The 72,089-nt window shown below is 42.5% G+C and overlaps 4 protein-coding genes across 6 annotated transcripts; 3 read left to right on the top strand and 1 right to left on the bottom strand.

Annotated features, from left to right (window-relative positions):
- Window positions 1-35,434: 35,434 nt before the first annotated feature.
- Window positions 35,435-35,857, top strand: LOC147985889 (uncharacterized). Its single transcript, XM_087541776.1, has one exon. The coding sequence runs from the start codon at window positions 35,435-35,437 to the stop codon at window positions 35,855-35,857; it is 423 nt and encodes a 140-aa protein (XP_087397902.1).
- Window positions 35,858-36,958: 1,101 nt separating this feature from the next.
- Window positions 36,959-40,512, top strand: LOC125538725 (uncharacterized). Of its 2 annotated transcripts, none has more exons than XM_048702000.2 (3): window positions 36,959-37,800; window positions 39,531-39,598; window positions 40,182-40,512. In XM_048702000.2, the coding sequence occupies exons 1-3, from the start codon at window positions 37,027-37,029 to the stop codon at window positions 40,186-40,188; spliced, it is 849 nt and encodes a 282-aa protein (XP_048557957.1). In that variant the 5' UTR covers window positions 36,959-37,026; the 3' UTR covers window positions 40,189-40,512. The 2 variants fall into 2 exon arrangements, with proteins under 2 accessions (XP_048557957.1, XP_048557958.1); XM_048702001.2 differs by having other exon boundaries at window positions 36,961-37,800; window positions 39,526-39,598.
- Window positions 40,513-41,054: 542 nt separating this feature from the next.
- Window positions 41,055-44,085, top strand: LOC125538723 (isocitrate dehydrogenase [NAD] regulatory subunit 1, mitochondrial). Of its 2 annotated transcripts, none has more exons than XM_048701999.2 (4): window positions 41,055-41,714; window positions 42,868-43,095; window positions 43,201-43,279; window positions 43,570-44,085. In XM_048701999.2, exons 1-4 carry the CDS (start codon window positions 41,193-41,195, stop codon window positions 43,842-43,844), a joined length of 1,104 nt encoding a protein of 367 aa, XP_048557956.1. In that variant the 5' UTR covers window positions 41,055-41,192; the 3' UTR covers window positions 43,845-44,085. The 2 variants fall into 2 exon arrangements, with proteins under 2 accessions (XP_048557956.1, XP_048557955.1); XM_048701998.2 differs by having other exon boundaries at window positions 41,057-41,714; window positions 42,856-43,095.
- A 1,247-nt stretch (window positions 44,086-45,332) lies between these two features.
- On the bottom strand, window positions 45,333-50,988 carry LOC125533642 (pachytene checkpoint-like protein). Its single transcript, XM_048697018.2, has 14 exons — window positions 50,670-50,988; window positions 50,483-50,546; window positions 49,573-49,679; window positions 49,418-49,485; window positions 48,937-49,040; window positions 48,751-48,855; window positions 48,086-48,175; window positions 47,935-48,010; window positions 47,625-47,694; window positions 47,104-47,174; window positions 46,931-47,021; window positions 46,287-46,414; window positions 45,958-46,083; window positions 45,333-45,841 (listed from the first exon to the last, which is right to left on the bottom strand). Exons 1-14 carry the CDS (start codon window positions 50,854-50,856, stop codon window positions 45,701-45,703), a joined length of 1,428 nt encoding a protein of 475 aa, XP_048552975.1. The 5' UTR covers window positions 50,857-50,988; the 3' UTR covers window positions 45,333-45,700.
- Between the last annotated feature and the right edge of the window lie 21,101 nt (window positions 50,989-72,089).

Raw genomic sequence — 72,089 nt, 5'->3', positions numbered from 1 at the left:
CTTTTCTGTAAAACTCAAAAACAAGGAAAAAATAGAAACTGGCACTTGGCTCTAGGTTAATAGGTTAGTCCCAAAAATAATATAAAATAGCATATAAATGCATATAAAACATCCTAGATGGATAATATAATAGCATGGAACAATCAAAAATTATTGATACGTTGGAGACGTATCAAGCATCCCCAAGCTTAATTCCTGCTCGTCCTCGAGTAGGTAAATAATAAAAACAGAATTTTTGATGTGGAATGCTACCTAACATAATTTTCAATGTACTTTTCTTTATTGTGGCATGAATATTCAGATCCGAAAGATTCAAGACAAAAGTTTAATATTTGCATAAAAATAGTAATACTTCAAGCATGCTAACCAAGCAATTATGTCTTATCAAAATAACATAGCCAAAGAAAGCTTATCCCTACAAAATCATATAGTTTGGCCATGCTTCATTTTCGTCACACAAAATGATCCCATCATGCACAACCCTGATGACAAGCCGAGCAATTGGTTCATACTTTTTAACGCGCTTTGGCCTTTTCAACCCTCACGAAATACATGTGCGCAAGCCATGGACATAGCACTATGGGTGGAATAGAGTATGATGATAGGGGTTATGTGAGAAGACAAAAAAGGAGAAAGTCTCACATTGACATGGCTAATCAATGTTCTATGGATGCCCATCAATTGATGTCAATGCGAGGAGTAGGGATTGCCATGCAACGGATGCACTAGAGCTATAAATGTATGAAAGCTCAAAAAGAAACTAAGTGGGTGTGCATCCAACTTGCTTGCTCACGAAGACCTAGGGCATTTTGAGGAAGCCCATCATTGGAATATACAAGCCAAGTTCTATAATGAAAATTCCCACTAGTATAAGAAAGTGACAAAATAAGAAACTCTCTATCATGAAGATCATGGTGCTATTTTGAAGCACAAGTGTTGAAAAGGATAGTAACATTGTCCCTTCTCTCTTTTTCTCTCATTTTTTTTGTTTGGGCTTTTTTGGCCTCTTTTTTTATTTGGGCTTCTTTGGCCTCTTCCTTTTTATATTTGGGATTCATCCTTATTTCCTCACATGGGACAATGCTCTAATAATGATGATCATCACACTTTTATTTACTCATAACTCAATGTTACAACTCGATACTAGAACAAAAATATGACTCTATGTGAATGCCTCCGGTGGTGTACCAGGATATGCGATGAATCAAGAGCGACATGTATGAAAGAATTATGAAAGTGGCTTTGCCACAAATACGATGTCAACTACATGATCACACAAAGCAATATGACAATGATGGAGCGTGTCATAATAAACGGAACGGTGGAAAGTTGCATGGCAATATATCTCAGAATGGCTATGGAAATGCCATAATAGGTAGGTATGGTGGCTGTTTTGAAGAAGATATAAGGAGGCTTACGTGTGATAGAGCGTATCGTATCACGGGGTTTGGATGCACCAGCGAAGTTTGCACCAACTCTCAAGGTGAGAAAGGGCAATGCACGGTACTGTAGAGGCTAGCAAATTGCGGAAAGCTAAGAGTGCGTATGATCCATGGACTCACATTAGTCATAAAGAACTCATATAATTATTGCAAAAGTTTATTAGCCCTCGAAGCAAAGTACTAGTACGCATGCCCCTAGAGGGATAGATTGGTAGGAAAATACCATCGCTCGTCCCCGACCGCCACTCATAAGGAAAGCACTCAAAGAACACCCCATGCTTCAAATTTGTAACAGAACGTTCACCATACGTGCATGATGCGGGACTTGCCAACTTTAACACAAGTATTTCTCAATTTCACAATTACTCAACTAGCACGACTCTAATATTACCATCTTTATATCTCAAAACAATTATCAAGTATCAAACTTCTCATAGTATTCAATGCACTCTTTATGAAAGTTTTTATTATACCCATCTTGGATGCCTATCATATTAGGACTAATTTCATAACCAAAGCAAATTACCATGCTGTTCTAAAAGACTCTCAAAATAATATAAGTGAAGCATGAGAGTTCAACAATTTCTTCAAAATAAAACTACCTCCATGCTCTAAAAAGATATAAGTGAAGCACTAGAGCAAATGACAAACTACTCCGAAAGATATAAGTGAAGATCAATGAGTAGCCGAATAATTATTTAACTATGTGAAGACTCTCTAACATTTAATAATTTAAGATCTTGGTATTTTATTAAAACAGCAAGCAAAACAAAATAAAATAAAATGACGCTCCAAGCAAAACACATGTCATGTGGTGAATAAAATTATAGCCTCAAGTAAAGTTACCGATGAACGAAGACGAAAGAGGGGATGCCTTTTGGGGCATCCCCATGCTTAGGCTCTTGGTTTTCCTTGAATATTGCCTTGGGGTTCCTTGGGCATCCCCAAGCTTAGGCTCTTGTCACTCCTTATTCCATAGTCCATCGAATCTTTACCCAAAACTTGAAAACTTCACAACACAAAACTTCACTAAAAACTCGTAAGCTCTGTTAGTATAAGAAAATAAATCACCACTTAGGTACTGTCAAGACAAGATTCATAATTTTTCTCACATGATGCTTACTGTACCATATCATTTCTACAATTTATATTAAGCAATATAAGCCATAGAAACTAGAAAACAAGCAAACTATGCACCAAAAATAGAATCTGTCAAAAACAGAACAGTTTGTAGTAATCTATAACTCTCGAATACTTCTGTAACTCCAAAAATCCTGAGAAATTAGGAGTACTAGGAAATTTGTATATTGATCTACTGAGGTTGGAATTGGTATTTTATTGCTCTCTGGTAAAAAATGAAAATTATTTTCGTGAGCTCATACTTTCTGTTTTTATCAGCAAGATCAAACAATAATCACCCAAGAAGATCCTAAAGGCTTTACTTGGCACAAACACTAATTAAAACATAAAAAAACACAATCATAACAGAAGCTAGATGAATTATTTATTACTAAACAGGAGCAAGAAGCAAATAACAAAAATAAAATTGGGTTGCCTCCCAACAAGCGCTATCGTTTAACACCCCTAGCTAGGCATGATGATTTCAATGATGCTCACATAAAAGATAAGAGTTTTAGCATAAAGAGAGCATCATGAAGAATATGACTAGCACATTTAAGTCTAACCCACTTCCTATGCATAGGGATTTTGTGAGCAAACAACTTATGGGAACAATAATCAACTAGCATAGGAAGGCAAAACAAGCATAACTTTAAAACTTTAAGCACATAGAGAGGAAACTTGATATTATTGCAATTCCTACAAGCATATATTCCTACCTAATAATAAATTTCAGTAGCATCATGAATGAATTCAACAATATAACCATCACATAAAACATTCTTTTCATGATCTACAAGCATAGGAAATTTACTATTCTCCACATAAGCAAAATTCTTCTCATTCGGAATAGTGGGAGTATCATAAGAAACTCGAATACTATAAATTGTTTCCACATTAAAAGAGTAATGTTCAGAAAAAGGGTAATCATAATCATGACAAGTTTTATAAATATAATCATCACTACTTTTTATATCACAAGTGTCATCACAATAATCATCATAAGTAACAACTTTGTTCTCATCATAATCAATTGAAACCTCTACCAAGATAGTGGAATCATTACTAAATAAAGTCATGACCTCTCCAAATCCACTTTCATAATTGTCACAATAATATTAAACACCCTCCAAAATAGTGGGATCATTACTTCCTAAAGTTGACACTCTTCCAACCCCACTCTCATCAATATAACCATCATAAATAGGAGGCATGCTATCATCATAATAAATTTGCATATCAAACTTGGGAGGTTAAATACATCATCTTCATGAAACATAGCATCCTCAAGCTTGGGACAAGCATTAATTGCAGCAAATAAATTCTCAAACATGTCATTCTCATCATACATAGCATCCCCGAGCTTGGACCTTTTCATATCATAAGCATAATCACTCTCATCATTAATAGTATGGATAGCACCAATAGTATAGCAATTATCATCATCACAATGAGTAATAGGAGCAACATCATTTGGGAGGGATACCTTTTTACCTTTGCTTCTCCGTCTTTTATTTTTCTTCTTCACATTATGTGTGGGTTTAATCCTCTTTTTGGAGCTCCTTATTAATGAGATTGGTTGAATAGAAGGCTCCTCCTCGTTACCTGATTCATCATAAGAAATAATAGGAGGGTATTGGGAAGTCTCTTCCCTTTCATTAGTTTTGTCTTGAACTTCCATTTGTTTTCTTGTCTTTATGTAATTGGCAATATAAGGATTTTCAATGTAACTCACCACACAATACATATAAATTTCCTCTAGATCAAAATCAAGAACTTTATCAAGGACAAATTCTGGAAGATCCTTAGTTATACGTTTCATTTCTTCACAACCCACAAGCAAACTAAGTTCATTATGATGCACAAGGGAAATCAAGTAATCACAATTTTTGGACACGATTCGATCATGAAACAATTTGCATTGGATATTTAAATGACCACGTTCATTGCAAAGTTCACAAGGATGGCTAAGAAAATTTAAATTTTTAGCACAAACATCTAGCCTTTCTTGCAACCATTTAGTTTCTAAATACTTATGCCTCTTGCAAAATCTATCTTCCCTATTTGGTGTGTACTTGCAAACTCTATGCACTCCACAAAAATTGACATGCTTATATGAGATATTTTCATCATGACTAGTGCAATCATCATTAGTACAATGGATATTCAAAGAGTTCGTACTAACAACATTGCAATCATGCTCATCATCCAAAGATTTAGTGCCAAATATTTCAATACATTCTTCTTCTAACACTTTGGCACAATTATCGGAATCCTTATTTTCACGAAAGACATTTAAAAGATGAAGCATATGAGGCAACCTTAATTCCATTTTTTTGTACTTTTATTTTATAGACTAAACTAGTCATAAAACAAGAAACTAAATATTTGATTGCAAGATCTAAAGATATACCTTCAAGCGCTAACCTCCTCGTCAACGGCGCCAGAAAAGAGCTTGATGTCTAATACACAACCTTCTTCTTGTAGACGTTGTTGGGCCTCCAAGTGTAGAGGTTTGTAGGACAGTAGCAAATTTCCCTCAAGTGGGTGACCTAAGGTTTATCAATCCATGGGAGGCGTAGGATGAAGATGGTCCCTCTCAAACAACCCTGCAACCAAATAACAAAGAGTCTCTTGTGTCCCCAACACACCCAATACAATGGTAAATTGTATAGGTGCACTAGTTCGGCGAAGAGATGGTGATACAAGTGCAGTATGGATGGTAGATATAGGTTTTTGTAATCTGAAATATAAAAACAGCAAGGTAACTAATGATAAAAGTGAGCGAAAACGGTATTGCAATGTGTTGAAACAAGGCCTATGGTTCATACTTTCACTAGTGCAAGTTCTCTCAACAATAATAACATAATTGGATCATATAACTATCCCTCAACATGCAACAAAGAGTCACTCCAAAGTCACTCATAGCGGAGAACAAACGAAGAGATTATTGTAGGGTACAAAACCACCTCAAACTTATCCTTTTTGATCGATCTATTCAAGAGTCCGTGGTAAAATAACATGAAGCTATTCTTTCCATTCAATCTATCATAGAGTTCATACTAGAATAACACATTACGACACAAATCAACCAAAACCCTAATGTCACCTAGATACTCCAATGTCACCTCAAGTATCCGTGGGTATGATTATACGATATGCATCACACAATCTCAGATTCATCTATTCAACCAACACAAAGAACTTCAAAGAGTGCCCCAAAGTTTCTACCAGAGAGTCAAGACGAAAACGTGTGCCAACCCCTATGCATAAGTTCACAAGGTCACGGAACTCGCAAGTTGATCACCAAAACATACATCAAGTGGATCACGTGAATATCCCATTGTCACCACAGATAAGCACATGCAAGACATACATCAAGTGTTCTCAAATCCTTAAAGACTCAATCTGATGAGATAACTTCAAAGGGAAAACTCAATCCATTACAAGAGAGTAGAGGGGGAGAAACATCATAAGATCCAACTATAATAGCAAAGCTCGCGATACATCAAGATCGTGCCGAATCAAGAACACGAGAGAGAGAGAGAGATCAAACACATAGCTACCGGTACATACCCTCGGTCTCCCTCCTCGTCATGGAGAGCGTCGGGATGATGAAGATGGCCATCGGTGAGGGATCCCCCCTCCAGCGGGGTGCCGGAACGGGTCTAGATTGGTTTTCGGTGGCTACGGAGGCTTGCGGTGGCGGAACTCCCAATCTAGGTTATTTTCTGGAGGTTTCAATATTTATAGGAATTTTTGGCGTCGGGAACAAGTCAGGGAGGTGCCTGAGTCGTCGACGAGATAGGGAAGCGCACCCGGGGGGTGGGAGCACCCCCCGCCCTCATGGACGGCCCGGGACTCTTCTGGCCCAACTCTTTTACTCCGGGGTCTTCTTTTGATCCATATAAAATCGTCAAAAATTCGCACGTCCATTGGACTCCGTTTGGTATCATATAAAATAGAAACAAGGAAAAAACAAAAACTGGCACTGGGCTCTAGGTTAATAGGTTAGTCCCAAAAGTCATATAAAATAGCATATAAAACATCCTAGATGGATAATATAATAGCATGAAACAATCAAAAATTATAGATACGTTGGAGAGGTATCAGCCCCCCAACCGAGCTTCACCTAGCAAAGTGTGAAGTAGAGCTAGCAGCCCCCCTCCCTCATGTCGGCACGAAGGGATTCCTAAGCTATGAATGCATGCCCCCCAACCGAGGTTCACCTAGCAAAGTGCAAAGTAGCTAGCAGCCCCCCCCCTCGTGTCGCACGAAAGGAATCCTAAGCTATGAGCACGCCCCCCTCCCCCCAACCGAGGTTCACCTAGAAAAGTGCGAAGTAGCTAGCAGCCCCCCACCCCCTCGTGTCGCCACGAATGGAATCCTAATTAAGCTATGAATGCTTTCCCCCCCCCAACTGAGGTTCACCTAGCAAAGTGCGATGTAGCAACCCCTCCCCCACACACACACACTTCCAGTCGGCGGGCCAGAGAGGCATATATCTCACCAAGATGGATCGTAAAACGGACCAAGAATGACCCACCTTGGTCGTACAACCTCTCTCTTATTGTTGGTCAAAGTGATGGCCGTCCATGCGACCCCGGAGATGGGCTAGCTCGCCAATAATCATGCAAGTAGCTAGTCCCTAAAGACAACCACTACGTGTGTGTGGCCCAAACATATGTATGGAGAGGTGTGTTTTTGAGTAACAATGGAACAACTTTGATGTGGCACCGTGATTTCAAACTAGAAATCCCCACACTGAGTGAGGGTTAGGTTGACGATGCATATGTATGTTACACCACACTTCAAGCCAACGACGGGGATTCATATATGCATGCATGTGTGCATAGTATATGCGCTCAAACTTAATTAGGTCTGAATCTCACCATGACCTATACTACGATAACACGAACCAAATGAAGAATCTGCCATGGTAACCTATCTTGTTGTTGGTCAAGGTGATCATGGATGTCCACGCGGGCCCACGAATATATAGGCTTGTCGCCGATAACCACGCGAGGGAGTCTATCGTTCGAAGGCAACCACTACATGCATATGTATGGAGGTGATGCGTGCATGCATGCTTGAATACATAACATTGATCTGGCATGTGTGTCAAAAATCGTACACTAGCTCCCCACACAAAGCCAGATCAGTTCATGATGGTGTCGTTGTACTAGCCACTTCGACTTGATGGGAGGGATTCATGCATACACATGCATGTGTGTGTTCTCAGAGTGTATCATGCATGTCATCCAAGAGCAAAAATAATAATCCCCTCCTAAGTCAAATTAACCTCTCTTGTTGTCAGGCAAAAAGAAGTGATGGACCAAGCGGGCCCACAGATGGAAAGCATCGATATCGCTGATAATCGCTTAAGTGGGTGCGAGAGGACAACCACCACCACTTTTCATGTGGGCCAAACATATATATGTTGAATACCAAAAATGCACAACTTTGATGTGCCACATGCCTCAAAAATCGTAAACCATGCACCCACACAGAGCGAGGTTCATATCAAGCGTACTACATATGATGGTCCCCTTCCCCCCTCTTCATCGCATACTATATGCTCCTGCCATAATATATGTACAACCCAAAAGAATCCTCATCAATGGTGAAATTAATTAAATTTTCCCGATGTAGGTCAAAGTGATGCATGCATGCATGCATCGACGATGGCCTCATGGGCCCACAGATGAAAGTGTCACACATGAGTGTCCTAGCTAGGATATATATGCATGTGGCCCAAAAAGGTGTTGTGTGATGTTTGAATAACCAATTTCACAATTTTGATGTGGCACGTGCCTCAGTAACCAAAAAGTCCCGACACTGAGTGAGGTGTACTTGTTCACGGACGCATACGTATAGTACATATGCTAGTCCCCTCCCACCTCTTCGACGCATACTATATACCACCATAACACAAACAAAAAGATTCTACCTTGCTGGTCAAATTAACCTTACTGTCGGCTGTTCGTCAAAGTGATGGACGACGAGCTCGCGGGCCCACAGAAAGTGTCACACGCGAGTATTGAGTGTCGTGTAGGACAGCCATCCACTGCACGTGGCAAAACATTTATTTATGAAAGGGTTGTGTAATGTTTTAAATAATGATTTCACGACTCTGATATGGCACCAGCCTGCCTAACAAAACGGCCAGCCCACACGGTGGCTCACAACTCGTAGTGTACTGCGAGCCACCCGCCACCCCAGATGCACACCCCCACACACACACCGCGAATCCACCGCGACTGTGATGCATGTTAAATTAATTATCCCGCGATGAACATACATGTTACCAAAGGAGGGACGTTTTAATTTCAAAAAAATCACAGAGATCATTAAGACGTTTTAATACATTGATTGATTGATTTTCTATGGGTATAATGTGCGGAAATCAAATTTGAGCTACATGCACACGTGACAATGCACCTAAATGGATTACAAAAACACATGTGTCTCACTGGATGCATGTTTTACTCTCCGTGCAACAAATTTCAAACATTGAGAATCTTGATTTTTAAATTCTAGTACATCCCAAACTTATTTGAAGTTCATGAAACTTATCTTGTTGTCATATGGACACCAATACAAAGTGGCATTGTACTTTTTTGTCAAATTTGAGACTAGTTTTGATGTAATCTTTATCTAATTACAGACGGGAGATTATTAATAATTGGGAACCAATATCCCAAACGGATTATTTATTCGAACCGTGAGCGTTAGACCGACACTGGATATGTGCCATGCTTCGGTTAAGCAATAAAGCGGCAGCATTAATCATCCAAATAGAAAAACAATATGCGTGCCGACGCGCGACCCATGTGGCATGTGAGTAGGCGTGAGTTGACGGGACGCATGTGAGCAGTCCACCACGCAGGCAGACGGGGAGGCGTGCGTGCAAGTGTGTGAATTGACGAAGGCGTGCTCGCTGTGCAGTGTCATCGGGAGGCGTGCGAGTAGCTGTGTGAAACCTTGGTAGGCATGCCAGCAGTCCGGTGCGCAGGCTCACTGGGAGGCGAGCCATCGGTTTGACCGCTGCACGCCTCTCTCCCACAACTCCCACTACTCCATATTAATGGTGTGCCCTGCCCCCATCCTCGCTACGCACACACAATCCTCTCTCTCCGCTTGCATCCTCGACGCCGCTCTCAGTCCTCAAAGCCGTCAGTGTATGAGGATGCCGTCGAAGCGCCCCATCGGAGAGAGTGGCGACGCTGGGGCTGATAAAGCACCGGAGCACGCCATGGAGATGGAGACAGAGGTTGCTGTCACCGCCGGCGAGTTATCGGTGCACCCTGACGTCGTCGACGGCGTCAAGCTTCCACAGCCGGAGGCGGAGTTCCATACCGACTACGACGACCACTCCGGCGATGACTCCGACGACGAGGACAGCTGGTTAGTCATCTATACCCATTTATGTGTTAAATAGATCATAGGGTTTCTCTGTTTACTCCTGCCTCCCCCTTTTTGGAATAGAAATCATGTGGTTATGTTCTCCCAATCCATGAAATCTGAGTAAGTTTCGTTAGATTCGTGTAGTGTATTGATTGTTTGAATGGTATAGGTGATAAGTGATTAGTTGTTTCATCTGTGCAAATGATTTATGCTAGTAATCCGACTAGGGTTAGTGTTCGTGCTAATAATTCCTAGATAGGACTTGACAATTGATTTTGAATGACCTACCTATGTTTGTGCCATTATTTTCTTCAAGATTGGTCTATACATAGATGACTGTGCTTAAAAATCGAACCATAATCTCTGGATATGTATAAATAAATAGCCATAAATTCCTAATCCTACTTCATGGCATGTAATCAGTGATTTGATGCCAAATTTGTTTTACTATTTGTATAGGTGCTGTCTGACAATGTGGACAACGAGGATGAAGATGCCCAGAGGAGGTATAAGAGGTGAATCATGAGGGAGCTTTATGCGGGAATGCATAACAGGCGTATTAGGACCTGGAACGACGGCTATGGATGCCCATTTTGCCACCACAAGATTCATGACGCATATCTAAGTGTTCTGGCGCATGCAAGAGGATGGGTCGTTGGATCCTTCAAGCAGAAGTATCCTCGCAGGGTGGCGCACGGCGCGTACGCCGAGTACCTGGAGAAGCTTCAGGATCGTGCCGGCCGCATGTGAGATAAGATGTGGGATGGATTGAACTATGTACGCTTGAGTATGCTTAATGATGGTTGAACTATGTACTTATGGTTGAACTATGCTTATGTACGTGTACGCTTATTATCTATGTCTGAGTATGTTAAATATTTCGCCAAATTTTGGTAAAAATTACAACGGGGGACCAATAAACCAGGACGGAGGTAGTACGTCAATCACACACGGTTCCCAAAATTGAAACTGTGTGCAATGACTTTCATTTTGCCTGCTACGTCAATCACACACGGTTCGCTCTAGCAAACCGTCACCCCAAAAATTCTTTGTGGGACAGAAAACCCTCACCACCCGATTCAAAAAACAAAAAAAGAAAACTCTCACCATTACCATGTCACATAAAACCTTACCCCGCCCGCCACCCCCTCGGCCCCTCCAGTACGGTCCCCATTCACACTTGCACAAGCTCCTCCGCGTCTATGCCATGGCACCGCCTATCGCGGCGGTAAACACTTAGCTTGACGCCTGCTGCCGTCACCAGGCTGCTGGCAAAGCTCACCACATTTCGCCACTTTCGCTTGCCACCGCCTATCGCCATCAACTTTCTCGATGCTGCTCACGGTCGACCCAGCTCCGCTCAGTTGGGGAATCTGTCGTACTGAGGGTTCTTTCTCATGGGCGACAAGGTAACTAATTTAATGAGATATTATCTCATCTCTTATCCCAGTTCATCTGCCTCCTTTAATCACCCGGTGGAAATCGCCATGAATTCATTTTTATTCGAGCTGATTTGAGGGTTTTCTTTCATTCATAGAATGTACAGTGCGCCGACACTTCAGGACTTGGCAACCGGTGCCAGAGATTCCATCTCATCGTACCAGATAACTTGAGGACGCGCGCAGTATGTTCAATCTCACCCTAAATCGGTTGGCATGGCCTACTTTCCTGAACATATTCTAAATATTGCTACATTTGGATAAAAGGTGCCACATGCACCATATACGTCAAAGGGGATTTTTTTCCCTCTTCTTTCTATATTAGACAAATTAATGATGTATTGTTCTTCCGATTACTCTCATATTTTCATGACATCATGTTTACCCTATCTGTTTAATTATAGACTTTGGTCCTTCGATTTCAACTGATGTGCAGTTCTTTCAATTTGGGCCCATATTTGCATGTTGCCATATTTTCTTTAACAATCCTACTATTTTCTGCAGGACATCCCTCGTTATGCAACAAATTATGTAGTGCACAATTTTTTCCTTTACATACATCAAGGCTCCACGAATGCCATACTGTACACAAACCATGGATTTACAATCGTTGCTACTGTAAGACTTGATGAATGTAGTGACTCCTATTTTGGCACTGGCTTTTGGAATGAAATTGCAAAGTTTTATGTACTGAAATCTGCACTAAAAGTGCACTACACATAGAAGGGTCTGGTCATGAGATATATGCTAACTTCCCCGACAAAATCATCCATCCAGACTTTGTTCGAAATAAGTTTTCTTTTCAACTATCTGCATATGTTGACTTAACCAGCAATGTCAAATGAATTGTGCAGTATTTAAGCAACCAATTGTTATTCCCTTTTCTTACTATATTCCTACCTAATAACTTCTAGTTACCAATACACTTTTCTATTGCCATGTTTTAACTAAATATTCCCTGTACTCCCATTTCTATCAGAAAGCGCCACTGACAAGGAGACTCCGGAGGTGGAGAACGGGGCTGCCAACAAGCGGGGGCGGGGCGAGCTAGAACCGCAAGCGACTCCAGCAGGCCTAGACTTAATCAGCAGCCTCCCCGATGATATGTTGAGAGTCATCATCTCCCTCCTCCCAATCAAATATGGGGCGTGGAAAACCCTCCTTTCCCGGCGGTGGCGCCCCCTGTGGAACTCCAGCCCTCTCGACCTCATCGACACCCACGAGCTCTACCATGGCTATCGCAAAAGCTTGGATGCGTTTTCTCCAAGATCCTTGGCAGTCACCTTGGCCCAACCAAAGGCCTTAGAATGGGCAAGTTCCATTCCAACAGCAAGGACCAAGCCAAGCTTGACGACTAGTTCCGATCCCCCGCCCTAGATCAGCTCGAGGAGCTCACTTTTGATGATGGGCATATGCGGTCGCTGCCAACGTCCGCACTCCGCCTCGCGCCCACGCTACGCATCGCCAAGTTCAGGAACTGCCATTTCCCGCCCCTTAATGATGCACCCGCTCATATTCTACCACGACTGAAGCACCTCGAGCTCGTCGTCGTCTGCCTCTCAAAGGGTGACATGGAGCGCCTGCTCCGTGGCTGTACTGCACTCGAGTACCTTCGTCTTCAGGCGATCAATGGGTTGAGTACATTCCACGTCACCTCCATGACTCTCCGGACTATTTATGTGTGTTGCTAGTGCGGCAGGAAGACATCACAAAAGGTGGACCACGGTATGGTCATCCAGGACACACCTGCACTTGAGAGATTACTTGTAGTTGATCAAGAAGGTCCAACAAGAATCAATGTCATTTATGCGCCGAAATTGACAGTGGTGGGCTACTCGTCTGACAAATACTCCGAACTTGCTATTGGATCCACACCCGTTTAGGTACAACAGCCGCCTTCTACCTCTCCTTCTACATATTAACATTATTTATAATTTTGAAGATGTTTGTTCGTCTGTCATTCAAAAAATGATTCCGACAAGCTTGACCCCGAAACTGCGCACAGTGAAGGTATTGGCACTAGAATCTATCGGGCCCAACCTGGAGCAAGTTGTCAGTTTCCTGAGATGCTTTCCGTGCCTGGAGAAGCTATATATCGAGGTGATGTTCCTTTCCTGTTAAATGTTAACCATAAGGGAGTTCAATTTGTGAGACCTTTTTCCAAGTTTACAATGACAATGTACTACAATTTCTCAAGGTTCTTTTGGAGGATTTCAGTACATACATGCCCCCCCATATTGGTTGCTTCATCCATATGGTTACATTCAATAAGCATTTCTCCTTTGGATTCATCTGTACTTGTTTTCTTAAGGAACTTTTCATCCACTCCAACCTCTTGTGAAGAAGGCTACATTTTTCTAGAATGTAATCAAATTCCCATGTTAATCATGTCAGATCGAAGATGGCATGTTAGTGCATTTTACAAATCCTTCAAACCAAATAACTAGTCCTGTAGTAATGTCCAAAACTGCATGTAGGCACTAACACGCTTTCTTCTTTTGCGGATAAGATTAGGCCCAGTGGTGGATAATGTGATACAATATAACAATCACGTTGAATGCCTAGATCTACATCTCTTAGAAATTACTTTGAACTCCTACCGAGGGACCTTACCGGAGATTATATTCACCAGGTTCTTTGTTCTCAGAGCAAGGGTGCTGAAGGAAATGAGGTTTGCCCTACATTTATTTCGCAAAAATGAATGGTCTGTTGATCAGTGCCGGCGCCTGCGGCAGAATGGAGTAGGCTCCAAAAATGATGAATTTCATTTTGGAACTTCAGATGACAGAGTAATCGGAAGTCATCGGGTCAACCCCATACATGACTTCTTAGTGGGTGACCCTTTTGCAAAAATTGTGAGGTTCCGAAGCCAGACTTAGAAGCGCTGATATTAGTTTGAACCTCTCTAATATCCATGTTCAAGGCATCAGTGCGAGCGTTTGCTGCTGATGAGCTAAATTTCATTTCTAATATCGGTTTGAACCTTGTAATCTTCGAATTTGAGCCATATAACTCTGGAATTTGAACCTTGTAACATTTCGAGCTTTTGTGGTACAATCATTGAAATGGCATCGTATGAGACTCGTATATTGCTAGCACTATTTTGACCTTAATATGCAATGGTCTTAGATTTTATTACCATTCTCGAATCAGTTTACCTTGTCGATCTCACAGCACACGATCTTTATAGCTAACTCGACTGTGATCTTCGACAATATTGCAGACAGTTAGTTTCTTCCACCGTGTGCACTGTAGAGCGCAGAATTAATTATCGCACTCGAGTGTCCATCATCACCCTTCTCTGTAACTTTGACCTCATCACCCAAGGGTAAACTTATGACCGAAGTCATTCCACACACTTCATTTTTACAAAGCTTTTTGCCAATAAACGCCCACGATTTGTCCCTCTTCTAGCCGACGCGTGGCCAAACTAGCCAGGCGGGAAGCTTGCGCGGTAAACAGTGCGGTAGCGTGGGAACAGGCTCTTCGAGCCCACGCTTGGGGTGCGGTGTTGTCAAGCATGCACTGGATTCTGGAATCCTCCGCTATGAACGTCGTGACAAGACGTGACGATTACAGGCCGGCCGGCCCCCATTTATTACAGTGGACATTTAACCTACCCTTGTGTCTCTTCAACCTTTCGATCACGCCCCACCATTGCAAGAAGCACACCCACCACGAGAAATTCTTAGAGGGTATCCTGCGCGGCTCCAATGGCGCTCCGAGCGGCTGCCGACGATGAGCAGCAGTTCACCATGCATGCCGTGGTGGACACGCACAGAAGGTTCATGGACCTCTCGGTGGTGTACACCAACGACCCGGTCTGGGCGGAGCACTCCATCCACATCATGGAGCTGTTACTTACCGAGGAGAAGTACAAGGTAATCGGGTTCGACCTCGAGTACACCCGCGCTCGCGCCGGGTCTCATCCCAAGGTCGTCGTTGCCCAGATGTGTGTGCGCCACCACGTCCTCGTCTACCACTGCTGCCTGGCCACAAGGCCTTGCGAGTGTTTGATACGTCCATTTTGCATCATGCTTTTATATCGATATTTATTGCATTATGGGCTATTATTACAAATATATCACAATACTTATGCCTATTCTCTCTTATTTTACAAGGTTTACATGAAGAGGGAGAATGCCGACAGCTGGGATTCTGGGCTGGAAAAGAAGCAAATATGAGAGACCTATTCTGCACATCTCCAAAAGTCCTGAAACTCCACGGGAGCACTTTTCAGAATATATAAAAAATATTGGGCGCAAGAAGTACCAGAGGTGGGCCACCCACCAGACACGAGGGTGGGGGCGCCCCCTACCCCCTGGGCGCGCCCCCTGCCTCGTGGGCCCCCTGGTGGCCCTCCAGTGCCCATCTTCTGTTATATGAAGTCTTTCGTCCGAGGAAAAATCATAAGCAAGTTCACGGGACGAAACTCCGCCGCCACGAGGCGGAACCTTGGCGGAACCAATCTAGGGCTCCGGCTGAGCTGTTCTGCCGGGGAAATCATCGCCATCGTCATCACCAACGATCCTCTCATCGGGAGGGGGTCAATCTCCATCAACATCATCACCAGCACCATCTCATCTCAAACCCTGGTTCATTGATACGTCTCCAATGTATCTATAATTTTTTTATTGTTCCATGCTATATTATATCCTGTTTTGGACATTATTGGGCTTTATTATACACTTTTATATTATTTTTGGGACTAACCTATTAACCGGAGACCCAGCCCAGAATTGCCCTTTTTTGCCTATTTCAGAGTTTCGCAGAAAAAGAATATCAAACGGAGTCCAGACGGAATGAAACCTTCGGGAACGTGATTTTCAGAATGAACATGATCCAGAGGACTTGGACCCTACGTCAAGAAAGCAACCAGGAAGGCACGAGGTAGGGGGCGTGCCTACCCCCCCCCCCAGGCACGCCCTCCACCCTCGTGGGGCCCATGTTGCTCCACCGACGTACTTCTTCCTCCTATATATACCTACGTACCCCCAAACTACCATATACGGAGCCAAAACCCTAATTCCACCACCGTAACTTTCTGTACCCGTGAGATCCCATCTTGGGGCCTTTTCCGGAGCTCCGCCGAAGGGGGCATCGATCACGGAGGGCTTCTACATCATCACCATAGCCTCTCCGATGAAGTGTGTGTAGTTTACTTCAGACCTTCGGGTCCATAGTTATTAGCTAGATGGCTTCTTCTCTCTTTTTGGATCTCAATACAAAGTTCTCCCCCTCTCTTGTGGAGATCTATTCGATGTAATCTTCTTTTGCGGTGTGTTTGTTGAGACCGATGAATTGTGGGTTTATGATCAAGTTTATCTATGAACAATATTTGAATCTTCTCTGAATTATTTTATGTATGATTGGTTATCTTTGCAAGTCTCTTCGAATTATCAGTTTGGTTTGGCCTACTAGATTGATCTTTCTTGCAATGGGAGAAGTGCTTAGCTTTGGGTTCAATCTTGCGGTGTCCTTTCCCAGTGACAGTAGGGGCAGCAAGGCACATATTGTATTGTTGCCATCGAGGATAACAAGATGAGGTTTATTTCATATTGCATGGGTTTATCCCTCTACATCATGTCATCTTGCTTAAAGCGTTACTCTGTTCTTTTGAACTTAATACTCTAGATGCATGTTGGATAGCGGTCGATGTGTGTAGTAATAGTAGTAGATGCAGGCAGGAGTCGGTCTACTTGTCTCGGACGTGATGCCTATATACATGATCATACCTAGATATTCTCATAAATATGCTCGATTCTGTCAATTGCTCAACAGTAATTTGTTTACCCACTGTAATACTTATGCTCTCGAGAGAAGCCACTAGTGAAACCTATGGCCCCCGGGTCTATTTTCCATCATATTAATCTTCCGTCAACAAGCTATTTCCTTTTCCGTTTATTTTTCTTTCTTTACTTTGCATCTTTATCATAAAAATACCAAAAATATTATCTTATCATATCTATCAGATCTCACTTTCGTAAGTGACCGTGAAGGGATTGACAACCCCTTTATTGTGTTGGTTGCGAGGATTTTATTTGTTTGTGTAGGTGCGAGGGACTCGTGCGTGGCCTCCTACTGGATTGATACCTTGGTTCTCAAAAACTGAGGGAAATACTTACGCTACTTTGCTGCATCACCCTTCCTCTTCAAGGGAAAACCAACGCAGTGCTCAAGAGGTAGCAAGAAGGATTTCTGGCGCCGTTGCTGGGGAGTTTACGCAAAAGTCAACATACCAATTACCCATCACTAACCCTTATCTCCCACATTACATTATTTGCCATTTGCCTATCATTTTCCTCTCCCCCACTTCACCCTTGTCGTTTTATTTGCCCTCTCTCTCCGTCCTCCTTCTCTTTCCCTATTTGCCTCTTCTTTTGTTTGCCTTCTTCCCGTATGTATCCTTGTTTGTGTTTCCATGTGCCTTCTATTTGCTTGCATCTTTGCTTGCTAAAAATCTATTGATATGGATCCACTTAAAGTGTTCTACTTAGATCATCTTCAATCCTTATGCGCTCGTGCTGATACCCCAACTAGCCTAGTTGATGGGAAATCTTTAGATGAGCATGCTCATTTTGTGCGTCACCGTTTGTCTGAAAAAGGGAGACTCTTATGGAATCAAATAAACATATTGTTGTGTTATGCTTGGAATCTTTGTGAAATTTGTGATTTTACTTGTTGCTCTAAGAACCCTAAAAAACACCTCCCCTGCCTATGTGAATTTAATGATATTGAAATCTTATCTTCCTATGCAAAGGGTGTTTATAGTTACTACGATATCGAACGAATTGAAGAATTTGTTGCTTTTAAGGGTGCTTATGAAGTTGCTTCTTTGATTGAAAAATATGATATTACTCTCTACGAATCTGAAATTTTTGACATACTTAAATATTGCTATGAAAACTATGCTCATAATGTCTATGTCAAAGAATTTATTGAAAGAATGACTGTTGCTTCGGAAGAAAATAATGATATGCATGAATCTATAGATAATTATGATTCCAATGATTTGATTGAAATATCCCTTGATGAACATGATGCTTGCTATTCTTGTGGCCATGATGCCAATATTTATGAAGATGAATTTAGTATAGTTCCCTATGTTAAACATGAGATCGTTGCTATTGCACCCATACTTAATAGTTCGTTCGATGAAAAGCATGATTGCAATGATGTTATTATAAATTCTCTTAATGTCAATTGTGTTAATGATATGCAAAACCCTAAGCTTGGGGATGCTAGTTTTGCTATGACTACTATTTGTTGCAATGATCATGATTGGGGTGATTCTTCTTTTGATCTTGAAAATTTATTTAACCCCATGATGAATATGAGATTGATAATAGTGTTTGCAATATTATTGAAAGTGGGTTTGGAAGAGTGTCAACTTTATATCCCACATATTTGGAGAATGTTCAATCTTATGAAGTTTTTGATAAAAGTGGGTTTGGAGAGGTCATGACTTTAGTTAATGTTAATCCCACTATTTTGGAAGAGTGTCAACTTTGCATACATCTGGATCTTGTTAAGAATATGTTTTGTGATAGCTATATTGTTGAATTTGCTTATGATCCTACATCTAATTATTATGAGAGAGGAAAATATGGTTATAGAAATTTTCGTGTTACTAGATTACCTCTCATTATGTTGAGATTGTTATTGTTTCTTTCCGCTTTCTTGCATATGCTAGTTTTTGCTTTCCTACATAATTTGTTTGCCTATAAGATGCCTATGCATAGGAAGTATGTTAGACTTAGATGTGTTTGTCACGTATTCTATGATGCTCTCGTTGTGCTTCAATTCTTATCTTTCATGTGAGCATCATTGAAATATTATGCCTAGCTAGGGGCGTTAAACGATAGCGCTTGTTGGGAGGCAACCCAATTTTATTTTTATTTCTTGCTTTTTTCTCCTGTTTAGTAATAAATAATTTATCTAGACTCTGTTTTGGTTGTGTTTTTTGTGTTTATTTGGTGTTTGTGCCAAGTAGAACCGTTGAGAAGACTTGGGGAAAGTCTTTTTAATCTTGCTGTAAAAAACAGAAACTTTAGCGCTCACGAGAATTTCTGCCATTTTTATTTGGAAAGTGATATTTAGTTAATTCTTTTTTCAGATGATTAATATATAAATTCCTCACGTCCATAAATTTATTTTAGAATTTTTGGGATTCCAGAACTTGCGCTAGCTACAGATTACTACAGACTGTTCTGTTTTTGACATATTCTGTTTTTCGTGTGTTGTTTGCTTATTTTGATGAATCTATGGCTAGTAAAATAGTTTATAAACCATATAGAAGTTGGAATACAGTAGTTTTAACACCAATATAAATAAATAATTAGTTAATTACAGTACCTTGAAGTGGTGTTTTGTTTTCTTTCGCTAACGGAGCTTACGAGATTTTCTACTTTAAGTTTTGTGTTGTGAAGTTTTCAAGTTTTGGATGAAAGATTTGATGGATTATGGAACAAGAAGTGGCAAGAGACTAAGATTGGGTATGCCCATGGCACCCCAATATAATCTAAGCACACCTAAAAGCCCAAGCTTGGGGATGCCCCGGAAGGCATCCCCTCTTTCGTCTACTTCCATCGATAACTTTACTTGGAGCTATATTTTTATTTACCACATGATATGTGTTTTGCTTGGAGCGTCTTGTATTATTTGAGTCTTTATTTGTTAGTTTTCCACAATCATCCTTTCTGTACACACCTTTTGAGAGAGACACACATGATTCGGAAATTGTTAGAATACTCTATGTGCTTCACTTATATCTTTTGAGTTATATAGTTTTTGCTCTAGTGCTTCACTAATATCTTTTAGGGCATGGTGGTGGATTTTTTTTATAGAAACTATTGTTATCTCATGCTTCACTTAGATTATTTTGAGAGTCCTACAAAACAGCGTGGTAATTTTCTTTAATTATTTTAGGCATTCAAGATTAATAAAAAAATCTTATGAGTGCGTTGAATACTATGAGAAGTTTGATACTTGATAATTGTTTTGAGATATGGAGATGATGATATTAGAGTCGTGCTAGTTGAGTAGTTGTGAATTTGAGAAATGCTTGTGTTGAAGTTTGTGATTCCCATAGCATGCACGTATGGTGAACCGTCATGTGAAGAAGTTGGAGCATGATTTATTTATTGATTGTCTTCCTTATGAGTGGCGGTCGGGGACGAGCGATGGTCTTTTCCTACCAATATATCCCCCTAGGAGCATGCGCATAGTACTTTGCTTTGATAACTAATAGATTTTTGCAATAAGTATGTGAGTTCTTTATGACTAATGTTGAGTCCATGGATTATACGCACTCTCACCCTTCCACCATTGCTAGCCTCTCTAATACCGCGCACCTTTCGCCAGTATCATACACCCACCATATACCTTACCCAAAACAGCCACCATACCTACCTATCATGGCATTTCCATAGCCATTCCGAGATATATTGTCATGCAACTTTCCACCGTTCTGTTTACTATGACACGCTCCATCATTGTCATATTGCTTTGCATGATCATGTAGTTGACATTTTAGTTGTGGCAAAGCCACCGTTCATAATTCTTTCGTACAAGTCACTCATGCATCATTGCTATCCCGGTATACCACCGGAGGCATTCATATAGAGTCATACTTTGTTCTAGTATCGAGTTGTAATCATTGAGTTGTAAATAAATAGAAGTGTGATGATCATCATTCATAGAGTATTATCCCAAAAAAAGAGAAAGGCCAAAAAAAGGCCCCAATATATATATATAAAGGGACAATACTACTATCCTTTTTCCACACTTGTGCTTCAAAGTAGCACCATGATCTTCATGATAGAGAGTCTCCTATGTTATCACTTTCATATACCAGTGGGAATTTTTCATTATAGAACTTGGCTTGTATATTCCAATAATGGGTTTCCTCAAAATGCCCTAGATCTTTGTGAGCAAGCGAGTTGGATGCACACCCACTCAGTTCTTTTTGTTGAGCTTTCATATACTTATAGCTCTAGTGCATCCGTTGCATGGCAATCCCTACTCACTCACATTGATATCTATTAATGGGCATCTCCATAGCCCGTTGATACGCCTAGTTGATGTGAGACCATCTTCTCCCTTTTTGTCTTCTCCACGAACACCATTCTATTCCAAATATAGTGCTATGTCCATGGCTCGCGCTCATGTATTGCGTGAAGATTGAAAAAGTTTGAGAACACCAAAAGTATGAAACAATTGCTTGGCTTGTCATCGGGGTTGTGCATGATTTAAATACTTTGTGTGGTGAAGATGGAGCATAGCCAGACTATATGATTTTGTAGGGATAACTTTCTTTGGCCATGTTATTTTGAAGAGACATAATTGCTTAGTTAGTATGCTTGAAGTATTATTATTTCTATGTCAATATTGAACTTTTGTCTTGAATCTTTCAGATCTGAATATTCATACCACAATTAAGAGAATTACATTAAAATTATGCCAAGTAGCATTCCACATCAAAAAAATCTGTTTTTATCATTTACCTACTCGAGGACGAGCAGGAATTAAGCTTGGGGATGCTTGATACGTCTCCAACGTATCTATAATTTTTTATTGTTCCATGCTATATTATATCCTATTTTGGACATTATTGGGCTTTATTATACACTTTTATATTATTTTTGGGACTAACCTATTAACCGGAGGCCCAGCCCAGAATTGCCCTTTTTTGCCTATTTCGGAGTTTCGCAGAAAAAGAATATCAAACAAAGTCCAAACGGAATGAAACCTTCGGGAACGTGATTTTCGGAACGAACATGATCCAGAGGACTTGGACCCTACGTCCAGAAAGCAACCAGGAAGGCACGAGGTAGGAGGCACGCCTACCCCCCCCCCCCGGGCGCGCCCTCCACCCTCGTGGGGCCCATGTTGCTCCACCGACGTACTTCTTCCTCCTATATATACCTACGTACCCCCAAACTACCAGATACGGAGCCAAAACCCTAATTCCACTGCCGTAACTTTCTGTACCCGTGAGATCCCATCTTGGGGCCTTTTTTGGAGCTCCGCCGGATGGGGCATCAATCACGGAGGGCTTCTACATCATCACCATAGCCTCTCCGATGAAGTGTGAGTAGTTTACTTCAGACCTTCGGGTCCATAGTTATTAGCTAGATGGCTTCTTCTCTCTTTTTGGATCTCAATACAAAGTTCTCCCCCTCTCTTGTGGAGATCTATTCAATGCAATCTTCTTTTGCGGTGTGTTTGTTGAGACCGATGAATTGTGGGTTTATGATCAAGTTTATCTATGAACAATATTTGAATCTTCTCTGAATTATTTTATGTATGATTGGTTATCTTTGCAAGTCTCTTCGAATTATTAGTTTGGTTTCGCCTACTAGATTGATCTTTCTTGCAATGGGAGAAGTGCTTAGCTTTGGGTTCAATCTTGCGGTGTCCTTTCCCAGTGACAGTAGGGGCAGCAAGGCACGTATTGTATTGTTGCCATCGAGGATAACAAGATGGGGTTTATTTCATATTGCATGAGTTTATCCCTCTACATCATGTCATCTTGCTTAAAGCGTTACTCTGTTCTTTTGAACTTAATACTCTAGATGCATGCTGGATAGCGGTCGATGTGTGGAGTAATAGTAGTAGATGCAAGCAGGAGTCGGTCTACTTGTCTCGGATGTGATGCCTATATACATGATCATACCTAGATATTCTCATAACTATGCTCAGTTCTGTCAGTTGCTCAACAGTAATTTGTTTACCCACAGTAATACTTGTGCTCTCGAGAGAAGCCACTAGTGAAACCTATGGCCCCCGGGTCTATTTTCCATCATATTAATCTTCCGTCAACAAGCTATTTCCTTTTCCGTTTATTTTGCTTTCTTTACTTTGCATCTTTATCATAAAAATACCAAAAATGTTATCTTATCATATCTATCAGATCTCACTTTTGTAAGTGACCGTGAAGGGATTGACAACCCCTTTATTGCGTTGGTTGCGAGAATTTTATTTGTTTGTGTAGGTGCGAGGGACTCGTGCGTGGCCTCCTACTGGATTGATACCTTGGTTCTCAAAAACTGAGGGAAATACTTACGCTACTTTGTTGCATCACCCTTTCCTCTTCAAGGGAAAACCAACACAGTGCTCAAGAGGTAGCATTCATCTCCTATATCCAATCTTTGTATCCAAACCTCAGATTGGTACCTATGGGTTGCTAGTAGTGTTGATTACTCCTTGTAGTTGATGCTAGTTGGTTTACTTGGTGGATGATCATATGTTCAGATCCATTATGCATATTAATACCCCTCTATTTATGAACATGAATATGCTTTGTGAGTAGTTACGTTTGTTCCTGAGGATATGGGAGAAGTCTTGCTATAAGTAGTCATGTGAATTTGGTATTCGTTCGATATTTTGATGAGATGTATGTTGTCATCCCTCTAGTGGTGTCATGTGAACGTCAACTACATGACACTTCACCATTGTTTGGGCCTAGAGGGAGGCATTGGGAAGTAATAAGTAGATGATGGGCTGCTAGAGTGACTGAAGCTTAAACCTTAGTTTATGCGTTGCTTCGTAAGGGGCTGATTTGGATCCATATGTTTCATGCTATGGTTAGGTTTACCTTAATACTTCTGTTGTAGTTGAGGATGCTTGCAATGGGGGTTAATCATAAGTGGGATGCTTGTCCAAGTAAGGACAGTACCCAAGGACCGGTCCACCCACATATCAAATTATCAAAGTACCGAACGTGAATCATATGAACGTGATGAAAACTAGCTTGACGATAATTCCCATGTGCCCTCGGGAGCGCTTTCCTTCATATAAGAGTTTGTCCAGGCTTGTCCTTTGCTACAAAAAGGATTGGGCCATCTTTCTGCACCTTATTTACTTTTATTACTTGCTACTCATTACAAACTACCTTATCACAAAACTATCTATTACCGATAATTTCAGTGTTTGCAGAGAATACCTTACTGAAAACTGCTTATCATTTCCTTCTGCTCCTCATTGGGTTCGACACTCTTACTTATCGAAAAGCTATGATAGATCCCCTACACTTGTGGGTCATCAGTGTTTCGCCAGGTTTGTCAACAGCCCCCACTACATGTTCACTACGGTGGACATCACCAATGATGTAAAGGCACTCGAGAATTCGGGCATCGCCTGCTAGAATCTTGTCGACATCCAGGGTCAATACAAGATCAGGGGCAGCAAGGAGCATGAGAAGGACTCACTGGTTCACCTCACCGAGGCCATCATCGACCCCTACTACAGAGACATGAAGGATTCGTGCAACAAGGACAAGCGTGCTTGGCACTCGGCCTGCATGGAGAAACTCGTCAAAGCTCACGTCGTGTACGTGGCCAAGGAGGCGTACACGAGCTACGACATGTACAGGTGGATCATTGACATGAGGAAGTCCCTCCTTCCCTAAAACGGTCCAGGGATCCAGCCGGAAGCAGAGCAATGGCAAGCGTCGTCACAACAAATAAGTAGATGATTAGATCCTCGTTTCTCCTACTTTAGTATGCATGTAATTGCTTTCTTTGGTGTGTGGAAATATTATGTGTGTAGTCACTTGTGTAATTGTATGCTTAATTTGGTTATGCAATGATGTCTTTTTAAGTATATATGTTGATGCTGTAGACAGAGCGTAGATGTTGTGCGGACAAAGAAAATCACATCGCACACGGACTAAACAATGGAACCCGTCGGTGATGTTTTCATCAATCACTCACAATTGTATACCAGCAATCGTTTGCTCACAACACACATGGCTTGTTAGCATTAATCGTCTGTGTCGTTATCGGTCTTCGCACACGTCTCCGATTACAGACCTGTTTGCCTCGTATCACACACATCTTGTTCATTTGAACCGTTTCTGTTCTCATGTATCAACGCAAACAGTTCATCCGAGTGAACCGCATGCCGTATATCGCACACACCTTTGATCTGGCTGGCTGTTTCTTTTGTGTTGCCTAATCACAAACAGTTCATCTGAGTGAACCGTATACTGTGTATCGCACACTCCTTCATCTGGTTGCCCGTTTCTTTTGTTCCTCCTCATCGCAAACAGTTCATTGAACTGAACTCTATGCCCTTCATCGCACACGCAAATAAAATATGACCCATGTTTGATGCATCCATCGTCGCAAACGTTTTATACATTTCTAACGGTTTTCATACAGCACCGTTTGCGATTATTGCATCGCACACAGTTTCTCGAAGGGTCTCTGATCATAGTGTCGCGTTAGCAGCATCATGCATAGTGTACCCTACTTCCTGCTTGATTGACTTTGATGAGTATAGGGGTTACAAGAGTCGATATACCTCGAGATCGTAATGGCTAAATCCTAGATGTATGGCCTATATGATTTATGATAGCCTCTATAGACTAAACCCTCCGGTTTATATAGACACCGAAGGGGCCTAGGGTTGTACAGAGTCGGTTTACAGAGAAAGGAAACTACATATCCGGATGTTAGGCTTGCCATCCACGCAAAGGAGAGTCCCACCCGGGCATGGGGAAAGGCCTTCTATCTTGTATCTTCATGGCCCATCAGTCCGGCCCATGCTACACAACCCGGAGACCCGAGGACCCCATAATCCAGGACTCCCTCACCCACCCCTCCCCCGTTTTTTAGTAACATCTCCCCTGTTAGTAAAATGGTGGCCACAACGTGTTTGGCAATATCTGGGAGGGGAAATGGGAGTTTAGAGTAGGGAATTGTATTGAGATTAGACATGGGATGAGACGTTTTATTCCCAATCCTCTATTTAGCACATAATAGGAATTATGTGTGAGATATGAGGAGAAACTGTATTCCCTTGTTTGATTCATGGGAATTAGCGAGGAACTAGACATGGAAAGTTAACGTAAGTTATGATTAAGGGCTAAGATTGACTCACTAAAACAATTCCCTTCTGATTCCCTCCTCCTCCATGTTAATAAAACGGTGGAGTTGGAGTCTAAAGTCCCATGCCTATTCTCAGTGGGTGGAGATGATCATGGAATGTGTGTCATTTGTAAGTTATAGAGTTCGCTTTAACGGCACTGAAACAGATGAGTTCTCACCCACAAGGGGCCTTAGACAGGGGGGGGGGCTTATCCCCATATCTCCTTTTGCTTTGCTCTGAAGGATTGTCTAGCTACTTGGCTCATGAAGAAGAAATTGGTAGGTTGGAAGGTGTTAGTATCTGCAGGAATGCCCCATCAATTTCACACCTCCTTTTTGTAGATGATTCTTTAATTCTCATGAGAGCAAATGCTCAGAATGCAACTACCCTCAATAAAGTGTTGGACACTTACTGTGGAAGCTCGGGACAACTTGTAAGTACACCAAAGTCAAGCATCTTTTTCAGTCCTAATACAAGTGTTAATATCAGAGAAGATGTTTGTAGAACTCTTGATATCTTAACAGAGGCGTTGTCAGATAAATATCTTGGTCTCCCAACTATTGTGGGAGTCGATAAGAGCGATTGCTTCCAACATCTTGTTGACAGAATCTGTCAAAGGTTGAAAGGCTGGAAGGAAAAGACACTGTCAATATAGGGAAAAGAGATTTTGGTAAAAGCAATAGCTTAAGCAATCCCCTCCTATGCCATGTCTGACTTCAAACTGCCTAAGGGGATTTGCAAGCTTATAAATGATGAGATCACAGGGTTTTGGTGGGGAGATAGTGAGGAAAAGAAGAAAATGCATTGGTTTGCATGGTGGAAAATGTGCATCCCAAAGAAGAAGGGGCTTGGGGTTCAGGGACCTTCACAGTTTTAATCTTGCTTTACTAGCAAAACAGTGTTGGCGACTTCACTAGAATCCAGACTCTTTGTGTGCAAGGATCCTTAATGCAAAGTACTATCCCGGTGGAAATATTCTTGAAGCGGGACCAAAGAAAGGTTCCTCGTTCATGTGGCAAAGCATTGTTTCGGGTATTCAAACATTCAAGAGGGGACACATATGGCGTGTTGGGAACGGGGCGCATATCAATATATGGAATGATCCCTGGATTCCAAGTAGTGAAACCCGGAAGGTTATTACACCAAGAGGACAAACGATGATAGATAAAGTTGAGGACTTAATTGATCCAAACTCTAGTCAATGGGATGAAGAGATCTTATGATCAGTTTTATCACCCGTGGATGTGCACAGAATTCTGCAAATACCACTTCGGATTGAAATACTGGAGGACTTCGTGGCCTGGCACCACACTCGGTCTGATATGTTTATCGTAAGATCTGCATATCATGCTGAATTTCATCACCAATTCGGGAGCAACTGGAACCGGAGTGCGGGAGCGGGCAACAGTCACCAATGTGAATCGTGGGGGAGAGTTTGGGGGCTTAAGCTACCGGGGAAGGTGAAACATTTTGTATGGAAGGTTATGAGGGGAGTACTGCCCTGTCTAGGCATGCTAGCAGGGAGACATATCCCAACGATGCCCCAGTGCCCGTACTACATAATTGGATATGAAGACTCGCAACATTGCTTATTTACTTGCGACCGAGCCTTGGATATATGGAAGGAACTGGGGCTGAAAGAGGAGGTACGAAAAACAGTCCTTGAAGATCGGTCTGGTGCGATCACTATGGACAGCTTTATGAGACGAGATGAGCTACTTGGCTAGATTCCTTTGGCAGAACTAGTGGAAGTTGCGAGCTGGTATATTTGGTGGCAAAGGCAACAGCTTATAAAAGGAGAATCCGTTAGACTGCCAAATTGTACTGCCATTTCTATCAAAGTTTTAGCGAGGAACTTCGTACGAGCTGCTGATACGTCTCCAACGTATCTATAATTTTTATTGCTCCATGCTATATTACCTACTGTTTTGGACTATATTGGGCTTTATTTTCCATTTTTATATTATTTTTGGGACTAACCTATTAACCGGAGGCCAAGCCCAGAATTGTTGTTTTTGCCTATTTCAGTGTTTCGGAGAAACAGAATATCAAACGGAGTCCAAACGGAATGAAACCTTCGGGAACGCGATTTTCTCATCAGATAAGACCCAGGAGACTTGGACCCTCCATCAAGAAAGCCATGAGGCAGTCACGAGGGTGGAGGCCCCCCCTAGGGCGCACCCCCTGCCTCGTGGGCCCCTCGAAGCTCCACCGACGTACTCCTTCCTCCTATATATACCTACGTACCCCCAAACGATCAGATACGGAGCCAAAAACCTAATTCCACCGCCGCAACTTTCTGTATCCACGAGATCCCATCTTGGGGCCTGTTCCGGAGCTCCGCCGGAGGGGGCATCGATCACGGAGGGCTTCTACATCATCATCCAAGCCCCTCTGATGAAGTGTGAGTAGTTTACTTCAGACCTATGGGTCCATAGTTAGTAGCTAGCTGGCTTCTTCTCTCTTTTTGGATCTCAATACAATGTTCTCCCCCTCTCTCGTGGAGATTTATTCGATGTAATCTTATTTTTGCGGTGTGTTTGTTGAGACCGATGAATTGTGGGTTTATGATCTAGTCTATCTATGAATAATATTTGAATCTTCTCTGAATTCTTTTATGTATGATTGGTTATCTTTGCAAGTCTCTTCGAATTGTCAGTTTGGTTTGGCCTACTAGATTGATTTTTCTTGCCATGGGAGAAGTGCTTAGCTTTGGGTTCGATCTTGCGGTGTCCTTTCCCAGTGACAGAAGGGGCAGCAAGGCACGTATTGTATTGTTGCCATCAAGGATAACAAGATGGGGTTTTTATCATATTGCATGAAACTATCCCTCTACATCATGTCATCTTGCTTAAGGTGTTACTCTGTTTTTAACTTAATACTCTAGATGCATGCTGGATAGCAGTCGATGAGTGGAGTAATAGTAGTAGATGCAGGTAGGAGTCGGTCTACTTGTCTCAAACGTGATGCCTATATACATGATCATACCTAGATATTCTCATAACTATGCTCAATTCTGTCAATTGCTCAACAGTAATTTGTTCACCCACCGTAGAATACTTATGCTCTTGAGAGAAGCCACTAGTGAAACCTATGGCCCCCGGGTCTCTTTCTCATCATATCAATCTCCATCACTTTATTATTGCTTTGCTTTTTTACTTTGCCTTTTACTTTTCACTTTGCATCTCTATACCAAAAATACCAAAAATATTATTTATCATCTCTATCAGATCTCACTTTCGTAAGTGACCGTGAAGGGATTGACAACCCCTAAGCGTGTTGGTTGCGTTGAGCTATTGTTTTTGTGTAGGTACGAGGGACTCGCGCGTAGCCTCCTACTGGATTGATACCTTGGTTCTCAAAAACTGAGGGAAATACTTACGCTACTTTGCTGCATCATCCTCTCCTCTTCGGGGAAATCCAACGCAGTGCTCAAGACGTAGCAAGAAGAATTTCCGGCGCCGTTGCTGGGGAGTCTGCGCAAAATTCAATATACCAAGTACCCATCACAATCCCTATCTCCCGCATTACATTATTTGCCATTTGCCTCTCGTTTTCCTCTCCCCCACTTCACCCTTGCCGTTTTATTCGCCCTCTCTCTCTCTATCCTCCCTCTCTATTTGCCTCTTTTGCCCGTTTCTTGTTTGTCGTATGGTTGCAATAGTTGTTTATTTGTTACTAAACAGAGAACCTAAGATCTATGGATCCTCATCCACTTGCTAATCTTTTTAAGAGATCCAATTATGATGAACCAATTGCTAGTGAGTTTTGTGCACTAGATTATCTTTATGAAGTTTTGCTTGAAATTCGTGAATCTGAAAAGTGTGATGAATTACTTTATGAAGTGATTCACGATAAATCTTTGAATAAAAAGCATGATCGCAATGATTTTACTATAAATTCTCTTGATGTCAATTGTGCTAATAATATGCAAAACCCTAAGCTTGGGGATGCTAGTTTTGCTATGTCTACTACTTGTTGTAATGATCATGATTGAGGTGATTGTTCTTATGATATTGAAAATTTATTTAAGCCCCATGATGAATATGATATTGATAATAGTGTTTGCAATCTTATTGAAAGTGGGTTTGGAAAGGTCATGACTTTAGTTAATGTTAATCCCACTATTTTGGAAGAGTGTCAACTTTGCATGCATATGGATCGTGTTGAAAATATTTTGTGTGATAGCTATTTTGTTGAATTTGCTTATGATCCCTCATGCAATTATTATGAGAGAGGAAAATATGGTGGTAGAAATTTTCATGTTACTAAATTACCTCTTGTTATGTTGAGATTGCTATTGTTTCTTTCCGCTTCCTTGCATATGCTAGTTTTTGCTTGCCTTGACAATTTGTTTGCCTATAAAATGCCTATGCATAGGAAGTATGTTAGACTTAGATGTGTTTGTCACTTGTTTTATGATGCTCTCTTTGTGCTTCAATACTTGTCTTTCATGTGAGCATCATTAAAATTATCAATGCCTAGCTTTAAGGATTTAAAGAAAAGTGCTTGTTGGGAGACAACCCAATATTTATCCTTCCTGCTATTCAATAAATAATTTATTTAGCCTCTGTTTTGCTTGTGTTTTTTTGTGTTTAATTAGTGTTTGTGCCAAGTAGAACCGTTGGGAAGACTTGGGAAAAGTCTTGTTGAACTTGCTGTAAAAAACAGAAACTTTAGCGCTCACGAGAACTGCTGTCATTTTTATTTGGAGAGTGCTATTTAGTTAATTCTTTTTGCAGATGATTAGAAGATAAATTCCTCACGTCCAGAAATTTATTTTAGAATTTTTGGGGTTCCAGATCTTGCGCTAGCTACAGATTACTACAGACTGTTCTGTTTTTGACAGATTCTGTTTTTCGTGTGTTGTTTGCTTATTTTGATGAATCTATAGCTAGTAAAATAGTTTACAAACCATAGAGAAGTTGGAATACAGTAGGTTTAACACCAATATAAATAAAGAATGAGTTCATTACAGTACCTTGAAGTGGTCTTTTGTTTTCTTTTGCTAACGAAGCTCACGAGATTTTCTACTTTAAGTTTTGTGGTGTGAAGTTTTCAAGTTTTGGGTAAAGATTTGATGGATTATGGAACAAGGAGTGTCAAGAGCCTAAGATTGGGGATTCCCATGGCACCCCCAAGATAATCTAAGGACACCTAAAAGCCAAAGCTTGGGGATGCCCCGGAAGGCATCCCCTCTTTCGTCTATTTCTATCGGTAACTTTACTTGGAGCTATATTTTTATTCACCATATGATATGTGTTTTGCTTGGAGCATATTTTATGATTTGAGTCTTTTCTTGTTAGTCTACCACAATCATCCTTGCTATACACACCTTTTGAGAGAGCCATGCATAATTTGGAATTTGATAGAATACTCTATGTGCTTCACTTATATCTTTTGAGCTCTATAGTTTTACTCTAGTGCTTCACTTATATCTTTTGAGTTTTATAGGTTTGCTCTAGTGCTTCACTTATATCTTTTAGAGCATGGTGCTGGATTTGTTTTATAGAAACTATTGATCTCTCATGCTTCACTTAGATTATTTTGAGAGTCTTAATAGCATGGTAATTTGCTTAATAATAATATGCTTGGTATTCAAGATTTGTAAAACTTTCTTTTGAGTGCGTTGAATACTAAGAAAAAAAATTGATGCTTGATAATTGTTTTGAGATATGAGGATGGTGATATTAGAGTCATGCTAGTTGAGTAGTTGTGAATTTGAGAAATGCTTGTGTTAAAGTTTGTGATTCCCGTAGCATGCACGTATGGTGAACCGTTATGTGATGAAGTCGGAGCATGATTTATTTATTGATTGTCTTCCTTATGGGTGGTGGTCGGGGACGAGCGATGGTCTTTTCCTACCAATCTATCCCCCTAGGAGCATGCGCGTAATACTTTGCTTTGATAACTTCTAGATTTTTGCAACAAGTATACGGGTTATTTTTGACTAATGTTGAGTCCATGGATTATACGCACTTTCCTTCCTTCCACCATTGCTAGCCTCTCTAATACCGCGCACTTTTCGCCGGTATCATACACCCACCAAATACCTTCCTCAAAACAGCTACCATACCTACCTATCATGGCATTTCCATAGCCATTCCGAGATATATTGACATGCAACTTTCCACCGCTCCGTTCATTATGACACGCTCCATCATTGTCATATTGCTAGCATGATCATGTACTTGACATCGTATTTGTGGCAAAGCCACCGTTCATAATTCTTTCATACATGTCACTCTTGATTCATTGCATATCCCGGTACACCGCCGGAGGCATTCATATAGAGTCATATTTTGTTCTAAGTATTGAGTTGTAATTATTGAGTTGTAAGAAAAATAAAAAGTGTGATGATCATCATTTTTAGAGCATTGTCCCAAGTGAGGAAAGGATGATGGAGACTATGATTCCCCCACAAGTCGGGATGAGACTCCGGACGAAAAAAAGAGGCCATAAAAAAAGAGAAGGCCCAAACAAAAAAATGAGAGAAAAAGAGAGAAGGGACAATGTTACTATCCTTTTACCACAGTTGTGCTTCAAAGTAGCACCATGATCTTCATGATAGAGGGTCTCTCATTCTGTCACTTTCATATACTAGTGGGAATTTTTCATTATATAACTTGGCTTGTATATTCCACTGTTCAAGATATCTTCCGATATGCCGATAAATCGGCCGATTTATCGCTTACCGCTGTCAGACCAATAAGATAAATCAGCCGATATGGCGATAAATCGGCCGATATGCCGATAAATTGGCCGATTTACCTCTTATCATGGGTCAACCGATAAGTTCCCGATAAGCAATATCCCCAACATTGGTATGTTCCAATGATGGGCTTCCTCAAAATGCCCTAGGTCTTCGTGAGCAAGTGAGTTGGATGCACACCCACTTAGTTTCTTTTGTTGAGCTTTCATATACTTATAGCTCTAGTGCATCCATTGCATGGCAATCTCTACTCACTCACATTGATATCTATTGATGGGCATCTCCATAGCTCGTTGATATGCCTAGTTGATGTGAGACTATCTTCCCCTCTTTCTTGTCTTCTCCACAACCACCATTCTATTCCACATATAGTGTTGTATCCATGGCTCACGCTCATGTATTGCGTAAAGATCGAAAAAGTTTTGAAAATATCAAAAGTATGAAACAATTGCTTGGCTTGTCATCGGGGTTGTGCATGATTTAAATACTTTATGTGGTGAAGATAGAGCATAGCCAGACTATATGATTTTGTAGGGATAGCTTTCTTTGGCCATGTTATTTTGAGAAGACATAATTGCTTTGTTAGTATGCTTGAAGTATTATTATTTTTATGTCAACATGAACTTCTGTCTTGAATCTTTTGAATATGAATATTCATACCACAGTTAAGAAGATTTACATTGAAATTATGCCAAGTAGCACTTCGCATCAAAAATTCTGTTTTTATCATTTACCTACTCGAGGACGAGCAGGAATTAAGCTTGGGGATGCTTGATACGTCTCCAACGTATCTATAATTTTTGATTGCTCCATGCTATATTACCTACTGTTTTGAACTATATTGGGCTTTATTTTCCACTTTTATATTATTTTTGGGACTAACCTATTAACCGGAGGCCCAGCCCAGAATTGTTGTTTTTTGCCTATTTCAGTGTTTCGGAGAAACAAAATATCAAACGGAGTCCGAACGGAATGAAACCTTCGGGAACGCGATTTTCTCATCAGATAAGACCCAGGAGACTTGGACCCTCCGTCAAGAAAGCCACGAGGCGGTCACGAGGGTGGAGGGCACGCCCCCTGCCTCGTGGGCCCCTTGAAGCTCCACCGACGTACTCCTTCCTCCTATATATACCTACGTACCCCCAAACGATCAGATACGGAGCAAAAAACCTAATTCCACCGCCGCAACTTTCTGTATCCACGAGATCCCATCTTGGGGCCTGTTCCGGAGCTCCGCCGGAAGGGGCATCGATCACGGAGGGCTTCTACATCATCACCATAGCCTCTCCGATGAAGTGTGAGTAGTTTACTTCAGACCTACGGGTCCATAGTTAGTAGTTAGATGACTTCTTCTGTCTTTTTGGATCTCAATACAATGTTCTCCCCCTCTCTCGTGGAGATCTATTCGATGTAATCTTCTTTTTGCGGTGTGTTTGTTGAGACCGATGAATTGTGGGTTTATGATCTAGTCTATCTATGAATAATATTTGAATCTTCTATGAATTATTTTATGTATGACTGGTTATCTTTGCAAGTCTCTTCGAATTATCAGTTTGGTTTGGCCTACTAGATTGATTTTTCTTGCCATGGGAGAAGTGCTTAGCTTTGGGTTCGATCTTGCGGTGTCCTTTCCCAGTGACAGAAGGGGCAGCAAGGCACGTATTGTATTGTTGCCATCGAGGATAACAAGATGGGTTTTTATCATATTGCATGAAACTATCCCTCTATATCATGTCATCTTGCTTAAGGCGTTACTCTGTGTTTAACTTAATACTCTAGATGCATGCTGGATAACGGTCGATGAGTGGAGTAATAGTAGTAGATGCAGGCAGGAGTCGGTCTACTTGTCTCGGACGTGATGCCTATATACATGATCATACCTAGATATTCTCATAACTATGCTCAATTCTATCAATTGCTCAACATAATTTGTTCACCCACCGTAGAATACTTATGCTCTTGAGAGAAGTCACTAGTGAAACCTATGGCCCCCGGGTCTCTTTCTCATCATATCAATCTCCATCACTTTATTATTGCTTTGCTTTTTTACTTTGCCTTTTACTTTTCACTTTGCATCTCTATACCCAAAATACCAAAAATATTATTTATCATCTCTATCAGATCTCACTTTCATAAGTGACCGTGAAGGGATTGACAACCCCTAAGCGCGTTGGTTGCATTGAGCTATTGTTTTTGTGTAGGTACGAGGGACTCGCGCGTAGCCTCCTACTGGATTGATATCTTGGTTCTCAAAAACTGAGGGAAATACTTACGCTACTTTGCTGCATCATCCTCTCCTCTTCGGAGAAATCCAACGCAGTGCTCAAGAGGTAGCAGCTGCCAGACCCAGACAAACACTACAGAGACGTGACCATGTATGGGAAAAACCGGGCAGAGGGAGAGTTAAGATTAATGTGGATGCATCGTTTTGCATAGAAAATATGAACGGAGCTACAGGTGCTGTAGCTAGAGACGATCATGGTGAGTTCATAGGTGCAGCATCATGCTTTATACCGCAGGTTCAGAGTGTGGAATCAGCAGAAATTACTGCGATTAGGAATGGGCTGTACCTGGCTGCCAAACTTGGATGTAGTTCAGTAATCATTGAGTCTGATAGTCTGAATGCTATTGAAGCTATCAACCAAGGAGATTACTTGGGCCCGGATGCAGCAACTGTTGCAGAATATAAGGCGCTTGAGGTTGATTTATCAAAACTGGATGTGGTTCACTGCTTCCGTGAAGCCAATGGTGTTGCTGATATGCTTGCGAAAAACTCCCTCTGTAATAGCTCATCTGGGTACTGGGATGGTCCCATACCAGACTTTATTTCTCATCTAGCTGTACATGATCTCACCATTATATGAGGAATAAAGTTATTTACCCGTCAAAAAAAAGTCCCATGCCTATTCTCTTCTGAATTCCCAATCTCCCAATTAAACAATAGATTTAAAGCCTCACATCTCTTCAATTCCCATTCCCTAAATCTAATTACCCCCAACCAAACACGTTGTGAGAGTAGGAGTCAGTCCCATGACTATTGCCTTATAAACTTTCAATCAACCAAATACTTCCTCCATTCCTTTATGTAAGGTGTATTATTTCTGGCACGATAACCAAGACATATAACTATACACATATTAGAACAAAATCAACCTTGGCAAAATCATTGATTAGCGGCAACTAAATCATTAGGCAAAGAAAGTAAGAGATAAACACAATAAGAAGATCTTTTCCTCTTTACAAGAAGAGATGCATGCAATCAGAGAAGAGATACTTTTTTTTGAAAAGCTAACGATGAAATTATGAAGAATTAAAAGAAATGAACATTACATTGTGAAATTTTATCAACAAACAACATAAAAATGAAGGAAGTAATAGATTTAAAGTCTCGTACCCTTCAATTATCGGTCGTAGCTCTAATTACCCCAACCAAACACACTGCAAATACACGCTCCTAAGACTGGCCATAGTGGGAGTAATATCACTAGTAACATCACACTTTTTAAGATAATTTTGTTTATGTGGCACATATTTAATGATGAGAGAGATAATGGTGGTAACTTAGCTAGTTACTGTAACATCACATATATCAAGACAATATGAGTTTATAGGCTAATAAATGAACCATAACATGACAACACACATATGTTACTACTCACTTTGGAGATAGTAACATAGCCTGTAAGGGCATGTACAATGGTGCTATCTTAGGAGTGCCACCTAGGATAAATAATGAGGTGGAGAAGAGATAACTCATAAAAGAAGGCTTGTCTTCTCTTATTTAAGATAAAACAAGAGATGATCTCTTAGCACAATATGTCTCACCATATTTTTAGGAACTGATAGTTATTGAAGATAAGGCTAAAAGATGACCCATTGTAGATAGTTTTTTTTGTCATCTCTAAATTAAATGCAAAACTTAAGATAAAATTATTTTATAAACCATTGTACATGGCTTAAGTTACTCCTCGTTGTGACTAGTCTAAGGCCGAAGCAGCCCCCGAACGGCCAAACCCCTGGTCGCAGTCCAGAAATGGCCGCCGCCGCGAAGCTCTCCGTCTCCAGCCAGGCCTTCGCGGCGCTCCTCGACTGCTGCGGGACCGCCGCCGGGGACTGCGACGGGCTACTCTTTGGTCGTGCCGCCCGCCCCACGGCTCCCCCTTCCTTCTCCGACGACGACTACTCCGGCGCCACCTCCTCCGCCCCAACCCTATCCATCTGCATCACCGGCCACGCCTCGCTCGCCCGACCCTCCTCCCTCTCCGACGCCCTCGGCCGCTTCCAGCCCTACTCCCCCGCCCGCCCAGCCACCGTGGGCTTCTTCTCCTCCCGCCGCAGCGCGGCGCGCCGCCCCTCCATGCGCGAGGTCGCCGTCGCCCGCTCCCTGTCTAAATCATTGGCCCTCACCCACCCCCTCGTGTTTCTGCTCGTAGCCCCCTCCGCCTCCTCCAACCTCTCCATCCACTCGTTCGACTACCGCGCCTTCCTCCTCGTGGATTCCCGCCTCTTCCCCACCTCCCTCCAGGTGGTCAACGTGGGCCCTGGTTTCCGGGGCCAATACCACACCTTCGCGGCGGAGTCGCCAATGCCGTGGCTGCCGCGTCCGCCGGCAAAGGGCTTCAGCATCGGAGACCAGAAGGCGATGGAGGGGATGATGGATGCGTTCGGGCTGGGAAGGGTGGAGGCCTTGGTGGCCTCGGCCACGGGGCAAGCAACCGAGGTGGAGGAGATGTATTCTGGGATGCTAAGGAGGCTGGAGAGGCTTGCTCGGGAGGCGGAGGGGGGCAAGAAGCTGGTGCGCCGTCAGGTGCTAATTTGCTGAATGCTTTGCTTCATATGTTTCTGTAAAATTGATTTGTTTGCGTGCGTGGAAAAATGCATTGCTTTGGTTGTGCGTCAGTTATTGGACTGACATGAAACGACATTTTGCAAGGGAACCAATACTGTGCACATATTTGAGTCAGAATCCAAGGAATTTTGGCATTTTAGTTGACACACTGGATATAACTTAGGTTTGATCCTGAAGACTTGACTCCCCTTTAAATGCTAATAAGGTAGAGTTTCATACGAAATACTTACCAGATAAAAAGGTTAAACCGTTCTCTGTAGTGCATGCTTATTCGAACAGCAGGGCCAACTACTAATACCAACTTCTTTTCGCGTGATTTATTTTTCCATGTTTAAATCAGATCTTATTCATTAGAGAAAACCCTTGCTTCTTATTAAGTTAAGTGCTTATAAATTGTGTGAACAATGTAGCATTTGTTTGTTCAAAAAACGCTGCATGGGTATGTAATATGCTTGCATTGCATATCCATGCCCGTGTGTGCAATTGTGCATGTACAGGACATAGAGTGTCAGTTCATCTTATTGCAGCATTTATAGATTTTACTACGTTTTCTTTAATCTGCACATGTCATCTCTTTCTTCTACAAAATTTGCATTCTTGCTAGCATCTGTCAGAATCTCGTGAGGGCTGAGCTGCAAAATGTGAAAATGGTAGAGTGGGACCTCATAAGCGAGTTGGAGAAGTAGCTAATACGTCATTCTACGTACGTCCTTTTGGAGAGCTCATTTCAAGAGCATTTCGATGTCTTGTGTTATAAATGTGACAATTCGAGCTATCAAATGTCAAAACAAAGTGGTAGTTTGCTTTTTCTGGATGATTAGTTGGTAACACTTTGAGTAGTTACATGTACAAGCTGTGCTATTGTGTGAGTTTAAGTGTTGACCTATAGCTATAGGAAAGTATCGTGCAATGTACAGTTGCAACTACACTACTGAAGTGTGCATTAATCTTGTACTTCATCTGTCCGGGTTTATTAGGCCCCCTCTTATTTTCAATCAAAGTTTGACCATAGGTTTAACTGATAAAATGTACACTATATTTCATAAAAAGTTATACCGTGGGAAATCTCTTTCGAATACAAATCCAACAGTATACTTTTTGTATGGTATACATCATATTTGTTAGTCAATTGACCCAAATTACGAGGGCCACTAAACCCGGGCGGAGGGAGTACTTGTACTAATTGCCATTTTTATTGCTGACTGAAATGGTTATATCCGTCATGTATGTCATGTGAGGGTTGATTAGAGATTAGTAGTTAATATTCTAGTAGTTTATGTTGTGTGCATGTTGCTGGATAAGCTATGTGAGGTTGGACCATTGATGCTGTTGATCTTTGCTAGTGTATAGGTTTATTGGTTCACATGTGTTCACATGTTGCTGAAGTTCAGTTTGTTTGAATGTGATATCGAAAATCTTTATCCATGTAGCTTTGCTGAAAGGGAGCATCCAGACATGAACTAGAATTAGACATTTATGTTGAGTCTTCAATATCGTTTACAGATTCAGGTTTTAACATGTCTTCAGATTTAACCGGATGCATGCTATTGTTATTATTTGCTGCTCCTGTTTCTACCAGTTCATTCCTTCATCATCAGTTTTGCAAGGTTTATCTTTAGATACGTTACTGACATTAGCCAACTATTTTGTTCACCATGTCTGTGCTGATGTTTTTTTTTGTAGGAAAGGAAAAACATATTGGAAAGGAGAAAAATTGCTGGGTTGGAGTAAGGGCAGAGATCTTGTTCTCGGCAAGGTAAACCTGACTTACCTATTAGCACTTTGTTCTATACGTGTAACTTCCTTCTATCCTGGATCATTCTGGTATTTGGCTACTCATTTGTTTTGCATCCTTACTTGACATCTCCCTATTCCTTCACTTTGGTTGGTTGAACCTGAATGGTTCTACGGCATCACCTGATAAATTCTTATCTTCTATATGTATATTATTTATTTGCTTTCACGTGTGTGTTGGGCTAACACACTGGAGTAAGGATCTTGCTTTCCATGTACTCTCAACCGCTAGTGAATAATTATTATTGTTCTTAGGGAGCAGTATTTGATTATATAAGGTTGCATCTTAAGTGTCCACTTATTTTTCGCTGTGTGGTGGTATAATAACCATATAATGCATGTTATCTGTGATCCTCAATGAGAATGCCCTGAACCTGAATTTTAAAGTCTTCACATTCACTCTCCAACACATAGCAGATTGTGAGGCTTGATTTGAATATTAGTGGTGACCCGTGTTTGTGATTAGCCAGGATCGTGATGTGTTGTGATGGCACGTTTCCATTACTTGAAGCTTGTTATGACGTTCTTTTCGTCTTGTTTTGCAGCGTGTAGAGGTTCTGTAAGAGAGGTCGCAAGATTTGAAGCCGGGATCCTTGAACTGTATCTTGAGTTGAAGTGCCTGCCTATTTCCTCCTCTTTTTGGCTGGATGCTTTCTGGACTTCCAAACCAGTATCGCATGTTTGTTCTTTTGAACAGAAGATTCAGGGGTTCAAAGGATGCGGAGACTAGGATAGTAACTGTGAAACCAGTTCTTTTTTTCATGCATGCGAATGTGAGACGTGGCATCATTTCGCCACCGCCCCTGGATAGCTGAATGCGTTAGTGTTCCATGTTATGCGGTTAAGCAGATTCAAGTCCAGTCTGGATTTGCCATTCTAGTATGCTTTTATATGCAAAATGGAGCTGTACTTGGTGCCTGGTTACCGGATCAGCGTTCGTCGAGCCATGCTTAAAGTAGCATGATGGCCCTCTTTAATATAATATCGTATGCGAAATGCTCTGCTTGAATTAACAATATACATGTGCCAAAGTAAGAAAGAAAGAAAAAACTTGGCTGATGTGATAGTTTTTCTTTTGAGAAACCTGATGTACGTTTGTTTGATCGCTCGCTTGCATGAGGTCGCTGGGTTCCAAGTTCCATTCGTCTGAACGTTTCACTATCAGCAATTCTAAAAAATAAACGTTTCTCTATCAGCACGATACGATTGCACGTATTTCTGTGCACCGACATTGTCGACCATTTTCTCAACCGAAAACAATATCCGTGTCTCCTTGATGGTGATGGGCCCGCATGCCAGAGACGTGTCTCTCATTCTTGCGGAGGAGGCTTTAAAGGTTCGCAAATACCCAACAATTCCAAGGTCCGAACCGCAAAACGGCTCAAGTAGTACCCATCTCCACCGTCCCTTTCTCCTCCCTCTGCCCCGGTCTCCTCCCTCTTTCGGTCTTGGAATCCTTCCTCCCTCCCTCCCTCCTTTCCGGGTCGCCCGCGCTCCGCCTACCGGATCGCAATTCCGCATCGCCCCGCCGCAGCCGCAGCCCCAGCCAGCCCCCGATGGCGCGGCGATCCGCCCCGCTCCTCCGCCGCCTGGTCTCCTCCGCGCCGCCCCTCCCGGGCCACGGCGGCGGCGCGCGCCGCACGGTGACCTACATGCCCCGCCCGGGCGACGGCACCCCGCGTCCCGTCACGCTCATCCCGGGCGACGGCATCGGGCCCCTCGTCACCGGCGCCGTCGAGCAGGTCATGGAGGCGATGCACGCGCCCGTCTACTTCGAGTCCTACGACGTCCACGGCGACATGCCCGCCGTGCCCCCCGCCGTCATCGAGTCCATCCGCCGCAACAAGGTCTGCCTCAAGGGCGGCCTCGCCACCCCCGTCGGCGGGGGCGTCTCCTCCCTCAACATGCAGCTCCGCAAGGAGCTCGACCTCTTCGCCTCCCTCGTCAACTGCGCCAACGTCCCCGGCCTGCCCACCAGGCACCAGAACGTCGACATCGTCGTCATCAGGGAGAACACCGAGGGCGAGTACTCGGGCCTCGAGCACGAGGTCGTCCCGGGGGTCGTCGAGAGCCTCAAGGTATGCCTGATCGTTCGCTCCCTGTTGTTTGTTTAGAGGATTCATCTTGATTCCTTCACATGTTCATTGGTTGGCGAATGATGTGCCTTGTGAGGTAGCATATAACTGTTAGATTTGCATATCGTAGCTAGTTAGTACATGGTTAAGAGGAAAGTTTTCCATTGCAAAGCTGCAACTGTCAGAGTAGATATATGATTTGTCTGTGATGAACTGATGCTGTCAGTTGGTTATCAATCACAATACGTGTAAAATTGAGTTATCTGAATTTGTGACCAGGATGATGTAGATTGCTAGGATGCTTTTATAAATGTACTGTTTACTTGATAGTTTATATGATCATTGCAGTCATTCATGCCTCATAATGTTGAAATTGCGGGTAGATCCGTGTAAAATTGTCAAATGTGGAGTCAAATCCTCAGTCTGATTCTGGCAAGAATTGTGCTCCAGTGATTGGCATGTGCTCTGCTTGTCCAAACTCGTGGTGTAGCTTAGCACGTTTATAGAAACCAATTTAATTGAATTATTGGGTCGGTGTTTACCAGGTAAATGATTTGGCGGTGTTGACTGTATTTGAGTAATTTCCTTATTTTCCTCGTTTATTGAGAAATTGCGATATTCATTTAACATTATGCATTTGCGCTTGACTTGGCGGCAAAACTCATTGCTGAATTTACAAATAGTGTAATCAGTAAAAAAACTCTGTAGCCTTATGTAGAATAATACACTGTCATTATTTTGATCAAACCATGACGTGACATGCTGTGAGGTTGGTATCATGGATTCTGGATGTATTTATCCCAGGAAATAGTAGCCAATAGTTACTGCCGTCCCAAATAAACAGATGGGTGAACTTGACGTCTATATCAACAGAACATGAATATCATGACGTTAGCTTCGTTTCCATTATTTTCAAATAGACCAAGATACACCGAAAATGTGCCCTGTATATGTTCACAATATTCATCATATATGTGTTTATTTTCTTGCATTTATGTTTCCTTGCAAGCCTATTATCAGTTCTATCTTAAATGACGTGAGTTTGCTTGCTCAAAACATTATCGATGAAAGCAATTGCTCGACTTATGCTTTCCTTTTAAGTCTGTTTTGTTGCCTTTTTGTTACTCTTACTGATTGGGTTTAGGTCATCACGAAGTTTTGCTCTGAGAGGATTGCCAAATATGCCTTCGAGTATGCTTACCTTAACTACCGGAAGAAAGTCACGGCAGTGCATAAAGCAAACATCATGAAACTTGCTGATGGTTTGTTCTTGGAGTCTTGCCGTGAGATTGCCGCTAAATATCCAAGTATTGAGTATAACGAAATTATTGTTGACAACTGCTGCATGCAACTTGTTTCAAGGCCTGAGCAATTTGATGTTATGGTATGTATCTAATTATCCTGGTATTCTCAGATGCTCCTATTAAGTAAACCGTTCCTTGGGGTTACTGCAGATTTTCTAACTTCTATCTTTCCATTCTTTTGATAGGTTACGCCTAACCTTTACGGCAATTTGGTTGCCAACACAGCTGCAGGTCTTGTTGGAGGAACAGGTGTCATGCCAGGAGGTAAGATTTCAGCATACTTTGTTTCTGTGGTCACTTCATACTACGAATGGTTAATTGGATTAACTTGGTCAATTGCAAGAAATGCTGGTCAACACTTTCTTCCTGGTATTATTGAATACTTTTCTGGGGGCCGACTAGTGTGACATGCCTAGTGTGTTGTAGACTTGTAGTCGCACATGATTTTGACACCGCCTTTTTTTGTCTATATGAACTACATATAGGTTTATTCTTGTAAGCCAACATAAGTTTGAGGTTCATATTGATCCATGGATGCTGCATTTGTGTTGCAGGTAATGTGGGTCAGGATCATGCCATCTTCGAGCAAGGTGCTTCTGCAGGAAATGTGGGAAATGACAATCTTGTAGAGCAGCAGAAAGCAAACCCTGTCGCCCTGCTCCTGTCGTCCGCTATGATGTTGAGGCATTTGCAGTTCCCGTCGTTCGCTGACCGTCTGGAAACTGCGGTGAAGCGGGTCATTGCAGAGGGCAAGTACAGGACAAAGGATCTGGGCGGCACCAGCACCACCCAGGAAGTTACTGATGCAGTGATCGCTAATCTGGATTAGATACCTGATGCACGCCTGAAGAATCGATTCTTTTGGAGGACTGGTTTACAGGTCCCAACTTTTGAGTGCTATTTTTTCCGTACAGCATTAGATCGGCAATTATATATTTCAGAAATAATTGAGAAACCCACGAGGATTATTCTTCCCATGATACTTTGTAGCAAGGCAAAACACCTTGTGTTGCAGAGGGGGTAGCTGGCTACCTTCAATTTAAACGGCATGCATTGAAAGTTTATTCTCAGTTCTTATTCGTGGTTATCACTCCCATGTAACCGGAATCCGGTCCTCTTTTCTTTGGAAAGGGAATCTGGTCTTCTGAATTGCTATGCATGTCACTGTCAGATTTTGTATGGTACTCGAGCTATAGCTCCCAAATCCTGTCCCCCTGTTACTTCACTTTTGCCTCTTTCTCCTCTATATTATACACAAACTATATAAATTCTACAGCAATAGTTTGAACATAATTTGGTAATATTCATCAGTCATAATTCAAAATCAAAAGCATGGTAGTCATCAAACAAAATACATGTGAAATAGTTCAGCTGTTTGAAGATATTTCAAAGAAAACTACATTGTGACATGGTGGTTGCATATATGCTCTGCTAGATCATTATCTAAGTTGCACGCTTGGCAGGAACGGAGCTAGAATCATGATTCAACACTTAATTATTTTTTAATAAAATCATTATATAAATTTTAAAAAATAATTATATGATGTAGTTATTTGAGCGGTCTTTTCACATGTATAACTCGGGAATAACTAAATCGAAACACACCAGCCGTTCCATGCCCTTTAGTTGTGTCACACTATTCAATTTTGTCACTAGAAGTTTCATCTACTACTCGACACCGTTATCGTTCAGTGTTCAGGGGCAAGCATCCCCAGCTCTTTATCCTGTAACGTAGTATGAGCTGTATGACCCAACCAGACCAGCACAGGTGAAATCCGGGGTTCTAACCTGAAGATGGCCTGTGCGCCTGCAAATTTTATATAAACATTGTCATGACTCTTATTTCCTTCATGTACATTCACTCCCTGTAGCTTTACGCACGCCATGAAGTTGCCAAGAGTCGCAGTTTATGGTCTGAGTCTTTTGATTTGTATCTCTCTCCTTTTTTTCTTTGGCTGGATGCTCGAATTGATAGGAGCAACTGTTGGTTATTGACTTGACGGTTCAATCAGGGATGTTATAATGACTCTTGCTGTTTTGGAATCACTGAAGCTTAGCTGCGGTGTTGAGACTTTACCCTAGCTTCTGCAGTCTGCACTAACCTCCCTTGGCACCAGTAGAGAAGAATAAACTCTCTTGGATATTCCCATCACAGGAATGCGCGGTCATGTACCTTGGCACTCGTTTCAGCTTTCTGCGCGCGACTGAAGAGAGTAAGCCTGAAGGGCTGAGGCCAAGCCAAACAGTCCAGCCAACTTTGATTTACATCCTGCACATAACATGCAAAACCAGAACAACAGAAACAAAGCTAATAAGGTACACAAACGCTATCCTTTTCAAGTTCCAATGACCAGAAACAGATCTGATCAAGTCACCGAAGTATGTATGGCATTCATGTAGGTAAATCCCCGCAAAAGAGAAACTTCACGTATGTAGGTAGTAATGCGGCGTCCCTCGAGGTGTAGTGCATCCCACCGTAACAATTTACAGGAGAACCAAAAGTAATGCAACAGCAACGGCACCTATATCCTGGACTTCCTACTTCTCTAGACCTAGAAATGGAATGGATTTGCTTGTATCTCAGAACAACAGACTTCGAATTAGCTCAAACTATGCATCATATCAGTGGCAAGGTACTCGTATCCAACCGTTAACCATTTGCTCCTCCAAGCAATACGCGAGGAATCATCCGCGTGATTCCAAGAGCTCTCTTCGCGCGGTCTGTATCAGCGTGTGCATGAAAGAAGCAGCGTCACAGCACGAAGGGTTGGGAACAGAAGCATGTGCCAGGAAAGGAAGTTTTCTCAATGATCTTCCGCTCAATCCCTGTGGGAGAATGGAAAAAAGATCACCACCATTATCAGCCTGTTGGTGTTGATTACAGCAGATCACTTAATCTACAGCAATAAAAAGGTAAGGCAACTGTAAACTTCATCACTTACGTCGCACAGTTCTGCGCCTTCATGCAGTAATTTGGAGAGATGAAGTGTATGGGGTTCTGCAGCCTCAGGACAGTGCAACTTCTCTTTCAGGGTTGAATAGCTCAGAATGCAAGGCAAATCACCACCCTGTATTTGGAGAGGAATAATCCTTTAAAGATTGCAAGAAAGCTGGAAATTCTATACAGCAGTTCAAACAAATAAATTCTTTGAGGTCCCAAATACAGGTTTGCTCAGAAAAAGTGCCCCATGTGCAAAGCAGTTCCAAGCAACCTTCACAGTGATACAGCGGTGGTATTACAGCAACCAAGTTGGCAAAAAGGAACAAATACCTGAGGATATGTAAGAATTCCTACTCGGAAGAGTTCATCTATGCATGATCTCAAAATCTCATAGCGTGCTTGAAGAGTAGGGGGTCCGACGTATGCCTTGATGTCTGCCCTGTCAACAAATGCAATATCTGCAAACCACATACGAGTTAGAATTTATTGATTTTAGGACTCAATGCATGTCTACACGATGTTTAAGAAGGCTACAGGCTGTTCTCCTTAACAGCCATCGAAAATAGAATGAATGTCTGCAATTACGCAATTTTATTAGCCCAAGAGACATCAGTACTGAGCACAGTTGATATCTCATTGTCGATGGCAACAAGATTATCTAAATTTAAATGTATCAATAATGTAGCATTAGTTACTTCAGAAAAGTAGGAAAAGTGATGTTATAAACATAGACAGCTCCACGGACATAAACATGCTTATTATGCAATTGATCTTTCCCTCACTGCAGTGATTCACTTGACCAACTAAAACACATACTAAATGTCCAAATTTGTCCAGATGTTGATCATATACAGCACCGTTGTTCCAAACGCGCAGATAATCATGCAAAAAATGTGGCAACTATGCACACAAAATGGCATGATGGGCCATTCAGGTCATAAAAGGAAAAAACTCAAAAGGCGAAAAATCAATACCGATAGCTGTGGTGATATTTGATGTCGTCAAAATGATAACATTTGGCCAAGCCTTCAGTTTGTCCATTTGTGTTAGCAAGGCATTTACCACCTGAACATTAGAGTGAAAGAAGACAGTGTAAACATTACCTGATAAAAGGTGTATGGCAAAGGAAAACTGCTGAAAACTTTACCCTAATGGAGTCTGAAGGCTCAGAACCAGATATGGCAGCCTGTCTGGCAGCAGCAAGGCTTTCAACTTCATCTGCAATATCACGTGTTAAAATGCATAAACGCCATAGATAACATTAAGGGTTCAAATACAGCATGCTGCAAATCAAATTTATCTAAAATGAGGTTTAGTTAAAATTCTATAGGAGTGCCACAATGCATTTCGCTAGTCTGCAACTAGGAGATAATGCCTAGGGAATTAAATTGTGTTGATTTCGATTTTAAAAACATTTACGATCTATGTTATCTCTATTCACATAAAGGACAAAATCATTTGCTATCTTACTTATCCACCCACATGTCATGTAGCTCAATGGGGTTCATTATTCATTAGTATTGAGGCATTTCTTTAAGTAAAAAACGCAATGGAATGAGGAGTCCGTTTAACAACACATAGATAAGATGAACAAGGCATGGATTGAGCTAGTCAGATCATACGGAGATTGACCATCTAGTCATTTCACCAGTTTTGTCATGAACATACCGATCAATACAAATACCAGGTTGCTTTCTTCCTCCACCATCTCCTGAATCTTCTGGAAAAGTTTAGCTACCTAAAAAGGACAAATTATAGCATGTACATTGTAAGACAGAAATGAAGATATATCCAATGGACAATTTTAGTGGGCTAAACTAACTACATACTACAAAATGTATCATATGATGGTGAATTTTCCACATCATGCAAAATGGTGCAAAAACATAGCAAAACTCAATTACCACGAGCTAATGATGTGATTTCAGCATGAACGTATACATGATAATATTATTGATATAAACACAAAAAGGCATACCAGTTTCCCACTTTCAGAAAACCACTTGCTGAACAATGAATGGGCATTGACTTCAATTAGTTGGCACATAGAATACCTGGTGAAAAAGAGACCGTAATTAATAACACATTATTTATTAAAACACTAGTCATGAATATCATTAAGCAAGAACCTTGAATTGAAGCGAATAGAAAGCTTCTGAGCTAGTGCTTTACATAATGAAGTCTTTCCTGTTCCAGGTGGACCATGTAAAAGTACAATCCTGCAATTGTATGTAAAAAAGCACATGAACAATACAAAACAAAATAAATTATATATTCCTAGAGAATAATTTATATAACTGAAAGTGCACATTTGCATGGGTTTCAGCTCTAGCCTACCAACTTGTTTGGGACTAAAGGCTTTGTTGTTGTTGTTGTAGTTACGCATTTGCATGGGTATTAAAAGGTAAGTAGTTCAGTTTCACGAAGTTCAGGCTTTTGCATCCAATGAGTATCCCTTGACAATTAAGCTGCAATTCTTTTTTGCAGTATTTTGCACATTCATCTTGATTAACTATCCCAACAAACAATATCCACCAATAGACTCAAGGAAGAAGTGAAGAACTGAAGAAGAGGAAGGAGACAGTGGTCCACTGTCCAGATACAATTTCAGGAAGTACTCATGAACGTCATTTAAAGGTTTCAGAAGCTAACTGCAAAACCCAACTACACAAAAAGGTGCCCTAAAGTTCCATGGCAGTAATGACCAGCTTTATTGTGGAAAGTAAAACCAAAATATGCCACTTCTGATGACATGTGAAGCCTCCAAGTGCTTAACGATGTGAAAGATGCTTACCTGTTCCATGAAACAAGGCATGGGTCTACACCTCTTTCAGTAAATAGCAAAGCACTAGCAGCATATCTCAGCAACCTCTGCTTGAGACCCACTTCATATAGTAAGCTGCAAGCACATACGACATCATCAACAGAATAAAAAACACAGAAATTGTAACTGGTAAAGGATAATGAGATCAAACCAAACCTTTCCCACAATCCATCAAATTCTTTGGCAGGTAGAGCCCACTCATTGAAGCTAGAGAGTGTGTCGTCTTCACTTGGTTCTTCACCTGGACCATCCTCATTCAACTGCAAGATAACTAGATCAGCTTGAGCCTTGAGGCGATGATGAATTTGAACCAAATGTTCACTTAGAACATGACATGAAGTAATATATCTCTTGGAAAGAGGTCAGTAGTCTAATTGAAAATCACTCCGGTTGTTTCAAGAGAAAACAAATGTGAAATTTTAAGTGAAAAGAACAAAACACCAGTACCTCAGCAGCATTACAAAGATATCTTATGATGTGAAGATGAAACAATTCCAACAGTCAATTGTCAAAGAAGAAAGATAGCCGGCAATAGCATGTAAACATACCCAAAGACCATCCGTGTTTTAAAAGGAACTAGAAGAGATTTAGCAACAAAGATTTAAGTGATTTAGGCAGAAAACATTTAGATGCATACCTGGAATACATGAACAACAGGTTTGACTTGCCAAAACAACAGGATTTTGTGGTTCTCAATCAACTCATCTACATGAAAAGCGGGCATTCAGGAAGAGGTACATAGATAACTGAGATCAAGAAAGCACACTTTCCAGCCTAAGTGAAACATCATACCAGTGTCACATATTTGGATCCTTTTGACATGTTCAAGAAGAAAAGAATTGTCTGGAGGTATCTGAACAGGACCATCGACATAGCTTAAACTTCGAGATTCTAACATCCTGATAAGAGAACAACTTGTAAATGTTAAGTATGAGCAATAACAAGCAGTAATGTCCTGCAAGAGAAGATAACCGTGCAAGTTCAATATATATGCTATGAGCTTAAACCAAGAAGCTGTCTACAAGAAACTCTGTCAATTCCATGGCCTCAGATCTGATTAGCACTTTAATATGAAAGAAACAATGATAAGATTTCTGGAATTGATTTGGTGAGTTATCCGGCCTCTCAATAAGCAATGATGAAGATTGGCTTATGTCTGTTTCCAGTGATCTTTTCTGAACAGAACACTACAGATGATATGATTTTTTAACTTCATTTACAGCTTTCTCCATCATTTGTGCAAGCAAATGGTGAACAGTCATTTTTTAAATGATCAGCTTATATCCATGTTACACAGCAGAAATCCCCACCTAATTGCTAATCTGTTGTAAAACTTAAAAGTTATCTGGTATTTTGCTCTAAAATACTAATCACCCTGCAAACCCTAATTGCCTATTACAAACAATTTAGTATTCCTAACTTTGCTAGTTGCCACGTCAATATCCGATATGCTGCATCATCAGCGATTATCAACCAAACATGTCTGTTATTTCCTACTGCAACATACTCAGCAAACTCCACTGCTAAATCACAGGATGATTGTTGACCACGTTCCCTAGAATCATGGCACATTTTCACTTTTCCAGTGCCAAACTACATCTAATCCAACCCGCATTTAGCAACTCATTCATCCACGTGTCATCAAGCATCCAAATAACAGTAAAATATGCTCGAAACAAAGTGTAACCCGAACAGCACCGACCTCTCGACCGCCGTTCGGACGTCCTCGGCGCGAGCCGTACTCGTGGCGTGCAGCAACACCTCAACTGCAAGCGCAAAAGGAAAAAAACAATCAACGCCGGGGAAACCAAATCGGGCATTCGCAGAGCACGGTTTAGTCATGCGCCGCCAGGGCGAGGCCAGAAATGCGCGGGCGTCGCGGCGCCTACCTGAGACGAGGACCTTGTCGTCTGGCGGGGTGGGCGCGACTACGGCCTCCGCCGTCGGCTGCGGCGAGGACGAGACCGCGGGAGGGGTGGCGGCGGCTGCGGGCTCCAGGGGTGGGCTGGAGGGGAAGGCGGGCGGGGCGGGATGAGAAGGGTGGGGGTCGAAGGAGATCTCCATGGGAGCGCTCATGGTGGCCAGGCTCCGCGAGGGAGCGGAATGGAGAAGGTTCTAGGGTTTTGGGTTTAGGGAGGGGAGGGGAAGGCGGAGCCGTGGAGGAATGGGAGATTTTTTTGGGGGAAGGAGGCTGTGAGAGGATTTGGGTTTCCCGCGCTTGGGGTACCTTTAGGGTCAGGAGATGGGCTTCCATTTAACTTCCAGTGAATTTTTCTGTAAGCTCCGGGTGGGCTTAGCGACCTGGATGGGCTCAATGGGCACCCATGTTTTTGACCAAATCCTTATCGACCCAGCAGCATGCATATGTGGTCTTTCCTATAGTTGCTCAAAAAAAAAGTGGTCTTTCCTATTCGACACTCTCTGTGTTAAATAGAGAAAAATCACTAGTTAAGAGTTAACCCTAGCAAAGGTCACTCCTTACCTTCTTACTCCCTCCGTTCGAAATTACTTGTCGCAGAAATGGATGTATCTAGATATATTTTAGTTCTAGATACATCCATATCCGAGACAAGTAATTCTGAACGGAGGGAGTAGGTTCTTGTTGTGTCGCTTGTTATAACTTGGAAGTTTTTCCTTTTTAGATTTGTTCATTTTAAAAAAATTATCTTCTAAATTGTTTTCACTATTGGATTTCTCATGTCGAGATCTTCAAAACTACTCCCTCTGTATCATAATGTAAAATGTTTTTGACACTATACTAGTACAAAAAACGTCTTATATTAATGGACGGATGGAGTAGATCCCATGTTAATAGTTATATCACAAAATGAGAGAGAGAAAAAAAAATCAGAAACCCCAAAAAGAAATGAAAAAAGAAGAAAAAAACAGAAACTGAAAAAGGAAAAAGGAAAAAAACAACAAAGCCTAGAGGCACTGTAGGGTTTTCAATTGTTCTTTTGGTGTGATTTTCCTTTTTATTCATGGGAAGCACGGTTGTGCTTTTCCCTTTTCGAGAAGCACAATTATGCTTATCATAAAAGCGAAATGTTATGCTTTCGACGGAAGCAAATATATGCTTCCACGAGCTCGCGGAGGTAAATTTATGCCTCCATAAGAAGCACAATCGTGCTTCCTGAATAAGGAAAGGTCAAAAAAAATCTAAAACCCGAAAAAGCGTACAGAAAAATAAAAAACATAAATCCATATGAAGTGCCCAGCACACGTCATGTGGCGACGGCTGGGCGCACCACTTGGTACGCTCTCGTGCCAAAAAAGTGACCCTTGCGGAAACCCCACAGGGGGTAATCCTTAGTTAGTTGCTCTCTAGAATTGAGTCGGTTCAGTAGTGGGTTTCAAGTTGTTCATTCGTGCAACATTGTCCCAAACCCTATTTAGCACCTTCTCTGATTGTTACAATGCATTTGACAAACCAGCGTACAACCCCTCTCCAGCTTGCGCTCGACCCATTTATTTAATTCCTCTCTTTCGTGACAACAATTTTGTTTCATTCCCGCAATGCACGGCCGCTTGTGAATGGGCCAACCCACATAAAGCGGCCGTTCCGTGTTTTTTCTGAATCATTCCCAACCAATTTTGTGAAGCTTCTAGTAGATTCCAGCCAGTTTTAGGAAGCTTCTAGAAGCTTTTGACCATTTTTGGGTTTTGTATTTAGGTTCTTTTGCCCTTTTAGCAAACTATTTTTTTAAATGTGTGAACTTTCTTTAATTTGTAAATTTTTGAAAATCCGTGAACTTTTTCAAATACAAAATAAAAAATCCACAAATACTTTTTTGAGTGCGTGACTTTTTTCAAATTCTTGAACTTTTTTCAAAACCATATTTTTTTTCAAATCCCTCAAAACTTTCTTGAACTCAGTTATGAGTTCTCATTTGTAAATTTTTTGTTAAATGCAGATAATATGGACAAGTTTCTTCTGAAAAGAAAGGTATCATCACAATGCTCCATAAAGGCATGAATTGGGAGGAGGAGATTCAATATGATCCAAAAAAGAGGAAATTGTAAACATTATCATACAATTTTGAAATGTCTGGTAAGAAGAGAGTACCTGGTTAATGGACCTTGTTAGCCAAGAGATATCGATCTTTCATGTTCAAGCTTTAGGGTTAAGAGGAGAAGGTTCGATCCTGAATGGTTTGATGATTATGGGAGCTTGCTTTAATACGACAAGTATAATTTGAGTTACAACAAAGTTAGAGGACAAGGTGTTGGGGAACGTAGTAACAATTCAAAATTTTCCAACATGTCACCAAGATCAATCTAGGAAATGCTAGCAACGAGAGAGAGAGAGAGGGAGTGCATCTTCATACCATTGAAGATCGCTAAGCGAAAGCGTTACAAGAACGCGGTTGATGGAGTCGTACTCGCGGCGATTCAAATCGCGGAATATCCGATCAAGTGTCGAATGGACGGCGCCTCCACATTCAACACACGTACAGCCCGGGACGTCTCCTCCTTCTTGATCCAGCAAGGGGAGAGGAGAAGTTGAGGGACAACTCCAGCAGCACGACGGCATGGGGGTGGAGGAGCTCGTGGTTCTCCGGCAGGGCTTCGCCAAGCACTATGGAAGAGGAGGAGGAGTTGGAGAGGGGGAGAGGGCTGCGTCACGGGAAGGGTGCGGCTGCCCTCCCACCCTCTCACTATATATTGGGGGAAGAGGAGAAGGGGGAGGCGCCCTAGGGTTTCCCCTAGGGGGCGGCGGCTAGGGCAGATTGGATCTCCCTAGGGAAACCCTAGGGAGACTTGCCCCCCAAGCCAAGTAGGTGGAGGCTTGCCTCCCAAGCCAGGTGGAGGTGCCCCACCTTCCCAAGTAACATGGGAAAGGGTGTGGGGGGGGGGGCGCACAACCCCTTAGAGCATCTCCAGCCGCGCCCCAACAGGCCCCCCAGGCCACTTTTTCGGCGTCGGCGCCAAAAAACACCCCAGTCGCGCCCCCAGGACGCCGAAAATCGCCGGCTCGGACCTTTTTTCCGCCCGGCGGTCACAGGCCGAGCCCGGCGCACTAGGGGGCAATTGGGGGCTCCGGTGCAAGGGAAAAGCGCGGCTGGCCCACACCGTCAGGGGAAAAGTCAAGGTTTTCTTCCCCGACTTGCCTCCCACCCCCCGCGCCCTCGGCCGCCACTAGCTATATCTTGGCGCCTCCCGCCGCCCTTCACTGCTAGATAGCCATTCCCCACCGGAAAAATAGCAGAGCTTCGCCGCGGCAGCCCCTCCAACAGCAGCTGGGCGTTTCCGACAGCCGTTTCCGGCCGTGGAGGGGCAGTTTAGCGGGGGGTACATGCCCACCGGGCGCAAGGTGTTCGGTGATTTGCCTGCCTCGGCGATGGACTTGGATGACGAGGAAGCGATCGCCACGCTGCTGGAGGAGGAAGCCGAGGCCGACGTCCAGGAAGAAGAGCATCTCATGGTGCTCGCCACCCTCGCCCAGCTGCTGGCGAGCAATGAAAAGTCGCGGCGAGGTGGCTCGGCGCTGGGGCGGGTGAAAGCAAAGAATCGACATCGTCTCGAAGGCTACTGCATGCTCTACTCCGACTACTTCGCCGATGCTCCACTTCACGGCGAGAAAACATTTCGGCGCCGTTAGCGGATGAGCCGAAAGCTCTTCCTCAGGATTGTGAATTCCATCCGGGAGTTCGAAAACTACTTCAAGTGCAAGATGGATTGCACCGACGCCCTTGGATTCACTTCCATCCAGAAGTGCACGACAGTGATGTCTACTACACAACCTTCTTCTTGTAGACATTGTTGGGCCTCCAAGTGCAGAGGTTTATAGGACAGTAGCAAATTTCCCTCAAGTGGATGACCTAAGATTTATCAATCCGTAGGAGGCGTAAGATGAAGATGGTCTCTCTCAAGCAACCCTGCAACCAAATAACAAATAGTCTCTTGTGTCCCTAACACACCCAATACAATGGTAAATTGTATAGGTGCACTAGTTCGGCGAAGAGATGGTGATACAAGTGGTATATGGATAATAGATAAAGGTTTTTGTAATCTGAAAATATAAAAACAGCAAGGTAACTAATGATAAAAGTGAGCGTAAACGGTATTGCAGTGCTAGGAAACAAGGCCTAGGGTTCATACTTTCACTAGTTCAAGTTCCCTCAACAATAATAGCATAATTGGATCACATGACTATCCCTCAACATGCAACAAAGAGTCACTCCAAAGTCACTAATAGCGGAGAACAAATGAAGAGATTATGGTAGGGTACGAAACCACCTCAAAGTTATTATTTCCAATCAATCCGTTGGGCTATTCCTATAAGTGTCACAAACAGCCCTAGAGTTCATACTAGAATAACACCTTAAGACACAAATCAACCAAAACCCTAATGTCACCTAGATACTCCAATGTCACCTCAAGTATCCGTGGCTATGATTATACGATATGCATCACACATCTCAGATTCATCTATTCAACCAACACAAAGGACCTCAAAGAGTGCCCCAAAGTTCTACCGGAGAATCACGACGAAAACGTGTGCCAACCCCTATGCATAGGTTCATGGGCGGAACCCGCAAGTTGATCACCAAAACATACATCAAGTGAATCACGTGGTATCCCATTGTCACCACAGATACGCACGGCAAGACATACATCAAGTGTTCTCAAATCTTTAAAGACTCAATCCGATAAGATAACTTCAAAGGGAAAACTCAATCCATTACAAGAGAGTAGAGGGGGGAGAAAACATCATAGGATCCAACTATAATAGCAAAGCTCGCGATACATCAAGATCGTACTACCTCAAGAACATGAGAGAGAGAGATCAAACACATAGCTACTGGTACATACCCTCAGCCCCGAGGGAGAACTACTCCCTCCTCGTCATGGAGAGCACCGGGATGATGAAGATGGCCACCAGAGAGGGATTGCCCCCTCCGGCAGGGTGCCGGAACGGGTTTAGATTGGCTTTCGGTGGCTACGGAGGCTTCTGGCGGCAGAACTCCCGATCTATTGTGCTCTCGGATGTTTTTAGGGTATATGGAGATATATAGGCGGAAGAAGTACGTTAGGGGGGCCACGAGGGGCCCAGGAGGGTGGAGGGCGCGCCCCCCTACTTCGTGGCCTCCTCGAAGCTTCCCTTACGTGGACTCCAAGTCTCCCGGGTTGCTTTTCTTTCAAAAATAAGTTCCGTGAAGTTTCAGGTCAATTGGACTCCATTTGGTTTTCCTTTTCCGCGATACTCTAAAACAAGGAAAAAACAGAAACTGGCATTGGGCTCTAGGTTAATAGGTTAGTCCCAAAAATAATATAAAAGTGCATAATAAAGCCCATAAGCATCCAAAGTTGATAATATAATAGCATGGAACAATCAAAAATTATAGATACGTTGGAGACGTATCAGCATCCCCAAGCTTAATTCCTGCTCGTCCTCGAGTAGGTAAATGATAAAAATAGAATTTTTGATGTGGAATGCTACCTAACATATTTCTCTAAGTAATTCTCTTTATTGTGGCAAGAATATTCAGATCCATAAGATTCAAGACAAAAGTTTAATATTGACATAAAAATAATAATACTTCAAGCATACTAACTAAGCAATCATGTCTTCTCAAAATAACATGGCCAAAGAAAGCTATCCCTACAAAATCATATAGTCTGGCTATGCTCCATCTTCACCACACAACATATTTAAATCATGCACAACCCCGATGACAAGCCAGGAAATTGTTTCATACTTTTGATGTTATCAAACTTTTTCAATCTTCACGTAATACATGAGCGTGAGCCATGGATATAACACTATAGGTGGAATAGAATGGTGGTTGTGGAGAAGACAAAAAGGAGAAGATAGTCTCACATCAACTAGGCATATCAACGGGCTATGGAGATGCCCATTAATAGATACCAATGTGAGTGAGTAGGGATTGTCATGCAACGGATGCACTAGAGCTATAAATGTATGAAAGCTTAAAAAAAGAAACTAGTGGGTGTGCATCCAACTCACTTGCTCACGAAGACCTAGGGCATTTTGAGGAAGCCCATCATTGGAATATACAAGCCAAGTTCTATAATGAAAGATTCCAACTAGTATATGAAATTGATATTATAGGAGACTCTCTATCATGAAGATCATGGTGCTACTTTGAAGCACAAGTGTGGTAAAAGGATAGTAGCATTGCCCCTTCTCTCTTTTTCTCTCATTTTTTTATTTGGGCCTTCTCTTTTTTTATGGCCTCTTTTCTCTTTTTTTTATTTGGGCTTCTTTGGCCTCTTTTATTTATTTATTTTCGTCCGGAGTCTCATCCCGACTTGTGGGGGAATCATAGTCTCATCCTTTCCTCACTGGGACAATGTTCTAATAATGATGATCATCACACTTTTATTTACTTACAACTCAAGAATTACAACTCGATACTTAGAACAAAATATGACTCTATATGAATGCCTCCGACGGTGTACCGGGATGTGCAATGATGCATGAGTGACATGTATGAAAGAATTATGAACGGTGGCTTTGCCACAAATACAATGTCAACTACATGATCATGCATAGCAATATGACAATGATGGAGCGTGTCATAATAAACGGAACGGTGGATAGTTGCATGGCAATATATCTCGGAATGACTATGGAAATGCCATAATAGGTAGGTATGGTGGCTGTTTTGAGGAAGGTATTTGGTGGGTTTATGGTACCGGCGAAAGTTGCGCGGTACTAGAGAGGCTAGCAATGGTGGAAGGGTGAGAGTGCGTATAATCCATGGACTCAACATTAGTCATAAAGAACTCACATACTTATTGCAAAAATCTATTAGTTATCGAAACAAAGTACTACGCACATGCTCCTAGGGGGATAGATTGGTAGGAAAAGACCATCGCTCGTCCCCGACCGCCACTCATAAGGAAGACAATCAATAAATAAATTATGCTCCGACTTCATCACATAACGGTTCACCATACGTGCATGCTACGGGAATCACAAACTTCAACACAAGTATTTCTCAAATTCACAATTACTCAACTATCATGACTCTAATATCACCATCTCCATATCTCAAAACAATTATCAAGTATCAAACTTCTCTTAGTATTCAATGCACTTTATATGAAAGTTTTTATTATATCCCTCTTTGATACCCATCATATTAGGACTAAATTCATAACCAAAGCAAACTACCATGCTGTTTAGAGACTCTCAAAATGATATAAGTGAAGCATGAGAGTTCATCTATTTCTTCAAAATAAAACTACCACCATGCTCTAAAAAGATATAAGTGGAGCACTAGAGCAACAACAAACTACTCTGAAAGATATAAATAAAGATCAATGAGTAGTCAAATAATTATGAAGCTATGTGAAGACTCTCTAACATTTAATAATTTAAGATCTTGGTATTTTATTCAAACAGCAAGCAAAAATAAAATAAAATTACGCTCCAAGCAAAACACATATCATGTGGCGAATAAAAATATAGCTCCAAGTAAAGTTACCGATGAACGAAGACGAAAGAGGGGATGCCTTCCGGGGCATCCCCAAGCTTAGGCTTTTGGTTGTCCTTGAATATTACCTTGGGGTGCCTTGGTCATCCCCAATCTTAGGCTCTTGCCACTCCTTATTCCATAGTCCATCGAATCTTTACCCAAAACTTGAAAACTTCACAACACAAAACTTAACAGAAAACTCGTAAGCTCTGTTAGCGAAAGAAAACAAAACACCACTTCAAGGTACTGTAATGAACTAATTTTTTATTTATATTGGTGTTAAACCTACTGTATTCCAACTTCTCTATGTTTATAAACTATTATACTAGCCATAGATTCATCAAAATAAGCAAACAACACACGAAAAACAGAATCTGTCAAAAACAGAACAGTCTGTAGTAATCTGTAACTAACGCAAACTTATGGAACCTCAAAAATTCTAAAATAAATTTCTTGACGTGAGGAATTTATCTATTAATCATCTTAAAAAAGAATTAACTAAATATCACTATCCAATAAAAAATGGTGGCAATTCCCGTGAGCGCTAAAGTTTCTGTTTTTTACAGCAAGATCAACAAGACATACCCCAAGTCTTCCCAACGGTTCTACTTGGAACAAACACTAATTAAAACATAAAAACTCAATCATAACAGAAGCTAGATAAATTATTTATTACTAAGCAGGAGCAAAAATCAAGGAACAAAAATAAAGTTGGTTTGCCTCCCAACAAGCGCTATCGTTTAACGCCCCTAGCTAGGCATGATGATTTCAATGATGCTCACATAAAATATAAGAATTGAAACATAAAGAGAGCATCATGAAGAGTATGACTAGCACATTTAAGTCTAACCCACTTCCTATGCATAGGGATTTTGTGAGCAAACAACTTATGGGAACAATAATCATCTTGCATAGGAAGGTAAAACAAGCATAACTTCAAAATTTTAAGCACATAGGGAGGAAACTTGATATTATTGCAATTCCTACAAGCATATGTTCCCCCCTCATAATAATTTTCAGTAGCATCATGAATGAATTCAACAATATAACCAGCACCTAAAGCATTATTTTCATGATGCATAAGCATAGAATTTTTATTACTCTCCACATAAGCAAAATTCTTCTCATTCGGGATAGTGGGAGTATCATAAGAGACTTGAATACTATAAATTGTTTCCACATTAAATGAGTAAAGTTCAGAAAAGGGGTAACCATAATCATGACAAGTTTTATAAATATAATCACTACTTTTTATAGCATAAGTATCATCACAATAATCATCATAGGTAGGAGGCATGCTATCATCATTATAAATTTGCATATCAAAACTTGGAAGACTAAAAATATCATCTTCATTAAACGTACCATCCACAAGCTTGGGACAAGCATTAATTGCAACAAATATATTCTCAAAAACATCATCTTCATCAAACATAGCATCCCTAAGCTTGGGCCTTTTCATATCATAAGCATAATCACTCTCATCATTAATAGTATGGATAGCACCAATAGTGTAGCAATTATCATATTCTTCCAAGCAAGTGCCAAAAAGATTTTCAAGATCATAAGAAGTATCATTGTCTTCCACAATTATATTTTCATGAGGCACAATAGTAATAGGAGCAGCATTATTTGGGAGAGATATCTTTTTACCTCTCTTCCTTTTTCTTTTCTTCTTATTCACCACATCATGTGTGGGTTAAATCCTCTTTTTGGAGCTCCTTATTAATGAGATTGGTTGAATAGGAGGCTCCTCCTCGTTACCTGATTCATCATAAGAAATAATAGGAGGATATTGGCAAGTCTCTTCCCTTTCATTAGTATTCTCTTCATCATCTATTTGTTTTCTTTTCTTTATGTAGTTGGCAATATAAGGATTTTCAATACAATTCACCGCACAATACATATAAATTTCCTCTAGATCAAAATGAAGAACTCTATCAAGGGCAAATTTTGGAATATCCTTAGTTATACGTTTCATTTCTTCATAACCCAAGAGCAAACTAAGTTCATTATGATGTGCAAGGGAAATCAAGTCATCACAATTTTTGGACACGATACGATCATGAAACAATTTGCATTGGGTATTGAAATGATCATGTTCATTGCAAAGCTCACAAGTATGGCCAAGATAATTTAAATTTTCAGCACATTCATCTAGCCTTTCTTGCAACAATTTAGTTTCTAAGTACTTATGCCTCTTGCAATATCTATCTTCCCTATTTGGTGTGTACTTACAAACCCAATGTACTCCACAAAAATTGACATGTTTATAGGAGACATTTTCATCATAACTAGTGCAATCATCATTAGTATCATGGATATTCAAAGAATTCGTACTAACAACATTGCAATCATGCTCATCATTCAAATATTTAGTGCCAAACATTTTATAGATTTCTTCTTCTAGCACTTGAGCACAATTATCCTTTCCATCATACTCATGAAAGGTATTAAAAAGGTGAAGCGTATGAGACAAACTCAATTCCATTTTTTATAGTTTTATTTTATAAACTAAACTAGTGATAAAACAAGAAACTAAAAGACTCGATTGCAAGATCTAAAGATATACCTTCAAGCACTCACCTCCCCGGCAACGGCGCCAGAAAAGAGCTTGATGTGTACTACACAACCTTCTTCTTGTAGACGTTGTTGGGCCTCCAAGTGCAGAGGTTTGTAGGACAGTAGCAAATTTCCCTCAAGTGGATGACCTAAGGTTTATCAATCCGTAGGAGGCGTAGGATGAAGATGGTCTCTCTCAAGCAACCCTGCAACCAAATAACAAATAGTCTCTTGTGTCCCCAACACACCCAATACAATGGTAAATTGTATATGTGCACTAGTTCGGCGAAGAGATGGTGATACAAGTGGTATATGCATAATAGATAAAGGTTTTTGTAATCTGAAAATATAAAAACAGCAAGGTAACTAATGATAAAAGTGAGCGTAAACGGTATTGCAATGCTAGGAAACAAGGCCTAGGGTTCATACTTTCACTAGTGCAAGTTCCCTCAACAATAATATCATAATTGGATCACATAACTATCCCTCAACATGCAACAAAGAGTCACTAATAGCGGAGAAGAAACGAAGAGATTATGGTAGTGTTGGGGAACGTAGTAATTTCAAAAAATTTCCTATGCACACGCAAGATCATGGTGATGCATAGCAACGAGAGGGGAGAGTGTGATCTACATACCTAGTAGATCGACAACGGAAGCGTTTGGTTGATGTAGTCGTACGTCTTCATGACCCGACCAATCAAGCACCGAAACTACGGCACCTCCGAGTTCTAGCACACGTTCAGCTCGATGACGATCCCCGGACTCCGATCCAGCAAAGTGTCGGGGAAGAGTTCCATCAGCACGACGGCATGGTGACAATCTTGATGTACTACTGCAGAAGGGCTTCGCCTAAACTCCGCTACAATATTATCGAGGATTATGGTGGAAGGGGGCACCGCACACGGCTAAGAATATGATCACGTGGATCAACTTGTGTTTCTCTAGGGTGCCTCTGCCTCAGTATATAAAGGACCAAAGGGGGGAGGCCGGCCGGCCACATAGGGCGCGCCAGGAGAGTCCTACTCCCTCTGGGAGTAGGATCCCCCCCAATCCTAGTTGGAATAGGACTCGCGGAGGGGGGAAAAGAGAGAGAGGGGCCGGCCCCCTCTCCTTGTCCAATTCGGACCAAGGGAGGGGAGGGGCGCGCGGCCCACTATGGGCTGCCTCTTCTCTTTTCCACCAAGGCCCATAAAGGCCCATTTAGCTCCCCCGGGGGTTCCGGTAACCTCCCGGTACTCCGGTAAAATCCCGATTTCACCCGGAACACTTCCGATATCCAAACCTAGGCTTCCAATATATCAATCTTTATGTCTCGACCATTTCGAGACTCCTCGTCATGTCCGTGATCACATCCGGGACTCCGAACAACCTTCGGTACATCAAAATGCATAAACTCATAATATAACTGTCATCGTAACCTTAAGCGTGCGGACCCTACGGGTTCGAGAACAATGTAGACATGACCGAGACATGTCTCCGATCAATAACCAACAGCGGGACCTGGATGCCCATATTGGCTCCTACATATTCTACGAAGATCTTTATCGGTCAGACCGCATAACAACATACGTTGTTCCCTTTGTCATCGGTATGTTACTTGCCCGAGATTCGATCGTCGGTATTCCAAATACCTAGTTCAATCTCGTTACTGGCAAGTCTCTTTACTCATTCTGTAATACATCATCCCGCAACTAACTCATTAGTTGCAATGCTTACAAGGCTTAAGTGATGTGCATTACCGAGAGGGCCCAGAGATACCTCTCCGACAATCGGAGTGACAAATCCTAATCTCAAAATACGCCAACCCAACATTTACCTTTGGAGACACCTGTAGAGCTCCTTTATAATCACCCAGTTACGTTGTGACGTTTGGTAGCACACAAAGTGTTCCTCCGGCAAACGGGAGTTGCATAATCTCATAGTCATAGGAACATGTATGAGTCATGAAGAAAGCAATAGCAACATACTAAACGATCGGGTGCTAAGCTAATGGAATGGGTCATGTCAACCAGATCATTCATCTAATGATGTGATCCCGTTAATCAAATAACAACTCTTTTGTCCATGGTTAGGAAACATAACCATCTTTGATTAACAAGCTAGTCAAGTAGAGGCATACTAGTGACACTCTGTTTGTCTATGTATTCACACATGTATTATGTTTCCGGTTAATACAATTCTAGCATGAATAATAAACATTTATCATGATATAAGGAAATAAACAATAACTTTATTATTGCCTCTAGGGCATATTTCCTTCAGGTAGGGTATGAAACCACCTCAAAGTTATTCTTTCCAATCAATCCGTTGGGCTATTCCTATAAGTGTCACAAACAGCCCTAGAGTTCGTACTAGAATAACACCTTAAGACACAAATCAACCAAAACCCTAATGTCACCTAGATACTCCAATGTCACCTCAAGTATCCGTGGTATGGTTATACGATATGCATCACACAATCTCAGATTCATCTATTCCACCAACACAAAGGACCTCAAAGAGTGCCCCAAAGTTCTACCGGAGAATCACGACGAAAACGTGTGCCAACCCCTATGCATAGGTTCATGGGCGGAACCCGCAAGTTGATCACCAAAACATACATCAAGTGAATCACGTGGTATCCCATTGTCACCACAGATACACACGGCAAGACATACATCAAGTGTTCTCAAATCTTTAAAGACTCAATCCGATAAGATAACTTCAAAGGGTAAACTCAATCCATTACAAGAGAGTAGAGGGGGGGGGGGAAACATCATAGGATCCAACTATAATAGCAAAGCTCGCGATACATCAAGATCGTACCACCTCAAGAACACGAGAGAGAGAGATCAAACACATAGCTACTGGTACATACCCTCCGCCCCGAGGGAGAAATACTCCCTCCTCGTCATGGAGAGCACCGGGATGATGAAGATGGCCACCGGAGAGGGATTGCCCCCTCCGACAGGGTGCCAGAACGGGTCTAGATTGGCTTTCGGTGGCTACGGAGGCTTCTGGCGGCGGAACTCTCGATCTATTGTGCTCTCGAATGTTTTTAGGGTATATGGAGATATATAGGCGGAAGAAGTACGTCAGGGGGGCCATGAGGGGCCCATGAGGGTGGAGGGCGCGCCCAGGGGGGTGGGCGCGCCCCCTACCTCGTAGCCTCCTCAAAGCTTCCCTTACGTGGACTCCAAGTCTCCCGAGTTGCTTTTCTTCCAAAAATAAGTTCCGTGAAGTTTCAGGTCAATTGGACTCCGTTTGATTTTCCTTTTCTGCGATACTCTAAAACAAGGGAAAAACAGAAACTGGCACTGGGCTCTAGGTTAATAGGTTAGTCCCAAAAATAATATAAAAGTGCATAATAAAGCCCATAAACATCCAAAGTTGATAATATAATAGCATGGAACAATAAAAAATTATAGATACGTTGGAGACGTATCAGAAAGCGATGAGGATGCTTGCATACGGAGCTCCCGGTGATTCACTCGACGACTATGGGCACATGACCGAGTCCACCAGCATAGAGTGTTTCTACAAGTTCTGTCGGGCAGTGGTGGCAGTGTTTGGACCACAATACTTGAGAACACCCAATGCGGAAGACACTGCTTAGATCCTAGTACAGAATGCAGCAAGATGATTTCCTGGGATGCTTGGAAGCATCGACTGCATGCATTGGAAATGGAAGAATTGTCCATTTGCTTGGCAGGGGATGTACAAAGGCGCCAAAGACGGTTGCAGTGTGGTACTTGAGGCGGGGGCCACACAGGACCTCTGGATTTGGCACTCCTTCTTTGGTATGCCAGGAACTCATAATGACATCAACGTGCTGCAGTGCTCTCCTGTCTTTGCCAAGCTTGTTGAAGGTCATTCTCCTCCGGTGAACTTCGAGATCAATGGGCGGCACTACAACAAGGGGTACTATCTAGCTGATGGCATCTATCCAAGATGGTCGACATTTGTGAAGACGATCTCAAACCCTGTGCCAGGAGGCAAGAACGCCTGGTTTGTGAAGATTCAGGAGGCTTGCAGGAAGGATGTCGAGCGGGCATTTGGTGTGCTCCAATCTCGATTTGCTGTTGTTCGGTACCCCGCTTAGACCTGGTCCAAAGATCAAATGTGGGAGATTATGACTTGCTGTGTCATCTTGCACAACATGATCATCGAGAGCGAGCAAGAAGACCCAGTGTTTGACACTGAACCATACTACAGGCAGGGTCCTCTAGCCGAAGTTGATCACCAGCTACCGGCAACCTGGGCTGCCTATCTCAGTATGCTTCAGGAGATCCGAGGCCCACAGGTGCATCATCAACTGCAGAAAGATCTGATTGAGCACCTATGGAGGCTCAAGGGGGGCGCGTGTGATGAAATATGAGTTTTTATTTGTTGAACTATATAATTTGTATTGAACTATTTGTTGTTGTACTATTTTGTTGAAGTATTTGATTTTTCTGTGATGAAATATGTGATAAGAAAAAATTGTGTTGATAATTGAACGCCGAGACACGGCGAACCACGCTGAATATGGGCCTATTCTCGCCCATATGGACCCTTTATTCGCCGAAATGAGGCTGAAAAGTGGGCCAATTTCGGCGCCTGGGGGCGAGCTGGGGGCGACGACTGGGCGCAAAACCGCCCCCAGCGCCGATTGTATCGCCGGCTCGCCCCCAGGGGGGCGATTTTTATGCATCCTGGGGGGGGCAACGGCTGGAGATGCTCTTAGTGGGCTGGTTTGCCCCCTCCCCTTGGCCCATGAGGCCCTGCAACACTTGCCGGGGCCTTCGAAACACCTTTCGGTCATGCTAGCCATAGCCTGGTATCCTCGAAACACTTTCAGACTCCAATACCCTTCGTCCAATATATCGATCTTCACCTCCGGACCATTTCGGAACTCCTTGTGACGTTCGGGATCTCATCCGGGACTCCAAACTACCTTCGGTAACCACATACTGTTCCCATTACAACTCTAGCGTCACCGAACCTTAAGTGTGTAGACCCTACGGGTTCGGGAACTATGCAGACATGATCGAGACACCTCTCCGGCCAATAACCAATAGCGGGATCTGGATACCCATATTGTCTCCCGCATGTTCCACGATGATCTCATCGGATGAACCACGATATCGGGGATTCAATCAATCCCGTATACAATTCCCTTTGTCTATCGGTATGTTACTTGCCCGAGATTCGATCGTCGGTATCCCTATACCTTGTTCATTACCGGCAAGTCTCTTTACTCGTTCCGTAATGCATGATCCCATGACTAACTCCTTAGTCAAACTGAGCTCATTATGATGATGCATTACCGAGTGGGCCCAGAGATACCTCTCCGTCATACGGAGTGACAAATCCCAGTCTCGATTCGTGCCAACCCAACAGACACTTTGGGAGATACCTGTAGTGCACCTTTATAGTCACCCGGTTACGTTGTGACGTTTGATACACCCAAAGCATTCCTACGGTATCCGGGAGTTGCACAATCTCATGGTCTAAGGAAATGATACTTGACATTAGAAAAGCTCTAGCGAACGAACTACACGATCTTGTGCTATGCTTAGGATTGGGTCTTGTCCATCACATCATTCTCCTAATGATGTGATCCTGTTATCAACGACATCCAATGTCCATGGTCAGGAAACCATAACCACCCATTGATCAACGAGCTAGTCAACTAGAGGCTTACTAGGGACATGTTTGTGGTCTATGTATTCACACATGTATTACGGTTTCCAGTTAATACAATTATAGCATGAACAATAGACAATTACCATGAACAAGGAAATATAATAATAACCATTTTATTATTGCCTCTAGGGCATATTTCCAGCAGTCTCACACTTGCACTAGAGTCAATAATCTAGTTCACATCGCCATGTGATTAACTGTAACACCCTCGATGCGACTATAGCTCCCACGTGTCGAGGCACGACTTAGAGACATAATCGCATTGAAGGCATATGTCGCAAGTGAGGTAATCTTCACACAACCCATGTAATACGTAAGGAAAAGGGATACATAGTTGGCTTACAATCGCCACTTCACACAATTACAGGAATAAACATTACATCAATCAAATACACTCATGGTCCGACTACGGAACCAAAATAAAAGAAGAACCCCAAATGCGACAAAGGTCCCCGATCGACCCCAACTGGGCTTCACTACTGATCAACTGGAAACGGAACAACACAAAGGACAAGATCTTCATTGAGCTCCTCCTGAGCTTGGTTCCATCATCTGCACGGACTCATCGACACCTGCAAGCTGGTTTTGGAAGTATCTGTGAGCCACGGGGACTCAGCAATCTCGCACCCTCGCGATCAAGACTATTTAAGCTTATGGGTAAGGTCAAGGTATGAGGTGGAGCTGCAGCAAGCGACTAGCATATATGGTGGCTAACATACGCAAATGAGAGCGAGAAGAGAAGGCAAAGCACGGTCGATAAAAGTATGATCAAGAAGTGATCCTAGACTACCTACGTCAAGCATAACTCCAACAACCGTGTTCACTTCCCGGACCCCACCGGAAAGAGACAATCACGGTTACACACGCGGTTGATTCATTTTAATTAAGGTCAAGTTCAGGTTTTCTACAATCGGACATTAACAAATTCCCATCTGCCCATAACCGCGGGTACGACTTTCGAAAGTTCAAATCCCTGCAGGGTGTCCCAACTTAGCCCATGACAAGCTCTCACGGTCAACGGAGGAATAGACCTCCACCCGAGACGTTCCGATCAGACTCGGTATCCTGGTACAACAAGACATTTCGACAGGGTAAAACTAAACCAGCAACACCGCCCGAATGTGCCGACAAATCCCGATAGGAGCTGCACATATCTCTTTCTCAGGGCACACTCAGATTGTCCTAGGTACGGGTAGGCCAGCCCAGAGTTGCCCCTGGTGGTCACCAGTAGCTGACAGTTGGACCAACACTCAGAGGAGCACTGGCCTGGGGGGTTAAAATAATGATGACCCTTGAGTCCGCGAAACCCAAGGGAAAAAGAGGCTAGGTGGCGAATGATAAAACCAATGTTGGGCATTGCTGGAAGAGCTTTACTTAAGGCGAACTGTCAAGGGGTTCCCATTATAGCCCAACCGCGTAAGGGACGCAAAATCCGGGAACATAACACCGATATGACGGAAACTAGGGCAGCAAGAGTGGAACAAAACACCAGGCATAAGGCCGAGCCTTCCACCCTTCACCAAGTATATAGATGCATTAATTAAATAAGATATATAGTGATATCCCAACAAGTAAATAAATATTCCAACAAGGAACAACATCTCCATGTTCCAACAAGGAACAAACTTCAATCTTCATCTGCAACTAACAACGCTATAAGAGGGGCTGAGCAAAGCGGTAACATAGCCAAACACCGGTTTGCTAGGACATGGTGGGTTAGGGGTTTGACATGGCAATTTGGGAGGCTGACAAGCAAATGGTAGGCATCGTAGCATTGGCATGGCAAAAGAGCGAGCAAACTAGCATAGCAAAGATAGTAGTGATTTCGAGGGTATGATCATCTTGCCTGAAATCCCGCAAGGAAGAAGAACGAGTCCATGAAGAAGTTAAACGGACGTAGTCGAACGGATCCTCACAACACGACGTTATCGGAACCAACCCGAAGAAGCAACACCGGAAAGAAGCAAACAACATAGTAAACAACCAACGCATAGACATGGCATGATGCACAAACAATTATGATGCATGTCCGGTTTAATGAAGCATGGCATGGCAAAATGCACAAACAATCCTACAAATTAAGTGGAGCTCATTATGCAACGGAGTTGCATATTGACGGAACACCACGTCAATTATTTAGTTCTCTCCCGGTTAGGTACTCAACAATATTAAATGTTGTTAAGCATGGCAAGAGGTGAAGAACAACAAAACTACCTATCTAGGCAAGTTTAAATGAGGCCGGAAACAACGAACAACAATTCCGGAAAAATCCTCATATGCATAGTTTAAGGTTTGGTACTGTTCTGCCTTAAACATAATTTTAGAGTTGTTAAGCATGCAAAATGAAGGTCACCATGAAAAACTAGGCAAAATTCTACCCCATTTACATATAAAGATTATTAAATTCGGAGCTACGGTTAATTAGTTATGAATTAAATCATTTTAACATGGCATAGGAGCAAATTAATGCAAACAGCATTTTAAATATTTTAAACATAGATGAAAGTTGGATATTATTAATCTACACAAAATTCTGAGCAAGTTTCATATATAAAACATTTTAATCCGATGCACGGTTAGTGAGTTTTTAAATGCATGAATATGAGGGTCTAAACTGCAAAACTGCTGTCTCAGGATAATAGACAAATCGTCCAGACGCTGGAAAAAAAACATGCATCGGGCCGAATCTGAGGAAGCCCAACAGCGAGGAAAAAAATAGAGGAGGGGGCGCTGGGGTCGGCTCACCCTGGGCCTGGCCCGCAGAGGAGGAAGGAGGCCGAGGCGAGGCCGGCTGGGCTGGCGCGGTGCGGATCTGGACCTAGGAGGCCAAGGCGGGGAGGAGGCCCACTGTGCGCTCGTCGTTCTCCTCGGTCCAGAGGAGATCGAGGGAAAGCAGGGGGCAGCGGCGCATCTCAGGCGAGGTGGGGCGGCGCTCCCACGGTGGACTCCGGCGGATGGCGGGAACGGGCTGCGGCGGATCGGATCCGGCGGATCCCGTTCGTGGGCGAGGGATGGAGCTCGAGGCTGCAGGAACCCATGGCGGTGGCTGACCTGCGAGGGAGACAGAGGGCATGAGAGAGAGTGCGAGGAAGGAGGGAAGTAGGCCAGACGGCGAGGGGCTCGCCTGAGAGATCACCGGCGGCGGCACAGCGGGCCCCGGCGATGAACTGCAGCATCGAGGGGCTCCTCCCCTCGAGCGAGACCCTGGATCGAGCGCGGTGGCGGGGATCCGGGCCTGCGCGGGCCTCAGATGGGCTCGGCGGGCCCGCGGCGAAGTGGGCGCAGGGGAGGTGAGGTGGCGGCTTCTGATTGGAGGATAGGGGCGGCGGGGCTGACGTGGCGCCTTCTGATTGGCTGGAGTGAGGTGGAGGCTGGACGCGTCCGGCGGGCGCGGACATGTCCGGCGGCGGAGTGGGAAGAAGCTAGGGTTTCATCCGCGAAATGATCCGAAATTTCGGGGAGGGGTGCTCTTTTATAGGTAGAGGGAGCTAGGAGAGTCCAAATGAGGTGTGGTTTTCGGCCACGCGATCGTGATCGAACGACCGAGATGATGGAACAGAGTTTGGTGGGTTTTGGGACAAATTGAAAGGGTGTTGGGCTGCAACACACACGAGGCCTTTTCGGTCCCTCGGTCAACCGTTGGAGTATCAAACGAAGTCCAAATGGTACGAAACTTGACAGGCGGTCTACCGGTAGTAAACCAAGGCCGCTTGGCAAGACTCGGTCCAATCCGGAAATGTATAATCCCCACACATGAAAGAAAGGTAGAAAGGACCACCGGAGAAGAACGGAACGCCGGATTGCAAAACGGACAACGGGGAAAATGTTCGGATGCGTGAGACGAACACGTATGCAAATGAAATGCGCATGATGACGTGATATGCAATGCATGACACGCAAGGAATGACAAGGCAACACCAGCGAATAACTGAACGACACCTGGCACATCGGTCTCGGGGCGTTACATTAACACTCATAGTTCACATCGCCATGTGACTAACACCCAAAGAGTTTTCTAGAGTTAATAATCTAGTTCACATCGACATGTGATTAACACTCAATGAGTTCTAGGGTTTGATCATGTTATGCTTACGAGAGACGTTTCAGTCAACGGGTCTGCAACATTCAGATCCGTGTGTTCTTCGCAAATCTCTATTTCATATTGTAGATGTTACTACTATGCTCAACTTGGAGCTATTCTAAATGGTTGCTCCACTATACATATCCTGTTTGCTACTCAGAGTCATTCGGATAGGTGTTAAACTTGCATCGACGTAACCCTTTACACCGAACTCTTCATCACCTCCATAATCGAGAAACATTTCCTTATTCCTAAGGAAAATTTTGACCATTGTCCAATGATCTACTCCTGGATCACTCTTATACCCCCTTGCCAGACACATGGCAAGGCACATTGCGGGTACACAACATGGCATATCGTATAAAGCCTATGGCTAAGGCATAGGGGACGACTTTCGTACTTTCTCTTTCTTATGTCGTGGTCGAGTGTCGGTGTCAAAACCGGCGGATCTCGGGTAGGGGGTCCCGAACTGTGCGTTTAAGGCGGATGGTAACAGGAGGCAGGGGACACGTTGTTTACCCAGGTTCGGGCCCTCTTGAAGGAAGTAATACCCTACGTCCTGCTTGATTGTTCTTGATGATATGGGTATTACAAGAGTTGATATACCATGAGATCGTAGAGGCTAAACCCTAGAAGCTAGCCTATGGTCTGATTGTATGTTGTCCTACGGACTAAACCCTCCGGTTTATATAGACACCGGAGGGGGCTAGGGTTACACAGAGTCGGTTACAAGGGAGGAGATCTACATATCCGTATTGCCTAGCTTGCCTTCCACGCCAAGGAGAGTCCCATCCGGACACGGGACAAAGTCTTCAATCATGTATCTTCATAGTCCAACAGTCCGGCCAAAGGATATAGTCCGGCTGTCCGGAGACCCCCTAATCTAGGACTCCCTCAGTAGCCCCTGAACCAGGATTCAATGACGATGATTCCGGCGCGCAGTATTGTCTTCGGCATTGCAAGGTGGGTTCCTCCTCCGAATACTCCATAGAAGATTTTGAACACCAGAATAGTGTCCGGTTCTGCAAAACAAGTTCCACATACTACCGCAGAGAGAATAATATTTCCACAAATCTAATCTGCTGACGCATTCTGATAGCACGACGTCATGTCATGGCTCGGTCATTATTCGAACCGTTTTTCTCAACCAGCGCCGCACATAACATGTGGCGGTTTTCTTGACACGTCTTGTCAAAGCAGAGATCGTGTCCCCCTTATTATGGGATTCTCATCAATACGGACATGGGTAACCCAACCGCACAATCAATTACGGCGCCTGGGGAATAAGCAGTCTTACCAGGCAAGTGGGGAGACGCTACGCCTCTTTCGCCCTTATAAAGGTACAAGGATTTACCCCCTTTTACCCACACCTTCTACCTCCTCGCTTATCCATTCTCACGCACTCTCGAGCTCTAGCGCCCAAGCTCGCGTTCTTTTTCTCAAACCACTCCAAGCATGTCCGGAGCAGGAGGCAAGTGGATGGTTTCCTCCATCACGGAGGAGAACATCATAAAGTTACGGGAAGCCGGATATCTGGCCGCGGATATC

This window comes from Triticum urartu, chromosome 2A (assembly GCF_056163025.1).
Source record: "Triticum urartu cultivar PI428250 chromosome 2A, HENAU_Tu73, whole genome shotgun sequence".
In the NCBI taxonomy this organism is placed as follows: Eukaryota; Viridiplantae; Streptophyta; class Magnoliopsida; order Poales; family Poaceae; genus Triticum; species Triticum urartu.
The sequence above is the reverse complement of the archived record's forward strand: the minus strand, read 5'-3'. Positions and strand labels throughout refer to the sequence as shown.

What these genes read in the sequence shown, in the direction of transcription:
- LOC125533642 (XM_048697018.2), bottom strand. Translation starts at nt 50,856, where the DNA reads ATGAGCGCTCCCATGGAGATCTCCTTCGACCCCCACCCTTCTCATCCC. An exon ending in GTCCGAACGGCGGTCGAGAG is followed by an intron (nt 49,680 to 50,482) that starts GTCGGTGCTGTT and finishes TTCTCTTATCAG; the next exon opens with GATGTTAGAATCTCGAAGTT. An exon ending in AAGGCGCAGAACTGTGCGAC is followed by an intron (nt 45,842 to 45,957) that starts GTAAGTGATGAA and finishes ATTCTCCCACAG; the next exon opens with GGATTGAGCGGAAGATCATT.
- LOC147985889 (XM_087541776.1), top strand. Translation starts at nt 35,435, where the DNA reads ATGAACGGAGCTACAGGTGCTGTAGCTAGAGACGATCATGGTGAGTTC.
- LOC125538725 (XM_048702000.2), top strand. Translation starts at nt 37,027, where the DNA reads ATGGCCGCCGCCGCGAAGCTCTCCGTCTCCAGCCAGGCCTTCGCGGCG. An exon ending in AGAAGCTGGTGCGCCGTCAG is followed by an intron (nt 37,801 to 39,530) that starts GTGCTAATTTGC and finishes TTTGTAGGAAAG; the next exon opens with GAAAAACATATTGGAAAGGA.
- LOC125538723 (XM_048701998.2), top strand. Translation starts at nt 41,193, where the DNA reads ATGGCGCGGCGATCCGCCCCGCTCCTCCGCCGCCTGGTCTCCTCCGCG. An exon ending in GGGTCGTCGAGAGCCTCAAG is followed by an intron (nt 41,715 to 42,855) that starts GTATGCCTGATC and finishes GATTGGGTTTAG; the next exon opens with GTCATCACGAAGTTTTGCTC. An exon ending in AACAGGTGTCATGCCAGGAG is followed by an intron (nt 43,280 to 43,569) that starts GTAAGATTTCAG and finishes TTTGTGTTGCAG; the next exon opens with GTAATGTGGGTCAGGATCAT.